Source organism: Lutjanus erythropterus, chromosome 1 (genome assembly GCF_056507025.1).
Source record: "Lutjanus erythropterus isolate fLutEry1 chromosome 1, fLutEry1.hap2, whole genome shotgun sequence".
Taxonomy (NCBI): domain Eukaryota; kingdom Metazoa; phylum Chordata; class Actinopteri; order Lutjaniformes; family Lutjanidae; genus Lutjanus; species Lutjanus erythropterus.
The window spans coordinates 28,456,459-28,527,061 of NC_139317.1; the positions used below are offsets into that span (position 1 = coordinate 28,456,459).

The window sequence follows — 70,603 nt, forward strand, 5'->3', positions numbered from 1 at the left end:
AACTTTAAAATTGGTGTGACATTTTGTCACTGCTTTTCTGACCACATTTCCTGGATGACATTTGCAGTTTATAATGCAGCCTGTCTGACTCACCTGGCTCTGTTAACACACAGGCTCAGGTTTTCTTTTTCACTGCTTTCTATATTTATTACCTGTGACCAGCAGCTCTATGGCTCGTGTGTGTGTCTATAGTGTGTGTGTGTGTGTGTGTGTGTGTCTGTGTGTCTGTGTGTGTGTGTGTGAAGAAATGTGTTTGTGTCCATGCCAGTTGGGTGAAAGGGGGTGTGGTAAAGGGAGTGGCAATAGCAAAAAGGCACATAACTTCCAAATGGATTCACAGACTTCGTGAGATTTCGTGAAAAGGTTGGTCATGGATCAGAGGATAGCTGATTAACTGTTCATGACAACGGGCAAAAAAAAAAAGCTCAGCCACATCCCTCTTTTAACTTTAACTATTTGTTTTAGGCTTCTTGAGTTCTTTTAATCTCCACCTCTCTCTCAAATTCATGATTAAAGCTACAAACACATGAAGCTACTTCCCTGATTTAAAGGCAGACGTGCTCCAAAGTGGATGTACAATCAATGTTGATGGTAAATATCATCAATAGAAGCAATAAATTCCTCACTGTGTGCTGCATTGATGGTCATATTACCATGTATCACATCTCCAGCCTGTAGCTATCATTTTGGTGGCATTAGGTGGAAAAAGAAATCATCTAGAATGCAGGATAGATGCAGGAAGAGCAACAGATTTTCCGACCCTGAGGAATGTATTGCTTCAATTGATTACGTTCACCATCAGCACTGACTGGACATCCACATGAAAAGAGCTAAATGTTCCCTTTAATTTCTACAATGTACAGAGAAGCAGAACCAGAGGCAGGCAGGAAAAACAGAGCTGTGAAGAATAACAAGACTTTCTAAGCAAATATCATAATTGCTTGTATTTAAGGCGGCGATAAATCCTTCTAACTGAATCTTTTTCTACACAGATAGTTTTGAAATTATTTCTCTAATGTGATTTTAGTTAAAGCTGCAAGGAACTTTGATATATTTGTTGATTTCGGATGCTCCTGTGGACAAAAGTGGGAGTGGCAAAGCAAGGCAACTCCTGTGGCTGGCCGGCGGCTATTGGGCGCCTGATCTCGCTGTGACTGATTGTTGAAGGGCGTGGCTGTGGCGTGGAATTTTGATGTCTTGCCATGACACACCAAATTGCGATAACTTTAGTGCAAATGATCCGATCTGCCCCAAACTTCACATATTTGATTACAGTCCCCCCCTGAACACATCTACATGACAATATTCCACAAAAGTCATAGCGCCACCTACTGGCAACAGGAAATGACATGTTATAGACTTTGATGTGCTCCTCCAAGCAGGTTGATCATGTCCATCTCAAATCTGGTCAGAAAGGCCCTAAGACCTTGGTCATGCTATGTTGTGAAGATCTTGATGTGATCAACAGTATCTGTGTCTGAGAAATCTCTGTTAAGCCTTAAATATCCCATTTGTACACGTTCGTAAAAATAATGATGTGTATAGTCTAACATAATTTCAGACAAAATTAAATTTTTGGAAAAAAAGATCAAAGAAAATTTTGGAGGCTCCTTGCAGGGACTGATTTTGATCATAATCACAGTGTACACACTGTATTCAACATTAATTTGAGCTCTGATTAATGTGAAACAGCCGAACTAAAATACTTTAAAATGTCTTTTAAAATGTATTTAAGTATTTAAAAGTTCAATGGAGTGGTGAAAGAAATATATTTTTTGTGATTAAAAAAGTGTTTTCATTTTGCAGTATACAGTTACTCCATAGTTATTAATTCGTAGTATTAAAAGTGATACAATAAAGCCTTTTACAGTAGTTGAATTAGTGTTGTGATAAACAATACAGCATGCTGATTATTACTGTAATAACAATCACAGCAGTGTGGTACTGTGATGAAATTGACTGTAATCATCTGTGAAATGCATTTATATCAATCTACCTACTAATTGCCGCCAGTAAGTTACTGAAAGTATAATAAATTTAACTAAACTTTCATACTATTTTTTCTGCAGTTTGGTCTCAAATCATGTGACTTGTACTTAGTAAAGCGTCCATTTAGGATTTTGATTATTTCAGGTTTAGGGATGAAACAAATATCAGTTTCACAATAAACCATGGTACAACTTCCTATGATTAGTATTATCCTCTCAAATTTTACTTGTCAGTGAAACTATGTTTATGGTACTTTGAAAAATAGTAAATAGTGTCCAGCATCAACCAAAGTTAGTAATTCTCTCAGATACAGGTGCAGCAGCAGGGTGGTTTGTTTTGCATCACTGAACACATTGACATTGCAAAGGACATGACATTATTTTAAATTATTGAGAGGGTTTCACTATAAAACTTGGTAAAATGATCATCGCTACTTTTTGAACATTTTCAGCACATTTTAACAATACCACAATGACACTGATAACCATGATACTTTTAGTCACTATAATCCTGATATGGAATTTGAATTTCTGTTCAGGCTTGACGTCACAAAATCAAGAAAGAAAACTTAAATCATCTGTACTTTTTTAGACTTTGGGCCCTGTACACATGCAAACAGTAAAAGTTTAAAAGGAGAAAATAAAAGTATTTTTGTTTGTAGGCTGAAAATAAAAAGTAAAAGTTTGGCCATGTGCCTGAGAAACTCCGATCTTTGACAAACTACACTGACTACCTACCTAATGAGTTACACATGACTGTGCATATTAAAACCTTGATCATTAATATGTAGAAAGAGATCGAAAGGTCGATCTAGTCAGGTATTCAGGCGCTTTGCTGGATGTATGCTGCTAATGAGTCTACGAAGGGCCAATTACGTCTCTGCCTTTTCTGTCTTCCAGGTGTGTCTCTCTTATTTCTTCCTCTAAATTTGGCTCTGACCTTTGTGAGAAGTGATGTGATGGATGAAAACGTCTAGAGCCAATAACAAAAACAAAATGAAGCCATAAAAAGACGGGACGTGAGCATGAGAATGTATTCATAAACACCAGAGTTTAACTGAATGTTATCCTCATTCGTCACAGGGCTGCAGCTCTGTGATAAATGCATCAAAGAGGTTCACAGCAGGCTTGTGTTATAAACTCGTCCTGTAATCCCTTCGAGTTGCGGCAAGATAACAGTTTCAACAGCAGTGACCTGACCACTCTGCAGCAAATTACTGTAATGTCAGTACATGTCAAAGACACAACAGGTGTCAACTACAAGTTAAACTCTACAGTACTGTGCCTTTTGTCAGATGCAAGTTTAAATCCAAGTATAATTGATGCCTTTATGGTATGTCACACTCAAAGACACAGGATCTTGATATGCCAAAAAGAGCATGATTAACTTCAGTGCGTGCTCTGATCAGAACAGTACAAGGAGCGTTTCTTTCAAATCTGTCTTCACTAATTGGGCAATAACTGGGTAATCTGAGAAAGACAGACAGCAAACTGATAATTACTGTTTCTATGACATCCATGTTAGCACCATTATCTTGTTCTATTGTTATTATCAAGTCACTCCCAATGATGCCAGCTGGGTCATCTCAACAGATCATAGTTAAACATCTGCAACTGACACTCAAGCTAAGTGAGTATTACATCACACTGTATGTACTATAAACCTATCTCTGTTGTATACTAAATTAATAATAAAACTGTGGAAATTAAGAGGACATTTGTTGTTTTCAGCTTTTGAATTTTATGCTAAAACCACCAGTGGGAGCAAATTGCACACAAATCGACAGGCAGGTCTTTCCGAGGCCGAGGGGCCTGGATAACAAAAGCAAGGTTACCTTTAAGGTAAAGCCTCGACTTCTGAACTTTTATGTCAAATAAACTCTCTCATTATCACATGTAATTAGGTTTAATGTTTCCCAGCTGTGAGATGCTTCTACATTCTCTCCGTGCACGGCATTATGGGACAATAGCGTTCATCAAAGCCCGCTCAAAAATCAAGTGACACCGAGTAAACTTAATTATGTCCTTTTTCAGTTAGTATGTATTGTTGTTGATTCCAGAGATGGTTATATGATACCAAGAGGAACCTGATCAATATGAGAGAAATGAAAATAAAAATGAAAGAGAAAAAAATGAATGAAAACTAAACAAACTGGATTCGAGTCGTATGACTTGGTCTTAACTTGACAAAATCAAAAAAGACTCAGCTTTGACTTTTACACCACTGAATAGTGACTTGACTTAGATTTGAGCCTTTTGACTTGAAAATACTTGATCTCTTCCCCCAAACCCAAAGATTAATAAGTCTGTTATTTAACAAGACAGCCATGGATCAATTCATTTCCTTAATCAACTAAATACAACAACAAACACAAGACAAATAAAGCTGATTCTGTTGAGGTTGTGGAACTCAGTTCATAGTTTCTAGGATCATATTTTAGAGAGCGCCACCACATGTCTGTAACCACTGCCAGTTTGATATCAGCTGGTGATCTCTGTTGCTTGTCATATTCCTGTCTCTCCCCTTTTTTTCTGTCTCACTCTTCAGTATCAAATAAAGGCAATTTTTACTGAATAGCACAACTGTATAGTACTTGTACATCTTGAAGGATTGATTCACTGTTGTACGATGACAGAAAAATGCTGAGCGTAATAACTGTTTAGCTCTTGGGCAGACATCTAACATAGCTGTCCAGAAGGAAATTACTGTGGTTGATTCACATTTCAGGAGTGTGTCAGCTGCTATCAGACGCAGAATAATTGAGGGAGCTCTGGTGTGAACTGGAAATCAAACTGAACTGAATTTGATAGACCAGTCCTTATATCATTCATGAGTCCCTCAAGTGCAGAGTGAGGAAGATTTAACACTTGAAATGCTATAAATGACACCAGGATGTTTTCAGTAATACAATGAGCTGGTGAAGAAGCAGGAAAGTGAAGAATCATTATATTACTGTTAGGAGTACTATGTTGTATATTTTTAGTCTTACTTCCAATTCTTTTACAAGTGTTTATGTTATACCAGCTCACAGCCGAGTGTAAACAGACAGGACAGAGTGCCACATGTAGACACAAACCAGAATTATTCACAAGAGAGCCATTTGTGAGCACACAGACTTTAAAGACTGTATTTTTCTCCCCCATTTTCGATCTGACTAACAGCTGAGGACACGAGCCTGATGCAAAAACTCCATATCACTGTGGAAAACAAAAATACATTTTAATTTTAGCCGGACTTTATGAATAGGTGCGGGGTCTGTGCAGAACGAGCTGGTGTGGAAGCATCTGTCACAGTGGCATGTGAAGTTTACATGGTGGCTGACCTCATCTCTGTTCTGCTGCTGCTGTGTGTGTGTGTGTGTGTGTGTGTGTGTGTGTGTGTGTGTGTGTGTGTGTGTGTGTGTGTGTGTGTGGGCCCCTCAATGGTATGTTATTGTCTGACCATACTGACACAGTTGACTTTAATCCTCACGTCTGAACTAACAATACCATGAATGGTACTTCTGGTATTTTTCAAAAGCCTAGCAGGTACACAAAGTAGCTTGCTAAAAAACACGTCAAATTAAAGTATACACTAATAGAAATAAAATAGTAATAATAATAAATCAAAGAAGTAAAATATCTTAAGTCATTTCTAAAATGGATTTTTTGGTTAAAGGCAAAAGGCACCTTTATATAGCACCATTCAGACACGAGGCATTTCTCTCTGACTACTGCTCTGACTGAAGCAAATATTATTCATAATATAAATAGCAGTGGCATTTTAAAGTTCCAAATGAAAGTGTTGCAGTCATTAATGTCATGAACTCAAATCTAAATTCTACACTTTTGACTCTCTGTTGTGATTTGCATGCATATACTGTGTGTTTTACCAGGATGTCTGCTGTCATCTCCTGGTCAGCAACTGCAAACGCAAACTGCAAATCTGGTTTATTCTAATTGAGACACTTGGGCAGGTAGGTAGATAATAGGTGTTGTAAAATACACAGTCCTGAATTTGTAACTGGTCCAATCTTTTAAAATGTCACATTAAGTGTTAAACTGCAATGTGAATATCCGCATAACCTGATAATCTGGAAAATCCACTGTTGAAATGGCCAGATTTCTTCATGCCTCTGGTTTTACTTCAGAGTTTTGTTTCATGGCCAGTGGATGGCAGCAAAGCTCCATCATGTAGTGGGATTGAGTCCATCGTGTGCCTCAATTTCTGATGTGTTGCCATGTCTGTTCATTATAAGCAATTTTACTTTTGTGCTTAGTATCGCTTGTTATTTCCTTGGACATGACTAGGACAAGTTTTTTTTTGGTTTTTTTTTTTGCATTGTCAGGACTTTTATCTGTCTTCCTATAAATCAATAACATCTAATAATATGCAGTCACATAATAAATAATGTCCACTTCACTGACAAACTTTCCAGCTGCATAAAGCACATATATTGGAAATTATATTAATTACAAATGCAACAATTATCAGCCTGTGTGCCAAAATAGACAGTGATAATAATTTATCTTCAGTGTGTTTTCTGGTAAATAAAAGAAATATATCTATGGTTTATTTCGAACTGCTCAATATTATATAAAGTAATTAAAATGAGCAAGGCAAGAGCAGTAAAATCAACATAATTTTGCAGTAATATAAATTATATCCATTTATTTTTTTTAAAAAATTCACATATGATAGTAAAACACAAACAGGGACCATTTTACTGCATGATAGACTGCTTTACTTTTGATATTTTAATTAGGCCTAAATTTTGCTGACAAAACATACACAATAGAGTAGAGTAGTAGAATAGAGGACTCTTACTTGTATAATTACTTGTATTGTTTTGATAGTAATGCATTAGTATTTTTATTTCTTTCACTCATCACTGTGTTTAGGGAATTGAGAGTTGAGATTACTTATTTCTTTCGCGAAATCTGGCAACCCAGCGAGGAGCCGTCAGCCCGTCAGATCAAACTGAAGGTCTGTGTCAGCCGCGGAAATGTTCAAAACAGACAAACTAAAAGCTTTGGTCGGTGAGCGACTGACAGCCGCTGCAGAGGACATATTCAGCCTGTTTGAACAAACTATTAAAGAATATGAGGAGACAGTTCTTCGTTCAAAGCAGGATGTCGACCAACAACAGCGGAGTCTGACCGGGAGGAAAGGTAACGACACCCGGTTAACTTTAACCTCCAGACAGCACTGAGACTGAGGGTCTTTACTCCTCATTTAATCTGGACAGCGTTTGTTAACATGGACTAGAGCCTGCACTCGTCTGGACCACTCCCCAAATACCCACTCTGTGTCACAGGAGACGGCATGTAACGCCATTTTGCATCCCTGAAATATGGGAGGGGGATGCAAAATGGCTGTCACTGGCACTTAACGGTTGTCAGTGCCACCTTCATAGAAAAGCGATTAGGAGCAGTTTGTCATTTACTCTGTTATTAAAAAGGGATATCTGTTATAAAGTGGTCCTGTGCCCAAAATATGATTACACAATAATTCGCCTGTGTTTCTGTCCTGTTCCTGGTAATAAATAGTGACTATACAGTAAGTCACATAATTAAGCTAGTAATTACGCTGGCATGTTATTTTTCTGATTTTGTAAACAATATTGTGGTCTAGACCACAGTAAATTTTAAAGTCCTTCCATGAAAACAGGCTTTGTGTGGAAGAAATGTCTGTCAAAGCAGACATCACTGCATCTGCTCACCTCTTCTTTACAGTTTAGTAAGCAAAAGAAAAAAGAATTTAGTTAAGTCCCCTGGTGAGATTTGATGCAAAGTTGCAGTTTCAACATAAATGACAATGACATTTTTAAAAAGAAAAAAATACTATTAATTTGGATCATGTTTGATTTAACTCGGTGGGGAAGTAACAGACTTTCATGTAGGGATGTTAGTCTGTGTCTTGGTAAATTTGCCTTTTACATTTGATTTCACAGAAAAAAAAATGTGATAACCTCTTAAATCACATGCTTAATAAAAAAAAAGAGTCTCTATTAGAAGAAGTGAAAAGTACAATTATTACCCAAATTCACTAGTAGACATTTTTTGAGGGAAAAAAAAAACATTTTGAGAGCTTTTTTCAGGCTCACGTTGGACCAGTCATACTTGTTAATGTTTTTGTAGCCAATAAGCAGATATAGTTTTGCACTGCAGAAGGTGAGTTGTGATTAATGACATAACCTTTGTTTTTCTCTCAAATAAGTGGTGTATAATTTGGTTAAGCACGTGAGTCTAATCCATTTGATTGCATGTGTCTGTGATGCTCTGTGAGCCTCAGATAGAGACAAATAGTCATGCGGCTGTTACTAGTAACTTAATAAACACAGTCACTTTTATCTTTTATCTATCATCTTCCCAGCTGCATTAAAAACATAATAAAGTCTGAATTGTGTATACTATTACAGTTTTAACAAAATGAGGAGTGTACTTAAGATGACTTCTTGGCTCTAAACATTTTTATATAATTGCTAAAGTTGAAAAAAAGTTAATCTGTATTGTTTATATTTGTTTTTATACGTGTTTGTTTGTCACTGCACTTGTTGTCTTGTGCAACGGAAGACTGTAGTTATACTGTTGCTGCTCCTATCTTTTCATCAGCAGAACTACACATCATAACATAACCATGCAAAGGATTTTTACGTACTGGAATACATCGTCATGTCCTACAAGGTCTAGTCTAGCTCTCTGTTACAGAGATAGTTCACCCAAAAATGAAAATTCAGTCATTATTTACTCACACTCTTGCCAGTTGAAGGTCAGGTAAAAAATAAAAAACAACAGAATGAAAACATAAATGCCTCCATTCTGCTCGTCTGGTGTAATCCAAGTCTCTTTGGAGACTAAAAAAATAAACCCAACCCTCAGTCAGCACGAGGGTGAGTAGATAATGACTGAATTTTCATTATTGGGTGGACTATCCCTTTAAATATATATACATTAATATTTGATCAAACTTTAGGCTAAATTTCTTTACTTGTGTGTGATTCTGTTCAGCCCCCCTGCAGCTCTGTGTCCAGGAAGACGATGCTCCCTCTGAACAGGATCACTGTGAGAAAGAGACTGACCTGTGTGAAGGTGACGAGGAGCCCCTGCAGATTAAAGAAGAACAGGAGGAGGAGTTGTGGACCGCTGAGGCTGCTAAAAAGGAGCAGGAGGAGGCTGATACCAAAGACTCCATGTTCAATATAATTTATGTGCAAAGAAGTGATGAAGATGGTGGACAGCTCTCACATCAAACCCAAAAAGCTGAAAATAAAGACTGTCTGCCTGGCAGCTCATCTGAACAGCTGAAATCAGAGCCTGATAAAGAAGCCTGTGGTGCCTCAGAGCCAAACAGCGACTGTCAGATGAGTGAAGTCAGTGATGATGAGTGGAAGGACAGAGGTATAAATAGGAAGACACCGCAGCCAGCAGGCGAGATAGCAGACAGACCGTACACCTGCAGCATCTGCAGCAAGAACTTCAGGATTAAATCCATTCTGACTCGCCACATGAAGACACACACAGGAGAGAAACCTTACAGCTGCAGTGTTTGCGGAAAAAGCTTCATCCAGCGCTCTTACCTGCAGACTCACATGAATTCTCACTCCGGACAGAAACCGTACACATGTAGCTTCTGTGGCAGAGGCTTCACACAAGTTGGAAACATGAACGCGCACATACGAATCCACACGGGAGAGAAACCTCACAGCTGCCCCGACTGTGGTAAAAGTTTTAGAGAAAAAGCAGATCTCATAAAGCACACAATAATTCACACTGGCGAGAAACCTTACATTTGCTCTGTGTGTAATATGAAGTTCAGCGCTCAGTCTAATCTAACGCGACACATGAAGACTCATTCAGGAGAGAGGCCATATAGTTGCACTGCTTGTGGGAAAAGATTCATTCGGCGCTCCCATTTAATTATTCACATGAAGACTCACGCAGGAGAGAATGTATAGATTGGAACTGAAATTATATGAAATTATTACATTTGTTCCATGTTGATTATGTAATAAATTTCTAGAGTGGACAGTGACTCACATTACAGGAGTAAAATGATATTTTTCCACATTCAGAAATAAATCAAACCTTATATGAAGAATTTTCTTTATAATATCTTTCAATATAGTTTTTTCCTGTACAATAAAGTACTGTCAAGTATTTTTCTGTAGAGTGTAGTCATCACATTTTTTTTTTTCAGTTGAACAACAAGGCAGCTGTACCTCATCATTGGTTTGTCAGTGACGTATTTTCCAGTATTTCATGAATGACATATTTTACCTTTGTCTTTTGCTGTGCTATGTGAATGTACTGCTTTTTAATATCAGTCCCTGCACATGTAAGCAAAGCCAAGTTTTTGCATTGGGCACACAAAGGGTAGTCAATAAAGTATTTTCTATTTCTAGTATCTTTGTTGTATTTAGTTTTCTCTGTATCATGTTTCTGTGAATTTTAACTGATCTGATAGAAGAAAAATAATACCTATTGATTTTTTTCTACTGTATAATCATTGGTCAACCTGTTGATGGGAAAAGCTATTCATTTGAGAAAGTAGTGTGTAATTTTGTTAATTGACCCTAATTCACAGACGCAAATGAGGTCTTAGATATTTTAGCAATACTGTGCTTTATTATGGTCATGTCAGTAAATCATCTAAACTGAAATTAGATATTCAGCAACTAGATAGACTGAGTTTTACATTATTGTGGATGTCATGCCTCAAAAATAGAGATGTTTTCTGAATTCAGTGATTATAAACTGCTCTGTTTTCTGCTGTTTGAAACCTCAAAGACATAGATAGCATGACGGAAAGTCCCACTGTCAGCAGCTCTGTTATAGGGCAGAATGCATTTTGTGACTGAGGTCCAAAGTACAAAAATGTGTTTAGTGACTTTGATGGAATATCATGTACATATTTATGAAATAGTATTTTATGACTGTCTCTCTCAGTTTCTGGGAAAACTAATAAACCTTTCTAGTACATCAAGAGGGAGTTTGATCAAGAAATTATTATTATTGTTATTATTAGTAGTATTTGTAGTAGTAGTAGTAGTTGTTGTTGTTGTATTAGTACTATTAGTATTATTATTTATTGTAGCTTTCAGCCACTGTTCACATTTTCATCAGCAGATGGAGTTTGCTCCAGTTTTTTTGTCCTTCAAAATTAGACAAATGCTTATTTTTTTATGGGATTAACTGTAGTTGTCAAAATATGTTGAAAAATATGCTACACATTTTTTTTAATTCCATTTGAATTATTTGCTAACTGTATTACTCGTGTTTTAAATATAAATATAATATAATATATAATGCTAATAATTTGAGAGAAAGTAATAAAAGTTAGGCATAAATACATGAAACTTTTTTTTAACTTAAAGAAGTAAATTATAAAAGGGAAAAGGGATTGGTTTTAAAGACCCTTATGGTCTTAATGGTCTACAGTCTTACAGATATGCTGTTATCTGTTGCTCTTGGTGCTCCCTGAACAAGAGTCCTCTGTAGAAGAGAACCGTTGATTTGCGAAACTGTCGCGAGATTTGTATGAGTTGTTAATTTTATTTAACATCTCGTACAAGTTCATTTGATTTAAGAATGCGACAACGCTGTGGTTGGAGTCTAGATGGGATTAGGGTCAGGAAACACTTGGTTTGGGTCAGGGAAAGATCATGAATTGGGATAAAATTATCACTCTTGCGAGATCTTCCGCGGGTATGCGGTTCCCTTCTAGATACGACCAGAAAAAAAAAAAAAACGTTTATAGCGGAAGTGCTCTTTAATGTCACTTCCGTTGCGCGAAGCTGAAACTTTGGCGCCCCAGACTTTTAAATATGTACAGAGACAGCTGACAGACCATCGAGAAGATGACTCCAAACTTTGAACCAGCCCGGTAGTTTTCACGGAAAAGAAACGTTTGGTCAGTAGTCAACAATCTGCTGGTTGTGGAAATGCAGAGTCGTTCAAAATTAAACAAAATAAGCTCTAAGCTGATAGCCGTAACGTTAGCTGATGCTAGCGTCTCTACGACAACGTCGTCGGTCCGTTATTGCTAATAAACAGCTTATTCAGCTCTACCTCATTACTATTACCTCTACCAGCTGACTCTACAAGCACACAAAGACATACAGCTGTGTGTAGTCTTATCAGAGTGACCATGAACAGGACTAAGCTGAAGAAAACCAAGGTGAGTTCACAAGGTCTAACTTTGCTAGCGGATATTTTTGTCTGTCACAAAGACACAAAAATAACTGAGGAGAGAATTTAAAAGTAACGAACCAGTTTCTAATGATAAAGTGTATTGTTAAACAGTCTCTTATTAACTCGGCGGTGTATCTGTTTCATTTAGCGTTAACTAATTGAATTCTCTTCATCTGGAGCATCTTTGATTTTACTGTCAACAACATGGTATACCAGAAACAGAAAAGCAAGATTTTCCACACAGTCATGACTTTATGAACAACGAGACCTTTTACACAGCCGAGTGTTCAAATTACGTATTAGATACGTATGTAACCTTACGTATTTGTTGTCCAAATGAGCAGTAATTTGTTGCTGTTGCCAGGACTTTATCACTGATAGATGCTTGATTTGTAGATCTTTTTTACAATCTGAATTGTCAAATGTGTTCTCATTTGAAACAGTAAGCTCTGTTTTAACTTGCTTTCTTGTTGGACAACAACAACAACAAAATAAGGCACCAGAGAAATGTTTGTAAATGTTTGCTTTGTGCTTTCTGTCAGGCTCCAGCAGGGCAAAAGAACATCTCTTCTTTCTTCTCCTCTCAAAACCACCAGAAGGTAAATGGGATTGTTTTTTGGTTTTTTTGTTGTTGGTTTTTCTTTAGTGAGTTGTTCTTCTCCTTACTACCTTTTCTTTGCTTTTTGGCTTTTTCCTGATTTTTTTCGGGGTTGTGACAGGACCATCAAAATCCCATGTTGATGTGTGATTTAGACAAATGATAGTTTTGAAATATAATGGTAAAACAGGTAGATGCATCTACTTTTCATTTCACTTAGTAAATGATCAGATGGTCTGGAAAGTTAAACTGCATGGCTGCAATAAAACCTTTAAGATCAAGAAAAGACAACCAATATAACCAGATTAGATAGCAACATTGATAGCTAGTTGATTAATAGTATTGGCCACATCTAATTCCTCAGTGTTTTTATTTTGGGCAGATTATTTTTCCTTTGCCTTAAATTCATTACTTTCCTCCTGAAGTTGCTTTTTCCAAAGATGTTACTGTTTTACTCATCTTATTGTGTTTTATATTCTGTTAATCCCACACTTTTCTGTTTTCATGTACTTTTAATGTAGCTTATTTTTCTTTATCTTCTTTCTTTTCTGCCAAAAACATCCATTGCAGGAACATTGCCTTTTAAAGAAAGTCTAACTGTGCAGATTTTTTCCTTCGCACCCACCAGTCATATTTATTGTCTTGCACCTAAATATTTTCATCGGCATGTGTGCACACTCGGTCCCTCTTTCATTTGCATAAACCATAAATAAGCAATTTACCACTAATTATTTTTTATGTTATGTATTAATATACTCATTTGGTTGTGTTGCTTGTAGGACTTGTCATCTTCAACAAAATTATCCATCACTGCCACTGCAGTTGCCAAGACTGACCCTCAGATCAAAGATGGCCAAACCTCTACATTCAGAATTCATTCCCCCTTAAAGAGGAGTATCCTTGGGGACCTTGAAAACCTCCTACCAGCCTCACCAGATCTTCTCCTCTCCGTACCTGAGACCCCCACCAGTCAGATGAGGCTTTCTTCCTCAAGAGATGCAGGCACACTGAGCCCCCGGCCCAGCAGAGAGGCGGTGAGCCTAGAGAAGCTCGGCCAGCTGTCCCCCATCTGTCGTAGCCCCCGATCCAAAGGGCAGAGTGTACGGAGAGTTGTGATCGAGTACGGAGGAAAAGCCAAAAGGGAGGAGGGGCGTTCTGCCTCCATTAAAAGATTCATCAGCCCTCCTCAAGAGTCCCACAATGTCAAAAGACTAAGAAATGCCAATCCACTGGAACAAAGAATTGTACTCAGCCCCATACGTAGTAACCTGAAAGTTACGACTGCTGCGATTGGCCCTCTGAAGACATCTCATTTGTCCAGTGACCAGTCAGAGGGTCACAGCAGAGATACTGATGATGTCTTTGATGACAGCAAACACAAAACAGTGGCACTGAAGAGAGACATGGAAGAGAGAGATAAAAATGAGAAAGTTTCTGGTTTTACTGTGATAACAAAACAGAGGGCAGCTGAGGTGAAAGCCAGTGGAAACGCACACACTCGTCTGGATCAGGATACTCACACTCTGACTGTTCACATGCACAAACCCAGTGTACAAACTGTCACACCTGCAGCACAAGGAAGTGCAAAGGAAGGAGAGATCGATATCGACAAGAAAGAAGCTACAAGAACAACTGTGACATCATCGAATGGAAATGGAGACAATGTGACATCGTCAGATCAGGAGCAAGCTGGAGGTACACTTATACATTTTGGTTGTCACCTATCACGTTTTGTATATAATTGTCATTATTCTAATGAGAACTGAATGTTGTTAAAGTTGTTTAAGTCAAATGTCTTGTATTTGACAGTGTACTGTCATAGTCGAGTGAAGATACCATAAAGTATTCACATTTAAGAAACTGGAATTAGAGAAATTTGACCTTTGTTTCCTTAATAAATTAGTCTTGATTACTTGATCATCAAAATAAGCTTTTTTTAATAGTTGCAAATAATCAATTAATCAATTAATTGATGCAGTGCTACTATGTCTGACAGCAATTAAAGAGTAGGTGTGTTGCAAAATTCTCCTCAACACACTTGAATGCATCTTTTCATTGAAAAACAGAGTTCAAAAGAGAAGTGTGTGTGATGAACCCTTGATTTAAAAACATGGTCTCACTTACCAGGAATGCAGCCCTTAAGACCAGGAAAAGACCAGATTTAAACTATTTCATAGTTTTACAAAGATGACTGTATACTGAGTGTCATATCATATCAATAATCAGTTAATACAGTGTACGCACTACTCTAATTGGGTAAACTTGTGAACAGTTGCAGTGCAAGAAACGGTCAGTTTGCTTTGTGTATAGGTTAATAAATGCACCTGTACTTTTGATCTTATCCAAATATTTGTGTATGTCTTCCAAATGTCATATTTTTATATATAGTCTGTAAACACGTCTTTTTGTATGCTCGCTTTCCTTGAATTGCTCCTTAAGGGAGGAAGTATTTGAATTGAATTAATTCTCATCCCTCTATTTGTTACTTTGTTTTTTGTTTTTTTTTTAACAGGAATGGCATCAGTATGTCCTGTGGAGGAGCAGCTGGGCGAGGGCTGGTTTACAGAGCAGATGAATAATGAAGGTCTTGTCACAGAGGATAAACCCAAAAAACCCTGGTGAGAAACACGTGAACACACCGGCTTAGAGAATGTTGGTGCAGAGTTTAATCAGGTCAGGTGACAGTAAATGTTGTCATGTCACTAACAGAGGGAGAGAGATGACGCAGAAATGAGAACACATGGCACATGGGCTGCATACAGTATGTGGGTTCAAGCACTACTGAAGAGCTCATATCACACTGTGTCTGGCCTTGATAGTACCCTCTCACTGAGTTTGTGTTTAGCAAGTTACTAATCACCCTTAGGACCTATATGTTTATTCTTCCAGTTGAATTAATTCTTTCATGTTTTTAAATATGACAAAAGGCATTGTTGATGGAAGAAAGCATAAGTAGATATGATAGATGTCTACTCTGTTTCTACAGGAAGGTCCCAGATCATGTGATCCTTTCAGGAGGCATAAACAACCGCTACTGGGTGTTAGACGTGGAGGAGAGGCCTGGCCACAAGACACTGACTATCACATGCTCCAGATCTCTCCATCCAACTGAGAAGTGTCTGCTCAAAGATGGATGGTAATAATGATGTGTTTTAGGGTCTTCCACTCTTATTTAATTCCTCATTTTCAATGTAATGCACATCACAGTTTCCCCCTCAATGCCCAGATGCAGCTCAGATTTGTGAAATCATTGCTGACTTTTTAACTTCATTCTTTTAATCATAAAAACATTTGACTTGATGACTTGTGTGTTAGTCACATAAAATCCAAATATTTAATTAAGGGCATATCCTCACCCCACTGTGTCTTAATATGAGCATAAAACGATTCTTCTTCTGCTGTTTCCAGGGAGATGACGCCTGTTTGTCGTGGGGATGTGGTCCACCTGGAGGGTCACTCTGATGGTGGATGCTGGTTAGTCGACAGAGAGCAGGGCTTCCTGGTGTTGCTACCCGATAGCCTCATCTCCGGTACCAGCATCTCAAGCTCCATCCGCTGCATGAGGCGTGCCGTACTGGGAGATATGTTCAAGGTAAAAGGCTTTTTGTGAATGATCAATGTAACTTACTTTTTTTTCCCTTAAATTTCCTTTTTTATCCTGAAGTGGGCAGTACAGTTTGCACAGTGTAATGAAAATACAAAACAACATAACGTCTACTCATAAACCTAAAGTGTACAAAAGGTGCTAACATAATGCAGTGTAGTCACCTTGCAATAATATATTTTGTTAAGTTTAAAATATCCAGATAAAGTTTTTTGTTGATTGACATTGTGCATTAACTTATATTGTGTTGTCTTCATCTCATTTTGAGTAGACATACCTAAATAAAACATTGCTCTTTATCCTCTCCTGTTCTTTCTGTTTGCTGTGATGTAGAGTTTTGACGGTGGCTCCAAGCAAATGCTGAACGGCACCATGGTCCATGAAGTCTTCCAGAGAGCAGCTACAGCTAAAGATTTTTCTTTGGAGACACTGTCTAAGCTAGCTGACGAGGCCCTCCACAGTCCTCAGTTCCTGGGAGACATGTAAGTGGTTAGATTTTAATCAGGAAGGTGTTGCAGACCTCTTCCTGTCTGTCACTATTCAATTCACAGTTTTTCAGAGCAGAGCGTTTGAATCAAGAAGATGTTCCCTGTAGATTTAACTGTGTTGCGTTGTGATATATCATGTTATTCAGTTATGTTTGTGTTTTGTCCATGTGTCTGTAGGTATAGTTTGGGTGTAACTCAGGAGGAAATGAAGCAGGAGCTGCATGATTATCTGCCCTCATTGGAACTTTGGGCAAAGGAATACCTCAGCTCCCCAACACCAAAAGCTATCAGCCTCAAAATGTAAATACACACAGGCACACACACCTCAACATCTTACATGTCCTTCTCTTCCATTCTCTCTGTCTTTTAAAATTAAATAGAATTAAATCAACTTAAAGAGCTGATTGCATGTCTGTCTCTGTCAACCTCAGCCCTGGCAACAGCAGAGCTCCAAGCAAATGTCAGGACTCTGCAACTGTTGTCACAATCACAGAGCTGGCAGATATAGAAGAGAATGTGTGGTCACCGAGATTTGGTCTGAAAGGGAAAATTGATGTGACGGCACGGGTTCGAATCCAAAGACCACGAAACGGTGGTTGCAGAACATCGGAGGAGAAGACCATCCCTCTGGAGCTGAAAACTGGAAGGGAGTCAAACTCGATAGAGCATCGCAGTCAGGTCGGTGGACCACAGTGTGGTCAACTATGTAGACAGATTCATAGACTGGTGGGGTCGGGTGAAAAGCAGTGTTTCTAAGTGTCCAGAAAAACTTGGAAAACAGTTGACTAATCTTCCAGTCTTCGAAAATGCATGGAAAATGAGATGAAAGGTAAAACGTCTTGGAAAATTTTGTGCTGTCCTGAAAAAAATACTTAAATTCTCCTGTTTTCCATGTTTGGCTCAGGTTGGTGATTCAACTCTGGCTAGGTTTCAGAGAATTTAAGAGCTGGGTAATAATGGATGGGATCAAAACAATGAGGGAGACCAACTTGTGGTTTGCATTATTCTATAATCAATTAGTTCTATTTTTATAGCGTATAAGAGATGATTTCATAGATAAGTCGTAGCCATAGACTGCACGTCTTTTAAATTAAACTTCTGCGGAGAGGAACATATTATTGTATGGTGCAGTATTATTGTATGTCATACAGATTTAATCAGGTCATCTGATTAAAGATGGTTTCATATACATGTGTTTTTCTGTGAGTAGGTGATTCTTTACACTCTGATGAGCTTGGAGAGGTACAATCCTGAAGCCGGCTTCCTGCTTTACCTTAAGACTGGCAACCTGCACCCGGTAGTGGCCAGTCACATGGACCGCAGAGGTATAGTATACCACTGCATGTGTGCCAACCTGCCCAACACTAGTTGTAAACAATCATATCAAAATATTATCTTTTTTTTATCAGTAATAAATGTAGAATCTTTGACTATTTTCTAATGCGACAGAATAAGATCAAAATGTCTTTTCAAAGAACTTGGTGAGTCATTATAGTCACAAGGTGCAGTGAAACCTTATCTTTTCATTGTTTTTCTCTCATCTCAGAGCTGCTGAAGCTGAGAAACACCCTGGTTCATCACATTAACAACTGTGTGGAGAAAGCTCCAGACCGAAGCCGTCTGTCTAGACTTCCTGACATCCTGACAAACAGACAAACCTGTCAGTACTGTCCTCAGAGGAAAAACTGTGCTCTGTACGAGAGGTAAACTCTTAAAACGTATTTTGCTGCTGTGAAAATTCAAGCATCAGAATTTTTCTAAAATGCATCAGCCAGCATATTCAAGTTTATACAATGAACTGTTTATCTCGTATCTTAAGATGGTGCGTGGCAATAGTTAGTAGTTCTTCCATCTTGTCTACTTGCCACTTCCTCTCTTTGCACCCCTCGTTCTTCACACCTGTCCTCACTTTCTACAGAGCGGTGGACGGGCGCTCTGCAGAAGACTACGAGGATGTTGTGGGTGACTTTCTGCAGCAGGAGACGGGTCACCTGACCCCAACACACATGAGCTATTTTTCCCATTGGCTGCTGCTCTGCTGCCTTGAGGCTGCAACCATGGAAACCAAGAACGGACGAAAGCGTGTTTGGCTTTGGACGGCTGAGGAGAGGTAAGAAGCTGGTCTCTCAAATTTACGCATGTGAACACTCATAGTCTTTTCCCTTGTGAGCCACCGTGAAACATTCCCAGTATTGGATATAAAAACTACACTGTGGAGCATTTGCTTAGATTGCACCATTTAAGTGATTTAACTCCAATAGATACCCTGACCTGTGTTTGTAGTGAGAAGAATGGGAGCTGTGTGGGGAACGTGCAGCTCAGTGGCCCAGTCACTGTGCAGTCTGAAGGAGTTTTCCTCCATCGTTTCCAGCGGAGCAGTGCAGCACCACAGAAGGGTCTGACCAACAGCGGTCTGACCAGTGGGGATCGCATCGTCGTCAGCGACCAGGAAGGCCATCTGGTTGGTTTAGCGACAGGATACCTGTGTGAGGTCAGCAAGACATCAATTGGCTGCACTCTAGACAGGTGAGAAGGAACCCACATCCACCTACTGTGTGAAGTATTTAAGCAGAGGACAGTGAACTGTTTGGATTTTTGCCAGCTGCTCAGTTGAATTCACTAACCTGATTTACACCTGTTTTGTCGTTTAATGTGTTTTTTAGAGACCTGTCTAAGTTCAATGGTGTGTTGTTTCGATTGGACCGTGATGAAGGTGTGGTGGGGCTCAGCACTCACCTCACCAATATCTCCAGACTGATGGAAAACTGCCAGGACAGGTAGGTACAGCAAAATGTAATATTAAGATGTGACGGTAAAACCAACTTATTCTTAGGAAATTAACACGGTCACAGTTAGGGATGGATGTTGCCAGACTTTTTTCATCCAATCCATTACTGATACTTTTTGGCGCAATTTAATCAGTGTTGATACTGAATTTTTTAAATTGATATGTAATTTTTAAAAATAATAATGAAAATAATGACAGCTGTTAACAAAAAAGATTGGAAAGTCACATGACACATACTGGCCATTAATAATGAATTTATTACAAAAGCAAATATAACTACAATGAAATAAAAATGCTTATACTTACAAGTGTAAAAATTGTTTATTTTACAGAAATATTATAATAAACATGATGATAATAATCATCTTGTTCTTGTTCAGCCTGCTTGTAACTTTCAGGGTGTGTTTTTTTTTAAATGCATGTTGCTGCTATGTGACACCTTCTTGTCACAAATGATGCATCTTATTGTAATATTTTTTTTGTATCTACAGCTGAAATGTTGCACAGTTGCACCACAAAATGTTGTGTCCTGCAGCTGCACACTTGGTGGTCTTGTCTCACAGGCATGGTCATGTCACACGGGCCAGTTAAATATGTCAGGGCACAAACATTGAGCAAAAGTATTGAAAATGTTGGGAAGTGAAGCAGCCACCTACTGTGTATTTAAATGACATTTTTTAAAGAATCAATACCAAATGATTTGCTTGTGAGAACTGATGGATCAAATCACTCATCCCTAGTCACAGTCTAAGAAAAAGCTTTGCACATTTTATGTTTTTTCTTTGTTGTGTGAAATAATACTTCTGACTTTTTCCTGAAAAATGTGGGACTGTTTAATAAGAATCTCTGTTTGTCCAGTGACCATCTGAGGGAGCTGGTTATTGACCTTCGTCCGCCAGAGTTTATTTCCAACCTCAGTTCCGTTCTGCCAAGAGAGGCCAAAGACACTGTGGCCAACATCCTCAAAGGTGACGAAACTGCTTCGCTCTCTTTTTTTCATTCACTGTCATTTGTCCTTTTCTTTATTTAAGTTTGTTAATCTTTTCATCAGTGCGAGAGACAGTGCTATAAATGGGCAACGACAACTAGTTTGAGTCTTGAATCAGTAATATAAAGCTTTAGACACCTTGTCCATTATTGTCCTATGTGGAGACGTCTCATCACTTGTGTAGCAGAATGCCTGTTTGGTCAATTTGTGCATTTGTGTGTGTGTAGGTCTCAACAAACCCCAGAAGCAGGCCATGAAGAAGGTGCTGTTATCTAAAGACTACACGCTGATTGTTGGCATGCCGGGCACGGGTAAAACCACAACCATCTGCACCCTGGTAAACTCATAAGCATGATCTGTAAACTTTACCTTATCTGAACGATAAGTCAATATCATCTACTCTCTCGTGAGACCAGAACTCTAACCCTCTCTCCAACCTTTCTCTCTTATTTCTCACATGTGGTTTCCACCACCACTGTATTTGTCCTTCCTCTTTGTCGCTTCCTCACTGTTTCTTTCAGGTCCGTATCCTTCACGCATGTGGGTTCAGTGTGTTGTTGACCAGCTACACCCACTCTGCTGTCGACAATATCTTGCTGAAGCTGAAGCGTTTCCGGGTTGGGTTTCTGCGCCTCGGGCAGGGGCAGAAGGTGCACTTTAGTCTGATATTCAATGTGTAAAATGCAGTTCAGTGAATAAGTCTAAGTCAAATCTGTTTTACAGGAGTAAATATATGTTGTCATTTTGTAGATGTATGTGCTTTTTTAAGAGCTGTTCTCTCATGAAAAAACAAATCTGTCTGATATTATTTAAATTATACATTAAAATGTCAAAATTTGGGGGGTGGTATAATCTCTATTTTTGAAATATTAAAGGAATAGTTTACCCCAAAAAATGAACATTTTAAAAACAAAGTCTAAATCTCTCTTTGTCCTCTCACAGAACCCCCTCCTGATTTCTTTTTTTGTTTTCTGCCTCCAGGTTCATCCAGACATCCTGCCCTACACTGAGGAAAGTATCCGGAGGAAAGGAGTTCACACTCTGTCAGAGCTGGAGCAGCTTTACAACAAGGAGGTGAGGAGTTAACAGGTGGAAAATTCTAGTCTAAACAGCATCCAGCTTTGATTGATTTTATATAATCTGAAATCTGTACTGCTGTTTTGTTTTAGACATTTTTTTCTTGCTACAAGACATTTCACATATAGATATCATAACTTAGAACATTTAGATAAAATGATTAAACAACATACCGTTCAATTCTGATCCACTCTTTCTTTCTAGCTGGTAGTGGGAACCACCTGTATGGGCATCAAGCATCCCATTTTCACACGTCGCCGGTTTGATTTCTGCATTGTTGATGAAGCCTCACAGATCAGCCAGCCTATCTGTCTGGGACCCCTGTTCTTTGCAAGGAGATTTGTCCTGGTTGGAGATCACCAACAACTGCCACCAATCGTACAAAACCAGGAAGCCAGGTAAAGAGTCTGTGTGTGTAGATGAGGTGTATGTTGAGGAGGGACCTATTGTCTTAGATACTCAGTATGTAGTTATTTGTCGTCATGAGGGTAGAACATGAATCTTTTCACAATCATTTATGATTATGGCTAAGGTTCAGCACGTAATGAATGTATGAATGAATTCACTTAGGTTATTAATGCAAAGTTAAAATGTCAGAAATCATCAATTTCTTTTTTCTTTTTTTTTTCTCTAGGTCACTTGGGATGGATGAAAGTCTGTTCAAGCGACTGGAGCTCCATAGTGAAGCAGTGGTGCATCTCAACGTGCAGTACCGAATGAACAGGTAAATCCACATACACAGACAACACTGTGTGCTTCAGTGATCTTGTCTGGTTTGTTATGAGCTTATCTTTTAATAAAGTTTTGTCCATTCAAATGGCTCAGTATGTTAGCACGTTAGTGGAGCTTAAAACTACTTTTCAGGATTAAGAAAACTTAATTCTATGTACATGAACAACAAAATAGCATGCTGAGAGTCAAATCAAAATGTTTCCCACTCCATACTAAATAGTGTGTGCTGTGTGTTTTCAGGCAGATTATGTCTCTTAGTAACTCCCTGATGTATGAAGGACGGCTGGAGTGTGGTTCGGAGAGGACGGCCACAGCCCTGCTCATCCTGCCTTTCCTGCATTCTGTCCAGTTGGAGCTTGGTTCTTACTCCAAGACCGATCCCCAACACGACCTGGCTTGGATACAGGCAGCACTGTTGCCTAGCAACCCTGTTTGCTTCCTAGATTGCTCAATGGTTGGTAAAATATACAGTAAACTTAAAGCAGTTGTTTCTGAACTGGGTTGTGTTGAAGTAAAAATGAGTCCAGAGACGAGATGTTGATATTTGACTGGAAATTTAAATTGGTGAATGAAGGAGCTGGTTAGCTTAAACTGTATGTAATCAAGCAATACTAGTACACTTCCTGCAGTGTACAAATAAGCTCTGTTACATCTGTCCAACATTTGTTGAATGCCAAAGTTTTGAGTTAGTTAGTTTAGCTCAGACGATTGTTATAGAGGGTCAAGAAATGAAGTCAGCTGCTTTACTTGTTGAAGAAAGGGATTTACGTAAAATATAAAACTGTTGTGAATAAGACAATAGACGTGTATTGGTCTGCATCTTATTTCTCTCCACTTCTTCTTTAGGTGCCAGCACTGGAGTCTGTGGAGCAGGGAGGAATAAGCAATCACACTGAGGCTGCTCTCATACACAAGCTGCTGTCACTGCTGATAAAGGTACACCAGTAGCCATTCAGTGAATCTGTAGTCCTGGCTTGATTATTAGGGTCATAATGTGTTTATTTAAAAAATAAATCAATAATATAAAAAAAATCATTGTAGCTTGCTTTCATAGTAACCTGCTTATTCTTCTTTTTTCAGGCGGGGTGTAAGCCCAGTGATATAGGTGTTATTGCCCCCTACAGACAACAGTTGAAGAGTATCTCTGCTCTGCTGCAGTCCTCTGCTTTCACTGGCGTGGAGGTGAATACAGTGGACAGATACCAAGGACGGGACAAAAGTTTGATTGTTCTTTCTTTTGTCAGGAGCACTGCAGAGGAAGGAACTGTAAGTGTTTGTTGGCCCTTTTTTGACTCATGTTTCTCCTCTTTTCTCTGTGCTTCAATCTCTGCATGGATATATGAACAAATAAACAGGTGACAGGGAACCTGTGACCTGATTCTCTCCTCCTTCTCCATTTATAGTTAGGAGAGTTGTTGAAGGACTGGCGTCGCCTGAATGTAGCCATAACCAGAGCGAAACACAAGCTGCTGATGGTGGGCTCTGCCACAACGCTGCGACGCTACGCACCTGTGGAGAAACTACTCAACCATCTCCAGCAAGAGAACTTGATATCCTTTAATTACATGTTTACACAGTCTGTGATATCACTTACCATTTCTTCAACAAAAAAAATGATACTTCTTAATGGGAATATTGTCAGCATGAACTCTTACAGGGGAAATAATGGTAGAATCAGTAGGATGTCCAGTACCAACGATTTGGATTGGTAGAGTATCAGATGTTACAAGTCAATAAATTGCAATATTGTAAGTGATACATTAATCAAATTTATCTTGACACCCAGTGAAAAAGTCATGTGAGCAGCAAGTCACCATTCATCCCCAACAAACAGACTAACTTGATGTAGTTTTTGAATTACCACATTTTTTCCATCTATTCTGTCTACATTTTTTTCCTGAACCGTTACTTCACATTATCCAGCTCCCACCAGCTGCCCACAAGGCCTTACCCAGCATTCCCCTGTAACAGAAGACTAAAGCCACGATGGTGTTTCAGGTCACACATCTCGTCTCACAGTGGAGCAACCAGCGACTGTGGATCACCTCAACAGAGCACAAATCAACTGTCAGTCTACAGAGCACTGAATGACCTTCAGGAGGCTCAGGAGTCATTACTACTACAAAAAAAAAAACAAAAAAACTGCTAAAATTATAAAAGTATCTCACACTGACTGTCACCTAATGCCACAATCCAACTGTGGTTATTTTGTGTACATTCTATCAAGTATTTGATGTAGAATAACTAGATATACAGATCACACTGATCAAGACCTGAGGAACATGTAGGTGACTGATTAAACTCTGAATGTTTTATAGTAGAATCATTTCAGTCGTTATTACGCAAAGCACTTAGAATTAGAGGTGGCTTTGTAGTATAAAATTTTAATATTGAAACATATGCATCAATCAGAATCTTTTCCTTTTGATGCATTTTTTTTGTAGATCAATAGATGGTCGATTTGGGCTCTAACAATTCATACTGACACAAGTTGGGGGAAGTGGCTAAACCTCCAGACTGAGCCTCAACAAGCTTTGTAAGCCAGAGACCTTTGCGCCGAAGCGTTTTAAATGCAGCTAACGTAAAGCTTTCCACATTTAAACGTATCAATAGTCGATGTGTATGCTGTGAAACAAGGTACTGACACACCGAAGAAAGAAAATGGTACTGCATCTATAAAATGGTCTAATAATTCACCACAGTGTCAACTCAAATGTGTTGAGCCGACACTGGTGGATTACTGTGGCATTTCTGATCAAATACCTCGATACACTGGCAATATTTGAGACTTGACTTTTCACTAAAGTTTTCCACACAACACAGAACATTGTTAGTAATGTGAACATTGAGACTAAACAGGTAGAGATATTTATAGTTCATGTCTGAATCTCCTTCCTATGAACTGTGATGATTTAACTGACTAATTTATTGTGACCAGAGCGTGTTGGAGAATACCTACACTACCAGGCTAAATATTTTTCTACCTTTATTTTTTTTCCCCTTTTATCACAATCTCTGATTTTATGTTTTGTCTGTGTTTCAATCTTTTTTTTAAATTTAATATTATGATTGTTTTTTTCTTCTGACTTATGTGAATAAATAATGCCAACACGAACAAAGCGTGAGCTTTTCCTTCCATCCATGTTCTCTTGTTTAAGGATGTATCTGTATTAGATTGACCAGTCTGGACAAAAGTCTGTTATGCTTTTTATTTAAACCATCTCATTTTTAATCACATGCCATGCAGCCTGTCTACTTTTCCAGGCAGGTACATGACTGTCCCATTGTCCCCAACCCTCTCTGCTTGCATGTGTCTGTGTCTACAGTGTGATTGTTCCCTGCAGGACAGTGACAGTCTGTCCAGCCATGTTGATTCTTCCGTCGTCTCTCACTTCTAATATCAGCTCTCCACCTCGACTGGAGCACTGGTACGCTGCACAAACACACAAGAGATAATGAGTGTCAGTATGGTTCACTTTAGTTGTAAAAGATTATTTATAGTGAGAAACAACACCTGTCATCATTAATTAATGGTTAGTTCATGGCTTAGTTAAATTGCTTGGTTCAGAGTTTAATAGGTTGATAAAGCTGCAGCTAACGATTATTTTCATCACTGATTAATCTGTTGATCACGTTCTCAAATTATTGATTAGGGGTTTGGTTCATAAAATGTCAGAAAATTGTGTAAAATGTTGATCGCTGTTTTCCAGGTCCAAGATGATCAAGTCTGTCCACCACTCAAAGATATTCAGTTTACTGTCATAGAGACCAGAAAATATTCAGATTTGAGTAACTCGGATCAGACAATTTGACTCAAAAGAATTCATTGATTAGTTGGCAATTAATTTAATAGTTGAGAACTAATAAATGAATTGACTAATCATTGCAGCTCTGAATCAAATCAGATGTTAATGTTGTGGAAGTAGTTCAGCTATTTACCCAGCAATTTCTTCTTTCCTAGTTCCTTAGACCAGTAGCTACCCAGGACAGTGTGGGCAGACCCTACAAAGACAGAAAAGACATAAAAGCCAATTGTATAGGTACATTTCACAAGACGCATATTTAACATTTACCAACTTTACTGCCTGAGTGCTACATTTCTGACACTGCGGATATTTTTGCCAGAACCTGTTACTTGTATCTAAATGTGTAATATTTAAATATTAGAAAGTACTTTTCACAACTTTTACAATTAAAGCAATTGAAAAATAATATGGTGATGCATACTGCATCCCAACAAAGGCTGTGTTGTGTGTAGTGGTAGCAGTAGTATTTGCATTACCAGTGACGGGATCCTCAGGGATGCCGTTCCACGGAGCAAAGTACCTGGAGTAGAAGTCATATCCTGGCTGACAGTCTGGGGAGCCTATTGACAGATACAGACAGACATACTGATTGGTTTGCAGATTTCATACAGGGCTGGTTTCTACAGTGTTGACATGTCTTATTACATGACTTTGTTGAATACTCAATTCTGATTGGTCAAATTACAACTTCTACAGTCTGTTATTTCTGAATAGCAGACCATTGCTATGCAGAAGCAATAAAATTATTTTTAATACTTAGAAAATAATTTTTAAATCTATTTTGTGTGAAAATACAGATTTGTAATGGTAAATAGCCATGTAATAAGCAGAATAATATACAGTGATCACCTTCAGGGTGACTGAAGATCATTCTGTCTCAATGTCCTTTGCAGTAATGACCCACTTGCTGATCATTATCTCTTAAACATTTGTTGGCTAATAGACAAACAGTCTGAAGACATGGGCGTTATTAGGCAGCAAACAAGTGTTAAAGTGTTTTTCTTACATTTCTTACTTTCCTTCTGGTCTTAACTTTGGTACCACTATAAACCTGATATTACTACAATAAGTTATAAAGCTGTCCAACAACATCTGCCTGGTTTAGCTAAAGGATGTCATATTAAGCTCTGGTTACCTTTCATGGTGAGGATGACGCCTTTGACTCTTCCACTTGTCTCACTATTATGAAGATGAACAGGGTCAACTTTCAGACTGGTTAGTGCTGACCTGAAGAGAACACACACGCAGCAGTTATTAAGAGGAGTCACACAAAAAAACTGACAAGACATAAATGAGAGATTTAGAAAACCAAGTATAACCTGGAGACAGAGATCGTTTGAGAGGTTCAGGGGTTTGATTTTCTGGCTGGGTATTTTTAACAACAGCTCTCCAGGGAGGCACTTTGTCTCAGTTGCTCCTGTGGAGCTGCTCACAGGCCAACACTTAAGACTGAGCTCTGCCCAAGTGTGAAGATGAACAACTATTATACTATATACTTCTCTCTATTTGTATGTGTGTGTGTTTTGATTGTAACCTGTTACAACTGTCAGCCAGTCGAACCATCAGTTTCTTAGTGCTGGAGCTCAGGTAAACATGTTGGACCGGGAGGTTTCCGACTGCAGCCTGTTTCACACATGCAGCGGCAGAGACACAGTTAAGCGTGAACAAACACATCCCACTGGCAAATACTGCGCATATAGAGGGCTTCATGTAGACGGTGAAGCAGGAATCAGTTTTGTAAAGCATGCACTTGTACTGAGTGTGATGTAACACCTGTCTTACTGACCTTGATAACATCTTTGAACTCATTGGGATCCTGAGAAAAAGAATTTTACAACAAAAAAACTGTTAGTTGCAGCTGTATGTCGCATTAATGGAGGATAGTTGCTTAAAAGTGATGCTGATTAATTGATCATTTTGTGAGCTGTGAAAAGTAAATTGTTTAGACTATGATAAGTAATTTCACTTGCATAGTATTATGTTTTCATAACTCATAGCCCTGCAAATCTGACATAATTACACATCTAGAGACAAATAATTGAAAGTACAATACAAAATGTCAGCATGATTGTGTGATGTCATCCTGATGTGTTTATCTGAGCAAATACTGTACCTGCTGGGTGGGTGGGTTAAGCGGAAAGTCCATGACATATCCGTCCCCCTGCCGAGTGACAGCCAGATCTCCACTCCTGGTCTCAAACACCAGTATGGGATTCACATTCTCTTACAGACGTAACATATACACATAGAATATTATGATCACAGGCCAGCATGAACCTAGTTTTACTGCATTCACATATAACTGGCTAATGTGGATGCAACTGATTAGCAGTACTTTGTCCTTCACTGCATGTGTTTTACATGTAAGAGGCTTTGTTACTGTTAAGTAAACCATTACAAAAGTATTTGAAAATGCCACTTTAGAGTTTTTCTGTCTGTCTTCTCCTGTATTACAACTCAAGCCAATACTTCAACTTGATGTGCTGTTCATGCCTGTGTGTGTGTGTTTCTCATATCTTACTGTTGTACTGGAACAGAACTGCTGCAGAGGCCAGAGTGGCATGACCGCACAGATTCACTTCAGTGGTTGGTGTAAACCATCGAAGGCGGAACCTTGATGCTGTTAATCACATCACATTGTCAGACAGGTCCTTTAAAACACATACAATTGTAGGGACACGCAATTTTCAGCCAATGTAACCAGCAGCAGCTTATACTGATAACTGATAATTTCACATTTCTGTATTTTTAAGTTCATATAATCTGTAGTTTATGCACAGCTGAGTGTAAGAAAGGCTAAGATGCAGCAAGCAAACTTGGATGATATAATATTTTATAGCCTTAACTGAAACAAATCTGACATCAGATATTATTAGAGCCCATATTTATCAGCTATAATTCCATTATTCGAAAAATAAAGACTAATATGAATTTTCCATTATCTGCCCCACTATTTATGTGCATCTCTATACATTTTCAAAGTGTAGTGTACAGACAAATGTCCATACCCTGCTACTAAAAACCACTATCATCTCAAAACAGTTTCCTCTAAAGTTAACAAAAATGTCTCTTTATAAAGTTTATACATAACCACCTTTTCTCATAGAAATGTAAAGTTCTGATGTGTAAATGCGAACAATAAATAACTGCGCAACTGCAAGCATAATAAATACCCAAGGAGACAGTTTGGAGAGGGTGGGGACTATTTGCAAATTAATGAAATCCTTGAATACAAAATGAAGGTGAGGTGAAGAGCTACACTGTCTGGCCAAAAAAAGTCACACACTCTCATGTTTCATTGGACCGCCTTTAACTTTGACTACGACATACATTCACCATGGCATCATTTTGATAAGCTTTTGTAATATCACAACATTTATTTCTGTCCAGAGTTACATTCATTTTTCTCCAAGATCTTGTACTGAAGATGGGAGAGTCAGACCACTGTGTTAAGTTTTCTCCAGCACATCCCAAAGATTCTCAGTGGGGTTAAGGTCTGGACTCAGTGGTGGCCAATCCATGTGTGAAAATGATGTCTCATGCTCCCTGAACCACTCTTTCACTATTTGATCCCAGTGAATCCTGGCACTGTCATCTTGGAATATGCCTGTGCCATCAGGGAAGTATATTCAGGTAGTGAGCTGACCTCATTTTTTGGGCACATAACTTTACTGAACCTCGACCTGAGCAACTGAAGCAACCCCAGATCATAAAACTGCCCCCCACAGGCTTGTACAGTAAGCACTAGGCATGATGGGAGCATCACTTCATCCACCTCTCTTCTTACCCTGATGCACCCATCACTCTGGAACAGGGTAAATCTGAACCCATCAGATCACATGACCTTTTTCCATTGTTACAGAGTCCAGCCTTTACTGTATATGTAAGCCATTTTAACATGGTATTTCAACTTGTGCACAAAAACACCTGACACAATTTATTATTTCTTGTAGAGCATTTTATATTGTTTAAAACATGACTGGAGGTGTAGAAGAGTGTTTCATTATGGAAGATTTGAGTTGATGAAGGATAAAAGTTGGGTGTACTCAATAAAGAGGAATGATATTTGAGTTTTATAAAGTATGTTTATTTATATTTAACATATTTCATTTAAATTGATCAAAAGAAGATAATCTTTTGGAAGATAGTCTTATTTAGATAATCTTATCTTCTAAAAAGAAGATAATTGCACATAAACTGTTAGCTGGTGGCTGTACTCTGAGGTGCATACAGTATACAGTATGTTATTTTGCTCTTCAAAGACATTTAAGTTCACTTTAGTTGAATTTTTTACATTCTTAAGCTGTGTGTGAATGACACTGACATTACTCCCTGTACAGTTGTGTTTTTTGTGAAACACTGAGTTGACTGCAGTCTGCATTTTTAACTGTGACAGCGCATTGCATTGCATTGCATTGCATTGCATTGCATTGCATTGTTCTTCCCATTCCCAACAATGCAAGTCTTAACTGTGTGTTTAACATTGTTACCTGTCAGAATGCTGAGGACAGGTGTTTTTTTTAGTTTGTGCACAAACAAGAAGAATACACGGAGGCAAAAAAAAAAAAGCCCAGATAACTGCAGACCTGCATCTTTTTATCTGCAAAAAGAAAGTCTTTAACAGTGTCTGACTGGTCATTCTACCTTTGCTCTTTACTGACACTTTATTAGCTGCAATGATTTACATTCATTGACATTACAGAGTTGACCAAACTTGCAGTTACAACCTGAAGATAAGTTTTTTAATGATTCCTTTGTCTGCTGCTTCAGGTACTGTACTCACAGCTGCACAGTATGTAAAGTTTTGCCCCTTTAGCATAAATTATGTAGTATTATTCTGTCAAGCCAGCAGAGACGTGTCCACTACCATAAAATTAACAGTGCACTTTGGACAGTGTGAGATTTCGCTACCTGTAATGAAATTTGATCTGAATATTGACTATCAACAATGTGAACTCTGGTGACATAGTGATATAGTCTTTATAGTTTCCAAGATCCACCGCATTTCTCTACTTTATCCTCATTCAAACAGCCTTGTAAGATCCTAAGTCATCATGTTATACTCTACTATTGTTAAAACGTGTTAACTGTGAGTATATACATATATATATAGACAAGCTTGTATTTCGAAAGTGCGCCTCCTACTGTCACAATTGAGAAGAAGATAAAAGGCTGATTAGTCAGCAGTGGAGAAGGAAGGAGGCTGCAGTTTGGATCATCACATCAAAAGAATTTTCTTTATGAAGGATTTTATTTCGCTGTGTAAAAGGAGGATAACTTGCTTGGAGAGAAAGGTAAAAAGTCTATTCTTACTTCTATTCTTCAAACTTTGTGTGAATACTTAACTAACCTTGCAATGTGAGGTGGAAGCACAGTAAAACAGTCAAAGCAAGAAACAAACTAGGTATGCAGCCAAGTGTCTCAGGTTAAAATGACAGAATTTGCCACCACAAGTCTCGATACATAGGCTTGTACACAGAGCAATGGGTGCATTTCTGTTAAATCCGTCAGACAACTCTATTAAAAGTGATATACATTATAAACAATGTATGTATGTATGTATGTAATGTATGTATTATGGTTGGTACTGTATAATCATATGATCTGACCTGTAGTAAAACTGTCTGAGGGGTTGATCCTGGTGATGAAAGCTGTTTCTGACACGTTCATCTCTGCTGCTATCTTCTGATACAAGTCATCTCTCAACTCCTGTTAGAGACAAAGATAAGTCTTGTGCTGTGACATATAATCTTTACGTGGTACGTGCACATATTGAAAAGATAAGTCTGTCAAGAACCAGCTGTGGTCCTTAAACAAAAAATACACAAACAACATACACAAGTGTGGGCAGTCACAGGCTATTAAAATTATGGTTTTGTTTTATGTTAACCTAAATATTCTTACTTACATGCATAAGTGGACAAATTGCTGCAGGGTTTCCCTTGAACGGTAAATTAGTGAAGGCATCTACCGTATACACCGGAATCTCCATTATGGATAGGTTAAATATGAAAATGGCTTGGAAGTGAAAGACGGTGGTGTCGGTCGTCCACTGCTGTTGGTGGACTTTATACCCTCTTTGTTTGGTTTCAGGAGGGGCCCCTCAACGTCACCTTCTCACTGTCAGGATTCACTACTGTCAGGTATGCCATGACACCAGAGGCTGTCAAATCTATATGACTGTTTCCAGAAATATCATGCGAATATATAATATTATATAACCCATATATATATATAACCTATAACATATCCAACCATTAACATTATATAACATATATAAACTCACTGTAAACTTGTTTTTGCATGGTCAATTTCATATAATTAACTGGAAGATGTTACCCCCAAGTTTCACCATCATTTTTATGTGAATTTAAAAGAATAAAAGACTACAATATAGACACTAAAACAACAAAAACTGTATGCTGAATTCTTTAAAAAATAAATAACGTTGAATGTTTTCCTTTTCCCTTTTAAACTATAATTTTACGTTAATTGAGTTTATGTATCCCGTACTTAAAAGAAAGTATATTTGTTTGTTTTTGTTTGTTTAAATGCAGTGTCCTTTTTTCTTTGGATATCATTATGTTTCGTACATGTCTGATAACAAAGTTTTATAAAAAGTATCAATAAATTAATTAATTGATTTGGCACATACGAAGAATCAAATTTATCATTATTATTATTATTATCATTATTATTATTATTATTATTGTTGTTGTTGTTGTTGTTGTTGTAATTTGAATTAACACATTTCATTACATGCCCATAACTCCCTGGGCATTAAACACACATTACAATTCAGGAAAAATAACAGTTTTCAGTATTAAAAAACATATTGGTTTACACTCCTCTAATAATAATAATCATAATCACCATCATCTTATAATGTATATAAAAGGTTCAAACGTCATCATTTTAGTCTCGCGATAACATACCTGAACTTGTTCGCTGGCAGTGACACCTGAGGCTCGGGACAGGAGCAGGAGTCCGGGGACAAGAGGCGACCGTAAGACAATTTCATCGTTTTCAGATATTTGTCATCGTCGTCTGTCATATTTCTCTCTGGGTGCATATTTTGATACCCGTTGACAACGTCCGACCGCTGGGAATCAAACTAGTTTGCTTTGTACGTTTGACCGCTGTCAGTGTCCTACGGTTAGCTAGCTGTTAGCCTGCTAACTGCTAATGTTATCAAGCTAACATTAGCACAATCAGTCTGACAGCAGATAAACGTTAGCATTATTAGCTAACACCGTACCCAGGCTGTCAGATACTGTGCTGTGGCGAACTTAAAAGTAAGCAACTGAAGATCAAGTAAGGTTTTGTTGGGATATGTTTAGAAACGTCTAAGTGAGTTGAGAGAAAGTGTTGTTAACGTTAGCTATCAATCAACACTTAGTTAATACATAGTTTGAAGGAGGAAGTAACAAATGTTGGTTTAATTAGCTGTTCTTTCAACTGCAGTAAATTGGATCATAGTGCTCATTTATTGCGTATTTCCTACAAGTTTTTTGTAATTGTATACTGGTTATAATTCGGCTACAGTGTGTTTGTCTCTGGCTATAGCCCCCCCCCCCTCCAAGATACACAACTATTGTTTACACATCAGTATAAACTTCCTGCAGAAGCTAAGTCGTACGCTGATGATATCTGTGAATGATTATGCATATTAAATAACAGCTGAATGCTCCTGCTCTGTTTACAGTGATAAAAATAAAAAACATAAAAAGTAAATATTATTATCACTTAAAGGCAATGCACACCTAAAGCAAATAAAAATGGCATATTAAAATGAAAAGAACAGTCAGTTATCTAATGCAAGACTATTTATACTTGCATTTTTATGCAAGTTGTTTAGTGCATCTGAAAGGAATTTTCTCAGCTAATGCCCAAAATATTTTTTCCCCCCTTATTTTCCATTTTGACTCCTTGGACTCTACACAGTGAGAAGTGCTCAAAGGTTAGGGGATACTGGAAGCAGAGAATTATTTGATGATGACTGTTAGGCCAAGTGCCTGTGCTATTGATAGAGTAATTGAATGTGTTGCTCCTGTGTTGTGCTCTCATAGGCAGTGAGGATGTCTTTGAATGAAGAGGGTTATGTGGTTCGGATCAGAGGACTGCCCTGGTCCTGCACACAGGAGGAGGTTGCTGGTTTCTTCTCTGGTGAGAATATACACACATTTCTTTGTAGCCTGAAGCCTTGAGGCCTGAACACTGTTATTAATGGTAAGACTAGAGATGCACAATGTGGTTTAAAAAAAAAAAGTCATATTGTGAATATTTTGATAGATATTGTGATTGTCAGTTTTCATATTCATTGGAAAAAAATAGAATTACGTTAATGTGTCATTTGTTGGGGTCTGTACTAAACCAAGATTTTTTTTTTTGACATGCAGAGAACAAGATTTGTAGACCAGAGCATCTCTGCAGCACTGCAGTACTTCATTATAATGCTGTTTTGTCAGACATTTTTCCTTTTCATAATCTTTAAGCTGCTGCTATTTCTATGTTGCATTTGGTCATGTGGAAATTTGATAATATTTATTTTGTGATTATATTGCACAGTCATATGTAAGACTGAACTTACATCTAAAGCTCAACTATTTTGTTTAGTGTCGTTTTTTTATGATCATGTTTCACAGTTATTCATACCACTTAGTGAATATAATCATTAACATTCTAAATTGAAAGAAAATTCTTTAACAAGTCAAGTCAAACAATCTTTTAAATTAGTTGCATTTCAGTCACTTCAATGATTCAATGAACTATTTAACTTAGCTGTGCAATAGAAGTCTGTCCCAGGGCTGTTTTTATTTTATGGGTTTATGGGTGCAATCTATCTGGCCTGCCTCATTGACGTTTAATTTATGACTGGGTCTAAGAGTTGTCTCTCCCTTCTACAACATGTTATGCACAAAAAGAGCCAAGGCTATTCAACCTTTTCTGATCAGTTACTTCATCTTAATCTTTAGATTTCTCATGCCACATGATTCATTTTAGAGATGTCAGGATCTCAGATGAATCAGATAATGTTTTACAGTTTAATTATACTTTCTGGACTTCCAACCAGAAATCAAATTAGATGGGATTCAGTCGTAGACTCTATTTTGAGTTTTTATCTCATGCCAGGTAATGTCTCTAAGCAAGCATCCTTTTAAGGAAATCTCAATCAATCTTACTCATTTACAGACTGTGACATTGTTGGGAAAGTAAACGGAGTGTGTTTCACCTACTCTAAAGAAGGCCGTCCTAGTGGAGAGGCATTTATTGAGCTGAAAACAGCAGAGGATTTCAAGAATGCCCTTGCCAAGGACCGTAAATACATGGGACACCGATACATAGAGGGTAAGCCATATAAATCCTACCAGACTGTTTAGTGTGTTGAATTTCCCTTTGAACAATTGGTGCATTGTATGACATATAATGGCCAGAAGTGCAAGTTGCTCTGTTGTTGCCATTTCATCAGTTTACTTTGGAAATGTTGTTCCCTGTGAGTTTGCCATGCCTGGTGAAGTTTGTCTCTTGGCTCACCGATATTGATTTACCTGTACAAATAGACATTTCCCAGCTTATGTGTGTGGTAAAGTTACAGCTAAATTCTAATAAAAATTTTGGATTTTAATAGGTTTAATTGTCCTTTCAGTGTCAAATGTGTTGATCTTTCTGTGTGTCTGGATCAGTGTTCAAATCGAACCGTAGTGAGATGGACTGGGTGCTGAAACGTAGCGGTCCTGCTGACTATGACAGCTGCAGTGGGTGCATGTTGAGACTCAGAGGCCTTCCCTTTGGCTGCAGCAAGGAGGAGATTGTTCAGTTCTTCTCAGGTACATGAGCATTTCAGTTTTTGTCAAATAAATCTGTTAAATTGTACTGATATTACTTCATTTATATTAATCTGAGGGATATTTTAAAGACACACTGCTCAGCAAATATTGTAGTTTTTATTTCACTGCTGACATTACCATGTAAGCGTGCTGACAGAATTGCAGCTAGGTTTTAAATGAGCAAAAGAGCAACTTAGCTTGCAGTTCAAGACAATCAAATGAGACAAAGCCACTCTAAGAAATGTTGGATGAAAACATTTCACTCTTCTCTTGGTCAATATTTATGCATAGCCCTGTATCATATAATATGTCTACATAGGCTTCCTTAGATCACATCAACAAACAGTTCCAGTGATATAAGTCCAAGAAAAAGTCCATTTTAAGTCTAAAGGCCCAGGTATAACATAAAACCACAATAATAATCATCAGTTTATATCTGCAATCTGTCTAAACCTGTCCAACCTGTATCATGAAAAATCCACAGTACTGCCAACTGCACTTTGAACGGTGCTATCCACTGATCAACCCAACAACATAAGCATACACTGACGTTTGCCAACACTATTTTGTGGTATTAGTTTGACTTATAGTCAGTCAACCTGTCTGTGTGTCATGGCCCAAAGGCCTAATGTATGTTTGTTCTTGTAGTATAGTCATGATGTGTTGACTAATTTGTCCTTGTTATAAGTTGTTAGTTGGCTTCTTGCCATTTTAGTGTTATGTTACATTATTCAATATGCTTATGCTTTATGACCTTGATATCGTGCCTCCTAAAAGGGGTTAATACATAGTTTCAGCTGGGCTGGTTTGGCTGAGGGGAAATAGTCCCATCACACTGATCTAGGGTCAGTACTTCTTCTTACTGGCAGCCATTATTTAGGATAATCAATACTTAAAGGGATAGTTTGGATTATGTAAGTGGGGTTGTAGATGGGTGTCGGTACAGCCCCAGTTTGGAGAAACAGAGAGGAGCACCAGCACAGACGCTAAGCAATGAACTGCTTTGGATGGGAGTCATCAACAAAAGGTATTTTAGCCACTTAAAAAGGGTTCATCTAAGAAACTTAAGTGCATGCTCTGTTTTATTTTCATTACTTTACTTTGCAGTCAGATAGACATTTCTGATGGGAAACAGCCATTATAAGCCAAATATTGCACTCTCCAAACCAACCAAAGTCCATAGGTGAAATCAGAACACAGATCATGGGAGTTGGTCATCTACTGCTGCCTCGATCTCTCAGTTTGTTTGTGTTATTGTGGGATTTTGGTGTTTTAAAGAGTTAGTTTGTATTTGCTGAAGCCCCACAATAACACAAACAGACTAGCAGATTGAGGCAGTGGTAAACCAGCAACTCCCATGTTCTGTGTAAAATTACTGATTTCACATATGGAGTTTGGTTGGTTTGGAGAAATATATTTAACTTACATACCCGCAATTTCCCATTAAAAATAGGCTGTCTGATGGCAAAGTAAAGTTGTGAAAATATTCTACACTTAAACTGATAATATATTTTTTAGGTGGACTTTTTTTATATATATATTATTTTTGGTCATTTTATGCCTTTAATGACAGGACAGTTGAAGACGTGACAGGAAATGAGGAGAGAGTGGGGAAATTACATGCAGCAAAGGGCCATAGGCGGGAGTCAAACCCACGGCTGTTGCAGAGGACTCGCAGCCTCTGTACATGGGGCACACGCTCTACCAACTGAGCTATCCAAGCGCCCCAGGTGGACTCTTAAAGTGACTAAAATACCTTCTATTGCTGAGCCCCTCTGCTTCACCAAACTGGGTGCATGCCAGCAGGCATCTGCTGTAGATAATAAACTGATAATGGATGAGTACCTCATACAAAATAATCCAGATTCTCCCGTTAAGAATTGTTCTCAGCCAGTGTCACTCAACACTAATAAATAACCAGTTTACCTGTGACCTACATTTGGCTGTGTATCAGCAAAATTTTTGGTTGCACATTAAATTTATAGCTACCGACTCCTGGCCAGTATTTGCTTCATTATGTTGCTGGGCACTTTATTTATAAAGTGTAAATGTAGTGTTTTGAGATACTCCTTTTTAAATGAAGTCTTATCAAATACTACAGCTGGTATTTATTCATGAGATATATTAATCCTGAAAGCTCCAGTGATGCAGTGGGTGTTTTTCTATCTATTCTATACATCTATCAGTCTACCTACCGACCTATGTATTTATGTGTGCTTGGGTTGAAGGGTTGAGAATCGTGCCAAATGGGATTACTCTGCCAGTGGACTACCAGGGGAGGAGCACAGGGGAAGCCTTCGTGCAGTTTGCTTCAAAGGAGATAGCAGAAAAGGCTCTGGGGAAACACAAGGAAAGAATAGGGCACAGGTGGGACAGACGGGAAAGGGACGGGCTTGACTGGGTTGGGCTTCTATTGCAGTATTTAATGGGTGGTCATATTAGAGTAATTGTGGTATTAACGGGATGGGTTCTGTTATGGTTCAATGATAAGCATGGGTTGGTGTGCTAGAATAATTTTGGTAAAACAATGATTAAGGGGGTGAATTAATTGGGTGGGTCATGTCATATTTGTTATTTGTATGCTAATGGGAGTGGTTTAATGGGGTTATGCATTGTAACTATGGTGACATGTTGAATAATGGGATGAAAGGTCATGTATCTAATCTGTAAATTGAAGTTGGTGTCAGTATTTTATGCCATAGACAGGTTTGTTGTTGACCTGGGAGTTCAATGTAATTGTGTTAGAGCAACATTTGGCACTTCCTTTATATCCTTTTATACATATATCTTATAGATAATTTACTGTGAAAGAGGGGATTAAGTGTAGAAGTATAGGAGAGGACAGTCAAGGTATCCTCTTCCATTAAAGCATCAAACTTCCTTCTGCAGTTCTAAATCTTTAAAATGATATGAAATCAAAGTTGGAACACCTAAAAGGAGGTGAGGTTGGCATAGAAGTCCTTTACTACAGCCTTAAGTCCAGCTAATGATGAAACTGTTCAGACACACAGCTTCAGGTTAAAACTACTTTTTAGTATGGAATAGACCACTATTTAGAATATTTGTCTTTGTGTGTTTTTCTTCTCTCTCTGTAAATCATATTTATCTATGTGTAACCAGAGCTAAGCCATTTCTACACCTTAACCCTATCCTCTGCCCCCCTCCACCTGGGCCTCTCATATTGCAGGTATATAGAGATTTTTAAGAGCAGTCGTAATGAGATCAGAGCCTACTATGAGCTGCCCCGGCGGGGAATGGGAGGCCAGAGACCAGGGCCTTACGATAGACCAATGATGGGGGGCCCCAGAGGAGGGTTTTTTGGACCTGGGCCTGGCCGTGGTGGGGCTCTGATGGACACCATGAGGAGTGGAGGGGGCTATGGAGGAGGTAAGCAGAGCTTTCTACTTACTGCACACAGTATTTGGTGGCTGCCAAAGGGTAATCAGTTATAACTAAAGATGGTAAAACAAAATTATGCTGATTAGACAGAAGTCTATGGTTGGTCTAGTGTTATGACTGGCTGCAGTGACAGTCACAAAATCACCTCAAACTGATTTGAAAAGGTCATATTTCAACCACGTTTAAACAACAGATTAAATTAATAAGCCTACCTCATATCTGTATTTCCTTATGATGGACAGAGTGTCACGATTCTTCCAGTTGGCTTATGAAATTTTGGATTTAAACATTTATTCAGCACTGATGACTGTGCAATTGGTAGACTTATGCGTTCTAACCTGCAAAAAAAAAAATACTGGTAAAATCACTGATCCTGCTTTTAATTTAGATTGAAATATTTATTTATTTATTTATTTATTTTCTTGATTTTCGATTTAGAAATGAAATTGTGACACCCCTAACGGTGGATATACTATATTAGTAAGTATGATAAGGATGTTTTAAGTTCTACCTGTTTAATTTCCGCTTTGTGTATTATTGGCTGATTTTCACAAAATAGAGGTGTAGTTTAAACCAGTCATTCCCAGAGACTGGGTCATGACCCACAGGTGGGTCACAGGAGATTGTATTTAACTGCCAAAAAAAAAAAAGAAATTGGGAGAAGAAATTCTGCAAATTTAAAACTTATGTCTGCAGTATATTTTGTATAAACATGTAAAAAATGTATTTTTTGTTTGGTGATTAGATTAATAAACAAGAGCTTGTTCATTTCTAAAATGCACTTTTGTCCATTTATTTTTGATGAGAGGAAATGATAACAGTGAGATGGCCTGTTAACTCAACTAAATTCATTTATTGCCCATTTATAAACTATTTAACTAAAAATAGTTTTAAAAAAAGTCAGGTACATTCATTTATGCACAAATTAAATCTTGTCAAGATTTATTGATAAAGCCTTTTATGATTTTTTTGGGGGGTCATGAAGTTTTGTCATTTTTAGAAAGTAGTTCCCCAGAAAAAATGTTAGGAAAACACTGGCTTGAACTGTTTGAAATAGTAACAAATCATCAATCATACACATTTGGATTAATAAAGATATCAGACCTCTCAAATTTTGATGTCTTTTATCAAAATTTTTTTGCCACAGCAACTTTAGTTTTCCTTCCACTCTTATTGTGGACAGTGCTTTATTGTCTAGTTGGCCTGTTAATTCAATCCTGTCTTCTGCTGTGATGATGGTAACAGATAATGAGCTCCGTGTCATTGTTTTGTTTTATGTGTCTCTGTCCAGGTTACGGCGGCTTTGAAACATACAACGGTTTCAACAACTACTGCTTTGGCAATGGCATGTTTGATGAGCGAGTGAGGGGAGAGAGAGGAGGAAGAGGTAAAGTCCAAAACTCATTTGCCGTGTGAGATTTGCAAACATTTACTCGGGTCATCTAAAATGTCAGTTTATGAGTTTAGATTTATTAATAGGATTTGCAATGGTGCAAATACCAAATAACAGGGACAAAAGGGCTTTATTCATAAAGTTAAGGAGCAATGTGCAACTAATTTCAGTACGGATTACAATTTACATAGCACAGTTTACAAAGTTTTACTGTAACCTAATGGTTCAGTGTAATGCTCTGTTTATGCGACATATAAAACAATACTTTGCATCAGGAGAATCAGTCACATCCAAGCTAGCCGCGTGTTTCTCTCCTTCGTGGATGAAGGATGGAAGGTGTGAGAACTTTTCCAGCCTCTGGAGTGCATGACGTTGGTGGTTACTCTCATGCACTCAAGTTCATCTGCCAAACAGGGCAGTACTTGGTTGTGCTGTCAGAAATTGATAACTCAAACACATACAGTTGTATATTGTCATTCTTAATGTTTCATTATTGTTAAATAAATGAAAAGTTCCTATGTATTAGGTTACTTCTCTCTTATGTTTTACTAAAGATTATATTGGTAATCTGAGGATATGTCTGTGTGTTTTGGCTCAGGGATGGGAGGCCATGGTTACAGTGGTCAAAATGACAGTTGTTCAGGCTTCCACAGCGGCCATTTTGTCCATATGAGGGGTTTACCTTTCCGTGCCACAGAGGGAGACATCGCTAAAGTAAGAACACACACACTGAGAACAATTACTTTTATTATCTTGTGTATTAAAAGCCTCAAATTTATTTAATTATAGTATTTTATTAAGTATTTATATAATATTCTGCGGGTTCTCACTGAAGGTGGGATTATTGTGACCATCTGACAGTTATCTGTGCACCATCAGACCTGTAGAAAACTGTCACTACTGCTCACTACAGAAGCAAGTAGAATCATCAACTCATGATGGGCAAGTGCTGATTTCAGCAAAAACTTAATTAGTTTTGATGATTAATCCATCCATCATTTTCTGCTTTTTATTAATGATATCATTAAAGATTATTGATATATATGTTGTGAGAAAGTACAGGAAAAATATTATCTTAATAAATAATTGTATGCTATATTGTGTCCCTACCGGTATTCTACCATACTTTATGACTATAGAATGAAATTATTGTTTAACAGGTATTACATTGTCTTCAGTGTGGTAGTAAAAAGGTATAAAAATCTAAAATTTAACTTGGTAAAACCTTGTCTGTGGAGACGGATTAAAGACTTTTATCTTCATTAATTTAAATGTATGATGTCTTTGGTTGTGTTGTCTGTATATGTTGTGTTCATCTGAGTAATAGTATTTGTTAGGAAACAAAATAATCTACTTTATTTGTTTAAACAGTGAATGTTGATAGCCATGAAAAAAAAACTTGCCATGATTGGTCTTTGAGTCTGTCTATTCATGTGTATAAATCTATATGTATACATAGAGCTGGGCAATATAACATTATATTGTATTGTGATATAACACTAGATATCGTGATAGATTTTGGATATCGTTTTATCGTGATATGTCAGAAGTGTCTTTTCCTGGTTTTAAATGCTGCATTAGTTCAGTGATGTCATTTTGAGAATTTACCAGACTGTTCCAGCTATCAGCTATCTATTATTTGCCTTTACTCACTTTGGCATTATATCCACATTACTGATGATTGTTTATAAAATAATCTCACATTCTGTTGAAAGCACCAATAGTCATCCCTGTAATATTGTTGCAATATAATACAACAAACTTTTTTATCCCCTCAGCCACTTCCACCCTTTGGAGTACACAACATATCAGTCACGACTTACACAATCAGTAATTATCAATATTAACTGTTCAGCTGTATCACCCAGGCCTATGTATACATCTTTTTGTGTGTGTGTTTTTGTAGTTCTTCTCTCCTTTGAATCCACTGAGGGTCCACATTGATGTGGCTCCAAATGGCAAGTCAACTGGAGAAGCAGATGTGGAGTTTCGCTCCCATGAAGATGCTGTGGCAGCCATGTCCAAAGACAAGAACCACATGCGTATGTCTTCTGTTTTTCTTCTTCAGCTTGTCTGTTCTCGTGTTCTCTCTTGTGATACCGCATTTGCATGCAGCGGTTCACTGTGCTCTTGACACAAAAACACTTGTTAACTAATGTAACAGCAGAGGAGTGGATCAGTTACAGAAGCAGAATAACAAAAGCTGTCAGGTTTTGGCTGCTTGACTCTGAGTGAGGCAGGTTTTAATGTTGGAATCAATTTCTAAAGACCATTTACACAACATAATCCTGCTATTAAGCCTAAAACAAATTTAACCTTTTAAGAAGCACTTTGCTCTGGAACCCTTTTTAAAGCAAATCAGAACACTGTGAACTAAAAAGGCAAAGTATTTTTCATGACAGTATTTGAAGGGTTCCTGTGCAGTTTGGAAAAGTATGAAATTAGATTTTTAGTAATTTCCAGGCCTGGATAAGTATGGAAAAAAGAAAAGAGCTTGGAAAAATATTCGTGTTTTCAGACGGTTGCCCCTGTTCTGTTTTCTGAAACAAGAAATTACAAACAGAGCCAGCCAAAATGTTCCCTATTCTATGAAAGAGGCTGGGTCAGAGCAAGCTTAATATCGTTGAAAGCAAGACAAGAAAAATGCTGTGACTGACAACACACCTCCACACAGAGCTGCTTCTACATCAGTGTGTCACAGCCTGCAGAACAGCTCTGCCACATGTGGCTTATAACTGTACCAACTCCATGCATTTATAGCTGCAGTCATCCTCATTTGCATGGACACAGTGAATAAAGAAGGCTGCACAGATGCCGTGAAAATTTAACGAACTTGTTCAACTTGTTTTTGTTCCTTATTAACAAAAGAAACAAAAAAATATGGGTGGAACAAATATATTAATTATCAATAATATCCAGTAATATGTGTATAGGTAGCACCATTTAAACCAAATGACTGCATTTAAATATTTGAGATAATTCTTAAATGTGAATGATGGATTGATGTTTTCTCTACAGAGCATCGCTATATTGAGCTGTTTCTCAACTCAACAGCCAGTGGAGCAGCTGAAATGAGTGAGTTTTCATGCACTTTTGAGATTAAGTTTGATCATTTCTTTGTTTTGGCCAAAAGTGTTTCTTCATACAAACATATATTGAGGTCTGAAGTGCACATAAGATAGTGATAAAGACCTGGGTGCGCTTGTCGGTGTTCAGAATGTGTCTAACCAAAGTTGAGTGTTAGTTCCTCATCGTATTGTTCAACTCGGTCATTACAGTCATGAGAAAGTATTATCATTTTATACACTGATCTGTCTTTTCAAAACCCTGTCAGGTCGTGGCAGCGGCGGTTACTATGGTAACTCAGGAGGGGGCGGAGGCTCACGGAGCAGTGGACTACGAGGTGCATACTGATGATGTCATCCCACTCTTCCAATCCATCCTGACGTTTGTTTGCCGTCTCCATAGGCCACATTTACTGGATTTATGTGTCTAAGCAGGAGAGCTGATCTGAAGTCTTGTTGTTTGTATTGTGGGTCTGTCCTCAAACATCAGATACTAGAACAGTCCAGATACGACCTCAACAAGCACTATCAGTACACCATTCCTAAACGCATATGAAGAACAAAACAGCCTATTAATGTTAAAATGTTGGAGCTGTTGTAGGTGCTGAACATGGTTAACAAGTCATTTTTGAGATTTCTTGTTTATCTCAACAGTGGGATGTTGTAATATAGTTTTTCATGGTTTATATGAAAAGTTTATTTTCTCTGTGATCTAATTAAGAGAAATCAAAACCCCAATTAATTTTTCCAGAGCTTTAAATGGTATTGAAAGGGTTGTTTTATTGTTTTTAGTGACTTTATTGGGATGCACTTTAATTCACATTGTTTCACATCTAACTGTACGAGATGTTAGTCAGTGCAGATACAGCATGGAGACGTCAAAGGACAAAGATGAATAGCATTTTGATTGGCACTGCACTATTCAGACTGAGCATGGTCACTTTGAGTCACTTTATGATAACTCTGCTTTGACTTGGAGGTCAATGATACTCTTCAGGAGGTGGAGCGGTGAAGCAACATCAAAATGTTGCAAGCAGCTCTCTTGGTAAGAAATTTAAGATTTTTTAGAGGATGTTTTTAAAACGTTTGTTTATTTTGGTTTAAACTTATTTTCAGGAGAACAATCAATCTGTAATACATGAAGTCAAACTGGATTTCAAATTAGCTTTCCTGCTTTCAAAAGTTTGATAAATGTGAGCCAGTGTGTTTTTTATGAATGTTTTCACAGTTCATTACAGAATTTAAAAATAAGTTGAATATTATATTCCACTCTCAAAGAGTGGAAGTAAAATAAAGCCTCTATATTTGAGCTGTAAGATAGCTTATGCAGCTGTTGTACATTTTGCCTAATAAATTTTATATTTAATTCTCATTCTGTCTCCCTGACATCATTCTTGAAGAAGTATTTGTTTTGTGTTTGCAAATACTTCTGAATTTCAAACACTTTTAAAAAAAAAATAAATTAAATAAATGCTCTGCTTCTAAGGTATATAATCGAGAACCAAAGTATCAGACTTGGCTGATTTCAGTGGGACACAGATAAAAGATCCAACAGTACAACAGTAGTAAAAATGATAAATTTCAATGACCGAAATTAAAAGTCAATAAACAACATGAAAGATTGTGTCTGTAACTTTTAATTAGAAACTGCTACACAGTCAAGGCAACATATTGTTGGCAAAAGAGTTAATATTAAACTGGCAGGATTTAGTAAGCCAAAGAACCACAGTGATTATCAACATAATGTATATACAACATAGGGTGGTATCAACACTGTACAAGTCCCATCGAAAGCTGGGAAATTTATAATAGTGACACTGTACAAAAACACCTCAGGCCTGGGTGCAATTCAGAAGCATTTCCTATAGTGCTTAACAGTGATGATATGATGAAATTTGTGAGTTTTTAAATATTTGAAAGGCGAAAAAACACTTCTTGAACTGAACCCAGGCTCTTTTTTATCTCTTCATGGGAATGAATACTTCCAGTTTTTGAAAAGTCACAGGTTGTAAACATCGTATACAAGTACAAAACCAGAATGTGCAGTGGAACTTGTATCATAACCCGTCACTGAAGACTGTGCATTTAACAGTCATCAGCATTAGTTTGAGAAATTCATTTTTATTTAAAAAGGAACAATAATAGTTTAGAGTTTCAAACTTTCCCTCTCAGGAATGGAGCAGCAGTAAATGTGGTTCTTGAATAACACCTCCATCTGCACAGATTACAGCTAACTTCAAGTGAAAGCTCAAACAAGTTCCCTGGACTTCTGAAAGTAAAAATTATTGTGCATAAAACACTACATCAAATATAAATACTCTCAAATTGATCTACAGTATACCTCAGGCAATATATGATTGGCAAGTGTTCAACATACTTTGTGGCTATGTTGTAAGAAGTGTGTAACACAAGTCTGTTCATGACAACCACTAACCGGTCAGTGAAGTGGTCCTATTGTCAGCTAGCCATCAGTGGTCCATCAACAAAAGCTAGACTGTAGGGCTGGGCATCGATACTGGTCAAAATAAACCAGTACCAAGTAGTACTGAAACTACTCCAATCAAATAATACTTTGATTCAGTCCTTTTTTGTACCTGTAATATTTCTGTAATTTTGGTCACAGCCAATCACAATTTAATGTGACACGTAACAGGCACGCTACCACACCTACATTGTGTGTGGGGGTGAAGTCAAGCGCAGTGTATTAGCAGGGTTTAACTTTAATGGTTTTTCATTTGCCTGGTCGAGTAAGTGGGTCCGAAATCTACTTGCCCAAAGTCACTTTTTACCTGCCCTGGTACAAATTGTTTTATTAGCAGTTAAAAATTCAAGTTGATTGTCATGTTTAATCCAAGACGGCAACATATATTAAATATCATAAAATAGTGAAAAATGTCCATCTCAGTTTTTCAGAGTTCAGGGTGATGGTCTTTAAATGTATTGTTTTGTCAGCGTTCAACCAAAAGATACTTCATTTAATGTGATTCACCGAGAAAAGCAGGAAATCTCCATATTTGAGAGGCTGAAAACTTTATTACATTTTTGCAAATTACTTTAACTATAAACCAGTCAACAGAGTTTACCTTTTTTTTTTTAACCACTTGCCTGAGTTGCTAGATTTAGTAGCCCAGTGAGGCATTTTACTTGCCCTGGGCAAGCAGGCAGTCCTTATTCTTGAGACCTTATTTGACAGAGAAATCATTTCATTGTAAAAAAGGCACTGAATAAAGTACTCTACTGGTATCGCTATCACTTTACTGGTATTGGTACTGGTATTTTTTAACTAATACCCAGCCCTATCAGACTGACACTGATTGAAATCAGTCCCCAGAGATGACAGCATCTGTAGCTCTCCTTGGTCCTCTGAGCAGCATCCACTGCATTAGTGTCTCCAACAAACAGTGAAATGTGCCTTTAATCTACGCTGTGTCCTTGGCTAGTATAGGCTAGTGTTGCTACTTTGAAATACTTTTATTTTAGATGCTCTATACAGAAATCTTCTCTGTAGAAATACTGGGCTCATTTTGGCAACATGAGAAGCACAAGTAGGCAATGTTTGTTGCATTTGCACAGGCACAAAAGGCACCAACAAAAAATAAAAAACATACTTTCAGTTCCTCTGAAAGCCACAGTCCCATGGGGAAGTAGTCTAGTCATAGTGTCAGCACAGCAAAATCTGCTCAGAGCAACGAGTGAACATTCCTGGAACAAGTTTGCAAAAAAGTCTTTGTTGCATTGCACATCAAATATTGAGTACAGATCAGCCTTTTTCATTCTGTACAGATTCTGTCTGAACAGGTCATGAGTGCAAAATATATATTCACTTTGCTCCTGTGAAGTGACTGCAATTAAAACAGCAACAGAAAATGGTTTTATTTTGTGGCACAATCCTGATATTTTTACAGCCAACTAAACAGAAATATATCCAGTTTATATTTCAGTTTAGAATCTAGTCAAGTCGTATTTAACCGGTCGAACTGACTTGATCTTTTGTGCCTGTGTAAATGCCACCCTACATTCTGTGTTCATTTCACTTCACCTCAAAGGAGGGTGCTTTGGAGTAAACAACAGTAACAAGGCCACTATACTGTATGTACAAATTATACAATCTCTTCCATTTGGCTATACACTTACTGTATAGAGATTGAGGCTTGATACATACATTATAATGATGCAGTACAACATGCAGACTGAAAAACATCTGCATTTAGCTGCAGCAGTGCTCATCACAGTGCAGTTTCACTTTCAGTTCACTCTTACGTTGTTCCTCCTTTTTCTCTCCTCTACATGAAGTTTAGAGGGGAATTTACAAAAACCTGACCTGACCAGCATCACAGCAGCCAGTGCAGTTTATTCACACCTGTTGTGCCTTTTAGAGTCTGTCTGGTGTTCTCTAAACCTGGCCAGCGCAACACTCGGACTGACCCAAAGGGAACGCAAAAGACAGTTCCTCTCTGAGTGACTTCCTCTGTGAAGGTCATTGATAACTAGATTTGCATCATGCATATAACTGATGTATATTTAGGATAAATGATTTGACTGCCTGTAGCCATGATTATTTATGATATTAAAGCAGAGTAAGGATCCTCGCTCCTTCATCAAGTAAGACATGTTATAGTGGACTGAATGCCCTCTGTGTCTGATCACAAAAGATGTTTGAATGTTTTATACTGCAGAGCATCTGCAAAGAAAGAAGTGCTGTCGAACAGATGTGTCACAAAGATGCAGAATCCCTCATTTTGTTTCTGAGGGACTTTTCTGAACTATAAATTAAGACAAATTAAATGTGCTAAATGTTCATGCATCTGGTCCATTTTTATCAGCAAACACTGTGTGGAGATGAGTTGGGATAGTGATCTTACAGAAGACTGAAGGGTTGGGGCTTTAGAGCTCAGATTGTTTGAAGCAGCCATGACAGCAGGGTGCGGCTCCATCATGTTGGATTGGAGGAGCATCGTTGCAGGAGGAGAGCATGGCAGGTGTCACAGACTCTGACTGGTTTTGGTGAGGCGGGCAGAGGGAGCTCGTTGTCAGAGCAGCTGTTGCAGAAGATCTCCCCACAGTTCCTACAGTGGTGCTGCAGAAAGACAGTTAGAACCTCGTGAATATTATAGTGTTGGGTTTATGGAGCCTCTTTTTATTTCTCGTCATTTGATGACTGACCTTCCGTCTTGAGATGGAGAACTCCTTCTCACACAGTTTGCAGTGGCTCGCTTCCTTGTCCTTCAACCAAACCTGACCCCCCTGAAACAGCATGGCACAGTAAATCCTGGTTCATCCTAACTTTATATTATAAAAACTTTACAAACTCATCCAAAATCAGCTTTGCTAATAACAGTTAACTAAGATGCAGGACATATGCAGTACCTGTTATTTCTTTGTTCTTCTCTGAGGCTCTCTTACTATTATCTTCCCAAACCTACCATCTATGTGATGGAGACGGTTTAGATGTTATTTTTTAATTTCTGTAACTGACTGTTACTCTACCTGAAGAGCTTTGTTAGCTTCTTTGATGTCCTCAATCTTCATTTTGGATCTGATGACAAAAGGAATAAGACAATTTTAGGTAGACTGAGGCAATAAAACAATAATGATATGTATCATCAATAGACACTTCATCAATAGCGACAAGAAAATTGTTCAATAAAATATTTAATAGTTTCACTTAAATGCAAACCGTCATGAAAGCTCAGAGTAAATCTGCCCTGGTTCATACACCCCCTATCACATCAGGTGTGCTGTTCAGCTGAACCACCAACATGTGACACAACAACAGAAACACTGTTGAGGAAGAAAACTGTTAATACAAAACTACTTCTTTAAAAGTCTATTAAGTCTATTACCTGTTTATTTTTGCTTTCATAAATAAAGTGGTTACATTCAACATTTTTTCTCCCAGTCTTTATTTAAAAATGATTAACAATTATCAATATGGACTGAAATGAAACATTTAACTTTTTCCAGCTATGTCACTCACCCTAGTGCTAGGTAAGGAAATAAATAAAATAAATCATCACAAGTCATCAACCTCTTTTTGTCAACTTGACATCTAACTAAATTATTAAAAAACAGTTTTCAAAAAGATGAAGAGGTTCTTGGTTTCATTTAGGAGGCTTCAAAAGCTAGCGTGTTTCATTTACTCAAGAACTATAAACTCTACTTATTTGTAAGAATGTAAATTAGCCATGGTTTGATGTAAATGACCTAAAAGGTTTTTCTTCAACCTGAAATTCATATGATGATAAAAACAACTGTATGAAGCACAATGATTTGATCATTTCATGTCTTGGTTTAGACATTTTTAATAAAAGCATACATACTCGCTTAATTTGGAGCCTAGTTCCTCAAGAGCTTGTTCTTGGTCCTCACAGATGGTCTTCAGCTGAATGTTTTCATCCTGCAGACGATGGAACTCCTGGAAAAACAATAAAAAACAGACGACAGAGGACATGGATGTGATCAAATTACTTAACATTCTGCAAATACTGGGTCAAACACACCCAAAGCTTTGCACATGTAATAAAACATAATGTACAATATCACATATATGATACATTTCTGTCTCTCCAACTTTTTACCTTTTTTAGTCCATTGATCTGCAGAGCCTCTGTGCTGAGCTGAGCCACCGTGTCCCTCTCTCTGTCTAGATCATTTTGTAACGTCTGCCTCCACTCCCTCTCTATCTTCAGGTCCGTCTCCAGCTGCTGGCTGCAGACATGCACATACAACAATAAAGATGACAAACAGAGACAGAGAAAGGCTTACACTGAATATCAGATTACATTAGAGCACAATGGTTTGCAAATTTTTGTCTTGGATTTTCAATTTAACAAGAACTGTGTCGGGGGAGGTCTGGTGTTTCCAGAGAAATTAAGTAAATCAAGTTTAATGAGGAAGATGTGGAATGCTTTAAACTGTTATGTGATTTAATGGTGCTAGTTCATGAATTAGCATTATGTCAGTTTCAGTGGAAGGCAGACAAGCATTAACACCAAACGCTGGTTTACCATGCTGCAAAGCTTATGGTGTAAACAGTATATTGTGTCTCTCTCTGAGCTCCACAGCTTTTCTCTAGAGCAAGTGTTCACATACAGTATGTGTGTGCACAACTCTACTCGTCAATTTGTCTTCAGAGGGGATTTGCTTACAGTTGTCTTTCTTTGTTTTCGATCTGCCGCTGCAGGCTGTCGGCCTTGTTGGCAAAGTCCAACTTGAAGCGTCTGGTTCCCTCCTCCGCCATGGTGCGGTGCCTCTCTGCGTCCTGTAATCTGCACCATTATAACCAGGGACAAACTCAGGACCATGGAGAGAAAAAACTGGGTGGGAGGATGGCAGGAGAAGGGAGAAAAGAACACGGGAATACCAAAAGGAAAATGATGGGTAAGGAGGGAGGTTGGGGACTAATATTTCTGGGTGGAAACATGAAGGATGAGCGGTTAAGGATAAATGAAGGAATAAAGAATGGTGTTGCAATTTGCAGTGTTACAACACCAGAGGGTAAAACCGAAAAGAGCGCAGTGAGGGTTGAAAAAAACAGAACAGTAAGGAATACAGAGGGGTGATGAGTCAAAGTAAAGATGAATGACAAATAAATTAGGGAAAACTTCACCAAAGCAACTGAATGGACAAGAAAAAAAGAGGAAAGCTAACTGAATGCAGCATGTTAGTGCACTCAGACATAGTGCAGCATCACTACATTTTCACAGCAGAGTTTGAAAATATGCCAATTTCACTGTTTATTTAACTTGGGGAGGAAACTTAAATAGCATCAGGACATGAGGATTTTAATGAAGTTTTAGATCTTGTTGAACCATCTAAAATACTTGGACAATGAGGAGGATAATCCAACAACACCCTGATTTATGGCAGCTTACTCCTTAAAATCACATAATAAATGTTCCAGTGTCCATCTGTTTAGAGCACTCCAAATGTGGCCAAAAACTCAAACCACATCCAATACTTTCAAAACATCTAACTTTATTGATCACGGTGGTAAAAGACAGTAGTTGTGAGTTTTCCACAGTTGTACTGAGTGATAATTCTTCTACAAACTGAGAGGAGTTACAGTACTACAAACACAGAGTTAGAATAGGTAGAATGACTACTTCCTGATCTATCACAAAAGTCAATAAATATGCCAAGACGAGACACAACAACACATTCACGTTCCCTTGGCGGAAGCTCCAGAGGTTTACAGCTGTGCAACTACAATTCTTTACACTTGGCTCAGTTCTGTCAGTTCTGCAGAAGCAAAGAAGCACATGAATTGAGCGAAAGCTGCTGGTCCCGTTGAGCTATTTACATCTGCTAAAACTTACTACCTTAAAGTTTTTAGTTAAGGTGAATCTTCAGGAGGATGAAGAGCAAGAAGGAGACTGGCTGTGTCCGAAATTACTCCGTTTTCACTATATGAGTGTCTTAATTCTGAGTGTGTCCACTAAAATGTGCTCTCAAAAATTCCAGACATGAAACATAAAAAGTACTACATGTACACTACCTTCTGCTAACAATCCAGCAAAGTCATGGTTCACAAGTGTCCAAAATCTCACATAACTGCTCACTACAATAAACCACTGAGTGTGTATTACAAAGAAATTTGTGAGTCATTGGTGAAAAAGGGACTGATTTCAGACACAGCCAGGGTCATCACAGCCAGTCAGAAGCAGGTCAGGAGGTGCAGCAGCACATGCAGAGCAAACTGGCAACAAATTAAAAGCAGGAGGCTGCACGAGTGAACTCCTGTCTGACTAAACATCTGTAGTGAACACTGCTGACTGACTGTGATGAAATGCAGCTAAGCAGCCGTAGAAACCATTTGTCTAGGTTGTGTGATAGTTTTCATGTTCCTGCTCATGCTTCAGACCTGAACAGTGTCGGCTGTAATAAGAGTAATAAAAGAGACAGCCAAGCACAGAATCACAAGTTACACAACAATCTCTGCAGAGCCAACATGGATGCCATTCAGGGACTGTACAAAAATTACTGATTATCTCTCCGGGGAGCATGTCATTTGTCACTATGCCGTAGCAGGTCCCAACTTCACTGTATTCTGCATCATCAAAAATCAGAACTACTGTAAAGTAAAATGTGTCAAATACCGTGACAGTGACAGCTTTTGGTTCAAAAATAAATAATGGCCTGTCATTTTGTTCTGTTTGCCATTGTTTTGGTAGCTGCTTTTTCCAACTCCATTGTGCAATTTGATAGCTTTGTGAAAATGATTGAAATTAAAAATTAATTAATTAAAAAATTAATTGGACTAATCAAACATTTCTTAATATTATGGGGAGGGTGTTGCAATTTGTCTCTTGATCAAGCGAAGCATCCAAAGAAGTAGGGACACTGTGTAAAACCTAAATAAAAACAGGATGCAATGATTTTCTAAACTTTTCAACTTATATTCAGCTGAATACAGTACAAACCCAAGATATTTGATGTTCAAACTGATCAACTTTGTTGTTTTTTTTGTAAATATAGACTTTTTCTGAATTTGATGCCTGCAACATGTTCAACAAAAGTTGAGATGGGGGCACATTTACTGTGATAGATCATCTTTTTTTTTTTTAAATAAAACTCAGTAAGCATTTTGTAACTGAGAACACGGTTGAGGTTTTCAAAGTGAAATTCTTTCCCATGCTTACTTGATATGATTTCAGATGTTCAACAGTCAAGTGCCCCTGCTGTCGTATTTTGCGCTTCTGCGCATTATTATTCATTATGAGCATATATTTACAAAAAAAACCCCACAAGTTTATCAGTTTGAAGGATCTGCAAATCGTTGCATTCTGTTTTTATTTACTTTTTCTTTTTTTTTTTTTTTTTACAAAGCATCCAAATCAGGTTGTATTTATAATGCTTGAAAGGGCTTTTTACTTTTTTAAAAAGTTAAGTAGCATGTTTAGTCCTCCTTCTCACGCCAATAATTTTCGTACAGTCCCTAAATGCTAATGACTCAACTGTGTTTACTAGTGGCTCTGCGTGTTGCCAAATAAAACCACTCAGTAGTTGTGATACAAGCGGGAAAGCCCACTATACTCATTCTAACTCAATGTGAACAATAATGACGGCCCTTTGATTACATCTGAGAGCCCAAACAGTCACTATGTTACTGTCAGTGTTACTGCATATAAACTGACTACTGGAGACAGGAAGAATAGAAGTAGTATCACATGTATTTGTGTGTGTGTGAGTGAATAGATAAAGTAGTGTATGATTAATTCAAATTGTTTCTTCAGTAGCTATCAACTTATGTAATATGCAGACAGATCTCTGACCAGCTAAACCAGGACATTCAGAAGAAGCATAATGCAAGGTTGTCTGAGGAGGACTGAACTAAAGATCATGAAACATGTTGCAGTGGTCTCTGTGAATCCCAGCACTCTGCTGATGATGATCATGTTTCAGTAACTAAAGCACCAAACCACGCAGCCCAGTTTCACCCGACTCTGTGGCTACTCTCAGCACATAAAAACCATTTGAATATTGTGTGCAAAAAACAGTTCCATAAACAGGAATGTTCCTTTAAGTTAAGTCCATTTTTTCACTGAGTAATAAGCAATTGTTTGCCTGCATGTGTGTGCATGTGTGCATGGTTTGTCCTCAGAAGGAGATGTCCTTAACTAGCTTGTACTGGTGCTCTGTGTCTGTGCTCGCACACTTAACAAATGACATAGCAAGCGTTCTGGTCTGGCTGAGCAGATCCTTATCACTGCACAGAGGAGCAGGGATAAAATCAGGGGGGAAAAATGACACGTGGAGGTTTCAAGGGAGCAAAATGGATGGATGGATGATTGGATGGTATAAAAGAGACGAACAGACGGGAGGAAAGAAGGAGGAAAGAAAGGAAGGAAGGAAGGAAGGAAGAAAGGATGTCAATATATCAGTATTCTAAGTGGCCCCAGTTACACTGAACACTTTAAGTGACTTTCACATCACGGCGGAGCAGCAAGTGTAAATAAAAAATATTAAAACAGAAATCTGATTACAGGCCGCCACATTCACACTGTCAACAGATTTCTTCCATTTGGATATATTTCCCTCCATAGTAAGCGTATGAGTAATGAGAAGAGGTGGGGACAAAAGTAATGTGGACAGATTGATGAATACAACTAGAGCAGACAAAAACTGGAATTTCAGGTGAAGTGTGCACAGACCTATACTATCAACATGAGAGATTTAAGACTGAAATGCACGTTCTACATTCACCTACCTACACCTACAGTAGTTATCACTATTTTCATCTCTCTATAGTAGACAACAAGGTTGAGGGGAACATTTATCTCTAATGAGCATATATATATATATATATATATATATATATATATATATATATATATATACACACATACATAATACATACATAATACATATATATATATACATGTGTGTATATATGTGTGTATGTATATACACACATATATGTGTTAAAACACACACACATATATATATGTGTTTTAACTTTATTATATTTTTTCAGCTACAACAACACTGACTGAAAATAACACATGTAAACAGGGTATGTTTCCTACTAGCCTAAGGAAACCTTTAGAGCAGCAAAAAACATTCATAACCAATCACAAATAGGATGGAACAGATTTAAACCAATGGGAAAAGGGAGGGGAGGGATGGACCGTGTTGACTGGTAAAGGATGGGGTGAGGAGGGATTGTAAGGCATCAATGATCCAGCAGGTCTCATAATGACTGATACAGATTTGGAGCAAAATACACTGATTGTGGCACAGTAGTGAACAGAGAACTTAGCATGCATGAAAATATCATCAGTGTTGTTCATTAGACATGATAAACTTAAACTAAAGATTGCAGGGTTTCCCCATGGAAATTGTTCCAGATGTAACTTATCTTGTAACTAATTTAGTTTGAACATGATGGCCTAAATTAGGGCTGTCCAAACTGGGGCCTGCAGGCCATGTTTGGCCCACCATAAGGTTCTATTTGACCTGCCAGATGTTTCTAGTGATGAGAAACTGAAAATAACTGAAAATATAAATTATAATATAGATTACACAATATTAAAAAATATGATATAAATGATTGTTTATGCCGTTTTATTTTTGACAGGTAAAATTCTCTTTAAATACATAGGCTCTCTAAATATTTCATTTCATTTCATAATCTGAGCATGGCAGGCAGTGACACTTGTGACGTGTGTGACGTAGTTTTGGCTCTCCAAGGGACAAAGTTCAGGCACCCCAGGCCTAAACAATGGCATTCAATATAAAGTTTGGCATTTGTTGTGTGAAACAGTGCCACTGCTCTTTTTCCCTGAAGGTTAATATTGTATTTCATAGAAATGTATTCAATTTTTTCATGTTATTATATTAGGGAAGGTGGTCTTTATGTGAGGCACCCCAAAAAATAAATTCTAAAATTGAATCTTTACGGTAAACACAGACCCATATTGTCTCTGATAAGTAAAGTTTTGTATCTCAAACGGACCTTTTTATTGCAGATATTTAGACATGAAATAGTAGTGTAAACACAGGTGTTATCAAATTATACCAATTATGCTACTATTCCATTCAGCTAAAACAGCTGACTTAGCCCTACTATTTCATATCAATATGGCTGCTGTGTAAAAGGTATATTTTGGCAACTTATGTATCAAGGAGCACATTGAATAATGCAAAACAATTCACAGCTAATGCATGACAGTTTTATCAGTTTTTTTTTTGTTTTCTCTAGACAATAACAATGTCCTTTTGCTCCAACTTTGGACAGTGTATTTCAACATGCAAATATTTTTAGTGTATCTATTTGCCTTTTCATAAAAAAAAGTTGTGGACCATCTCCACTCAATTCATACCATCCTTAACATCATTAATCACTTTTATTAAATAAAACCTTAAAAACTTTAGGGAAAAGAGGAGGAGCCATTTTACATAAAAGAGGCCATATATACAAGCGGGGAAACCGCTTTTAGCTACTATCCTCCAACACTCTGGAGGACTCTGCCCAGTTACCTCAGACATGCGAGGTCTGTTGGCACTTTTAAAACTCGACTGAAAACCTACTTGATCAGGCAAGCTTTTAGTCACTGTAATACATTTCTACCCTGGTCTGCCATTTTTACTACCTCCAATTATCTGCCAATTTTTTAGATCTTATATATTACTAAAAAAATATTTCATTTATTTATTCTTTCCCCTTTTTTGTTATTCTGTATTATGTCTTTTTAATGCTATACTGGTGTTTTTAATTTTTCAGTCTGATTTTATGTATTATGATGATTTTATAAATTTATGTCTTGTTTTTTACCTATGTTGTTTTTAATGTCACACTATAAAGCACTTTGCTGCTATATAAATAAAGGTATTATTATAATAATAATTATTATTATCATTATTATAACATTTGATTAGTGCAGCTATTGTTCAGACTGCCTTATATTAACTAAATAGATCACAAAATTGGGATTTAGGTCAGCTGATAACAGAGACTTATTAATCATCACATCTTGCAGTATCAGGTGAAAACCTAACCAATATCCCTTCTGTTCATGAGGTTTTAAACTGTTCAACATTTGTGTTTAAAGGACCCAAAAAAGAGAAATAAGGACATTAAGATGAGACAAATATTAACACCTCCTAATTGATTCCTAGGGGAAACCCTGAAACAGTGATGAGGAAGAAACTCAAATCATTTTCCCAATGCTTTCTCCAGCTCTTCTCAGTGTAGCTTCAAACTAATCCACACAGAACTCATAATACATATTGATAATAATAATATAACATATTTTAAGTAATTATTATAAATAACATAAAATAGCATACTTTTTTAATAGAACATCTGATCTAGAAAAAAAGCTATTAAAAGCATGTTGAGGACGTCAAATTTACTTTGAAGAATGGGGATAATGTATGTTTTCAACAAATCAAAGTAAGACTGCACTTCAGATATTTTAACAGAGCAGCAGAGAACCTGGCTTAGACTGAAAGGAGGACTGAAGAGACACATGGGACAAAGTGATTTTCCTGTTTTGGTTAGTGTGTGCTGTGTCACAGGCAGTGTTTCTCACCTTTGCTCCAGCTGCTTCATGGTGGCAGTGATCTGATTGGTCTTCTCCTCCAGCCGACTGATCATATTGTTCTTCTTCTTCATCTCGTCATCAGATGACTAACAAATGAGAATCACCAGCTGTCTCAAGTAGTAGCAACAATAACAGTACATGTACTGTATGTGATAAACGAGTATGTGTGGGTTTGTACCTGCATCTTCTGGTACATTTCTACATTGATGGCTTTGACTTCATCCAGTTGATGTCTCAGTCCGATCAGTGTGTCCTGTTGATAAATAACTCACGTGACTCGTGTCATGTGTCTGCTTCTAGTTTCCTACAGCAGTTTCACTATAATTTAGCAAGTGCTTTTTTATTATTTTTTTCATTCATCCAGTCATTATTAATTCAGTAATTTATGTTCTGTTTATTGTGTATCTTCATCCACTTAATCATGTATCCACTGGGGGTTTGTACAAAATAAAACTCAGGACAACATGCACATTATATTTATAGTTATATGATAATTAGTGTCCAGTTTAGGTTGAAATGTGATATACTGTGTACACATGAATATGACTTGGAGCTACAGTACCTGTAAGTGAGCTGAAATATATTTAGAGCAAACTGTATGATACAAATACTCCCATGTCACACGCCCCGCAGCCCTGATGATGATGCTGACATTTCTCTGCAGTCTGACGGCTGATTCACCTGATGTTGTTGGTGATGTCCCTACAAAGCTACGCTGATGCTGCTGCCATGGCAGGTGCTGTATCTCACAGCTTGGCTACAAATGTCAGCTGGTGGTGTTTATGTAGCATACTTCACATGTTTGTGGTGAGAGGCCTGACACTGGCAGTGCTGCCAGAGAGACAGGCACAAGAGCTGGCAAAGAACTACTGCTCCACAGGAGCCAGTACAGGTAGGTGCTATATTTTTGTTTGTGGCCCCCAAAGGGCTTGTTTTCATGCACTCCCTCATTGTGATGACTCTGTCTGAAGAGCAACCACATTATTCTTATGATCTTCATTTTAAAGGAGAAATCTGTAATATTTTTACTGTAAGAAATCTGAAGATGACCATGATATATCATCAGAGATTAAAGAAACATGCTAAGCTGAAAATACTTGCTTTTCTGATGACAATGCTACAACCGCAGAGTCCTCGTTTCAAAATTTCATTCTAGCCCATAACTTGTGTTATTGTCTGCCAGTTTCATGTTAATGTCTTTGAATAATCCTTGAATAGTGCCCAGTGAACATCAAATAGCAGTTTGGCTTAAAATGACGATCCCAACTGTTTATGTCTGTATGTATCTCTATGAAATTACTGACTGGGCAGTCCTATATTAACCCATGTCTGTTAGTGCATTGCTGAATCTTCATGCCTTTGATTTCAGCTCTTGAACTCTTGTGTAAATAAATCAGTGGCCAAAAAGGAAGACAGAAAATGTATGCTGACCTGTTTTTCATGAATATCTTTCTCCAGAAGTTTCATAGCCAGTTCCATTTCCTGTTTCATTGACACCTGGACTACCAACTCATTCTCCACATCCTAAAAATAATCAACATACATCTATATAAAATATAGATCACCAAGTATATTATGCAACCACACAAGCAGTCACAGTCTGACCTGTCTGAGCTGACACTCCTCCTTCAGTTGCCTTCGGGCCTCATTGTACATCTCATCCAAACCCTGACGCGACTGTTTGTATGTATCTCTCTCCACTGATACATCGCCTTGGGTAACCTAGATGAATAACATCAATGGAAAGAACACATCAGCCAAATCATACTCCAGTTTCCCCAGTTGGTAATTAGAGACAGTAAAAACTGTTGGAATATAAGGGCTAGATCTACAGATTCAGTTTCAGTTTTAGCTGCAGCAAAAGCTTTAACAAAAGAGCAAATACAACAAGCACAAATACAAATGTGCACGTGTGACAGTGTACCTCTAATTGTTGTTGTGCCTTCAGCAGAATTAGGCTGTTTTCACTCCTCAGCTGCTGGTTTTCTTCCTGCAGTTTGATGATGTTGTTCTTGGCTATGGCTAACTGCACACACAAACAGAACAATTCAGCTGATCGCCAAGATTGTTTGACATTAATGCTGTTTACACTGTGACACTGACACCGTGATTTCAACTGAATATATTTGGCTAAATTATCATATCAGATTCTATGATTAACATTTAACAGACATTTGTCTGTACATGAAACAGACAAAGCAGGCAAATTCAAAACAATTATAACCTTTTAATACTGACTTTCAGTGTGGGTCTCACCTCCTCTATGAGTTTAGAGTTGGACTTCTCTAAAGAGTCCACTCTGCCCTGAAGACCTTGTACTGTGGAGCTAGACATACAAACACACACAAACACAGAAATTATAATCAACTTTATTTAGTTACTATTCACAACTGATGTCATAGGTGTTAAAATGTGTATCTCAAACAGTTCTGACTTCTTTTGATTTGACACTGTTATGTGAAGAACTGTGACTTATAGGGTTGGGTGTCAGTATTCAATACTTTTAAGGTATTGAATGAAACAATCTAGGAACAAGCAGTATCAAAACTAGTATCAAAACAACCAATTCTTTTTGTGCCCAGATCCAGAAAAAACGAATCTGTATGGTTCTGCTTGCCACAAGCATTCTTCAATTTAATGCAATATGTGATTGACCCACTACAGCAGCGCCTACATCCCATAATGTCTGTTGTGTGGTGAAGTTCAGCATGGCATATTTTGAAAGAGTTGCCAGTTCAGCATACTAAGATACCACAAAAATGTAGTGCAGTATTGCTTTACTACACACCTGCACCTTCTGATAAAAAATAAATGCATGAAATGTGGAACGATTATTTCAGGAATGCTTCCATTTAGGGTTGGGCAATTGGACGAATATATCGTCTATCGACGATGGGCTGAATCCATCGCTAATTGCTTTATTCCCCGATTTTTAGGGCGATATTTGTCATTTTATTCTGCTAAGGTAATAGTCTGCAGAGTGACAGCCTCTGCTCTGCACCATGCTCTCATCCAGCAGCGCAGTACACATCTACTTAGCTGACCATGAGTGTGCTGAGGCGAGTGTCGAGACGATTTTGGTGAGTCTACATATTTTTCTGTGGAGTTTGAATTAAGTGTGTTTTCCGAGGAGTTAATGAGCCAATTATGGTTGTTCGGTAAAAGAGATATACCTCAATTCAGAAGATGTACAGTTATATTTCTCCATTTAAAATGAAAAATAAGTGTGAGAACATGTAATTTCTAGACAGTTTGTAAGTTTATTTTGTCAATTGGATGTAGTGAATGTACGTAGTATGCGTAACATACTAAATTCGCCACTTGCACACATCTCCCAACTGAGACCCAAGAGGACGAGAGGACGGGAGGAGGTAGGAACAAAGATATCACCAATCGCCGATGGATGGGCTGATAATGATCATTTGGAAAATTTTAACATATCACCCAACTCTACTTCAATTCACATGAGGGGTATTAAATGAAATTCTCTTTTAATAATGGTATCACTTAGAGGGTACTGGTATTGGTACTGGGGTCACAATTTTAGAAATGATACCCTGCCCTAGTGACTTATAAGAGCTGTTATTGTGTTTATTCACAGGTTTAAAGGACTGAACTGTTTCACCAGCCTGACAGACCTGAACTGACTTTTAATAATCACAGCATTAATATAGTAATGGCATGGTAAGCTTAGCTTACAAGCATATTAACTGAAACTGAGACACTAAGTTTGTGAGAAAAACGAAAATCTGTGCTCTAATGAGTCATCTGTAGAGACAGATGGAGATATGGAGCAGGCCTACACTTCTGAACAAGCTAACTGTTGTTTACTGAACTGACTATACACTGCATCTATTTTAACATGCAGCCAGTCATTCAGTCTTCTGCCTTTAAATGAAGGCATCATAACACCCGACAAACATTAGACATTCAACAGATGAAGAGCAAAATGTGAAGAAATAAAGTAGAATGACCACCTGTCTCAATCAGCCACCTAAAATATGCAGAATTTTAAACACAGGACTTCAATACTTTGAAATTTCCTTGAAGCACATAAATCTATTATCTCCAGGAAAAATGTGCAGACAGCTCTGTTTCCAATTAAAAACAAATGTCTTACTTGAGCTGTCGGTTCAGTTCCTCTACATAGTTCTTCTGATCCAAGATGGATGCTATCTGGCTATTCCTGTTACCATGGAAACAGACACAAAACAGAGCTCTGCATTAGATTTGATTAAGTGGGCTAAAGAGACCCAATGTATTAAATAAAGTCGGGGGACAATAAGAGGAGCATACCTCTCTTCACTCCTGTAATCATCAATGTCATTCTTCAAGTACATGGAGAAGTCAATCACCCCAACCTAAAAAAATAAAAAATATCAGTCAAGAAGAATCCATTCTGAAAAGCAGTGATTGCATAACCAGTAATTTGATGAAACAAGTCATGTTTTAAGTGCTGGACGCACTTTGCCATGTTGTTACTGTGTGTCAGCGTGAAAAAGTAATTATGGATGTTTACTTATTACATGGTTACACGTTTGGTTAAACTCTTACAAAGCAAACAAAATTATAACTGTGTGTCTGCCATTAATAATGGCACTTATTTGCTTGTTTGCCACAAAAATGCAAAGAAACTACCATAGTTTACCCTGGAGATAAAATCTAAATAGACTTTTAAGAGTTGTTACTGCAAAGCTACTGTTTAGGTAGTTGAATTTTCTGTTTTATATAATTGTAAAAGGAATATCTTTGGGTTTTGGACTTTTAGTCAAGCAAAACAAGGCACTTGAGAATATCACTTTGGGATCTGAGAAGTTGTGGTATTGGAAGTTGTTGTTGGGTATTTTTTCACTACTGTTTGACATGATCAAAAAACGTATTAATCTATAAGTCAATAATGAAAGTAATGGTTCGTTGCAGGCCTAAAAGGTAGCGACCAAACACTCCATGGGGATCCTAAGTTTTGTGCCTCTGTTTTCTTCTTTTATTTTAGCATCTTAGTTTCAGGGATGGAATCAGGCCTCGCTCACCTGACAGTACCTCTAAAATCTGTATGTGGTAATCTGTGTTATGGCTCACCTTGTGGTCAACACAATTCCACCACGTTAAAAGTATCTCAGTAACAGTCAGGTGTGAACACATTCTGTACAGGGTGTTAGTCGGTGAGAAGATGTGTTTGCACCCAGGGCAAAGTCACCACCCACGTAGTAGAAACATGACACTACGTTATCTCCTCTCCATCTGCCTAATGTTAAGATAACGAAACGGATGACTCTTGTCTGCATTTTTGCTTCCCCAAACTAGAGTCACTAAAGAGAAACCGGTTCATGTCAGTTAGTGAACCAGTAGGCAGCAGGTACAGGAAGTGGAGATAGCTCAACCACATTAAAATTAGATTTTCAGGTCTGGTGTAAATGTGTGTGCTTGTGGTGGTCTAAATACAGCCTCTGTTGCAGTGGTTACCTGAGAGTCCAGATCCTCGCCTTTGACACACAGGTTAGCATCAATGACATTCAGGCCTACCAGCAGGCCCACAATCACTGCCCCTTCCTCCTCCAGCATCAGTGCTGAATTCTCATAGAAATCACTGCAGAGGAAGATACAAGAGATTCTCAAACACTGATGAGGACTCCAGTACAACTAAAAGTGAGTGTTTTTTGTTTTTTTTTAACATTTTTGTCCTGTGGTGTTGTCACTGTTAATGTATTAGTACAAGCTTCTTTTAATCAAATTATATTCATGTTATTTACAGTAATGGTAACTACTGGATTTGTGCACATACTTCTCATTAAAATGCTGAATTCTATATATTTATTCACTGATACTATAAAACTTGTACATATGACTTGGGGATGGGATAACAGCCTGATTAGGTGATCAAAAATCATCAACAATTCAGTTTTCATAGGCAAAGTTATATTAGTTTTCAAAAGGTAAATTTTATAAGGTAAGGTTTCCATGTCTACATCTGTGTGTGTACCTAAGTAGGTCTTTTCTGGTGATGAGGAGTCGTAGGTAGTCAGCCAGCCGCTTCTGCATAAGAGCCAGACGCAACCAAGCTCTGGCTCTGCCTAATGGAGTCCTGGAACACAAACACACACGCACGCACACATGCACACGCACGCACACAGACACACACACATACACAGACACACAAGTGATAGGATTATATTTTCAGGAAGTTTTGAAGGTCTAATGCCAAGTTCAGACTGGAGGCAGAAGCATGATCAACAACTAATTCTGGTCCTCTGCTCTTTTTTGCGAGTGCATGTGGAATAAGTATCTAATTTCTAATAACCATGGCAGATCAGCAGATTTTGAAATTTCATTGTGTGGGGGGAACAAATGATTGCTGTAGACTGCGAGCATGCCAGAGCTACACATTGTGCCATGTCCTGACTGAACAGCCTAATAGGTTAACATGGGCGCTGCAAAGAGGTGGGTAGCGCTTAGTGGTGCTTCCACCTCCTGTCTAAACCCAGTGTAAGGCTGGTGGCACTGGGACATCTTAAGATATGCCTTTTTTGTTGTTGTTTTAGTTTTTTAGATCTTGTTCAGTTCTTTTTTAGTCTACATGTGCTCACCTAATTATTTGTTCCTCCTTTTAAGACTCTTATCTGACTATACACACATGTTTCATTTTGCCTATGTCATTTTTATTACATAAAATTATCGTTGAGAAAAAAACATTTGCACTGGCCTGTGTCTGACCTTTTGATCTGTACTTGCTGTTGCAAACATACTACTCTGCTATGTGTCTGTTGGTCTGACTCAGCACCACCAAAGGAAACAGACTCTGTTCTCCATCTCAAACAACACATCTGTTCCCCATTTTGCTGCATCAGACAAGACCTGAATATCACTCACTTGATTTCCTGCCTGAAAGCTCTGCTATATAGTGACTAATAACTGAATAACAAAGTGTAAAGCATGACATGGAAATCATGTGCATCAATGACAGCGAGCAGGAGCCTGGTTACTATAGCCACTAGAGGACACTACTTGAATACTGAAGTAGGTGTTTGAAGTTAATATTTTACCTCCTACACTGGGCACTATCAACACTCGTGGCTAACTCTACCTCCTTGACACATCTTTGGAAAATGTGTCTACATCTGTCCTAACAGTTACAAAGAGACAAAGCAGTAGAGAGATATTGATAAGGGAGAGGTGAGAGGAAATGTGAAGTGAAAGTAAGTCACACTCAGGTATTTCCCCACTCTGGCTCACGTCACAGTCTCATGTTACCGCTACATGTGTGTGTGTGTGTGTGTGTGTGTGTGTGTGTGTGTGTGTGGTTGTGTCGTGGCTCATGCTCCTCCAGCATGTTGTTGGCATACATGCATGTGTTTGTACATAAATGTACTCCTTACTTGAGTCCAGGCAGGTCTCGTACAGAGGCTGAGATCTCTGCTGCTTCAGGACACAGTTTCTCCACCAGCTCCAGAGGACCCCACAGAGACTTGTTAAAGCCCAGAAAGGACTTCTTCACTGGAGAGAGAAGAGAGAAACAGGAAGAAGACTTAGACACTGGTGTATGAAAATCTAGTTATGGCACCTCTTATGAGAGAGGCATCACACAAACAAAACCGTGTAGCTAATTTTAGTAAGCCAGGATATAACCACACAACACCCACACTGACACCATTTCAGACTTACCTCTGAGGCCGTGTTTGAGGCAGTGCTCCATAACGACAAAGAACTGCTGGAGAGGTGGATAGTCCGAGTCCAGTGTCCGTCCAAAGCTCAGAGCTGACTCGATCAGCCCTTTGATACTCAGTTTGGCCATGTTCAGCAAGTTGGCTCGCTCCATGGCCATGGGGTCCCGCAGGGCTGCAGGCCAAAAACCACACACCAGCATTAAAGACATGCTTAAAATACCTACATCAGGATTTAAAGGATGGTTGCACAATAATGTCTGCAAATTATCGATATTTTTTAAACATGGTATATTTTTATTGAGACTGAAATTAATAGAACTGATTACATTTTTCAAATAAATGATGTGTGATAATTGTATCATTTTAACATTACCATGCTGACTTTAATTTGTGTACTTGAAAACAGCACAGGTTGTATACAGACAGTGTAAAATTAAAGCGACAATACAACTGCATTGGGCTGCACAATAAAAAACACAGTATTTAATCACATTTTATGAATGACTCTTTTGATATTTGAAACACTTTCAGAACTCATTTTTCACAATATCAATACTGCGGTACCAGCTGCACTTTCTTGCTCTCTGCCCACAGTCCTGCACTTCTCTCACTGACAGTTCTGTGTTCTTTTCATCACTTGTCTTATTTTCTATATCCGCTGTCATGTTATAGATTTGTTATATTTATCTTTTAATAAAAATCTAAACTTTTATGCCCACAATGTTGAGTCAATTTTTCAATGAGCTATCGAAATTGGTATTGAATATCTTTTTTTTTTTCAAAGTATTGTACCAAAATGAGAAATTACAGAACAACACTACTCCAAATATAATCAGAAAACTAAGCATGTTTGTAAGGTTCCTTCTGAGTGAAAGACAAATGAGTAAGCCAGGTTAATGTCTTACAACTGGTCATTACCAAGAGCATACTTACTACAGGAAGAGACAGTAAATGTAAGTGCTGTGGAGGCAGAATTCACTCTTAACACGCAATGCACATTAGCATTTCTGTGTCACATCAGTGTAGTCACACATAGCAACAGATTCAACAAGGGAAAGAAAAGTCCACTAGAACAGATCGGAATGTCAATAATAAATCTGTAACCAAAGAAGTGTTGCCAAAAATATTAAAACATTGATAAATATCGATGCCGAATATTTCTCTCCAGCAGGAAATTAACACACACACCACTGCAGTGCTCACATAGCCTCACCTCCTCTCATTTACTCGCAGTGATGTCTTCTTATCATCTCTCATTTCATTGGCTCCGGTTGATTATCTCTTGTCATGTCATAGCCATGTTATAATAATCTTTACGAAAAGTCTAAAATTTTATGCCCTCAATGTTCTGTCAAATTTTCCAAGTGGTATTGAAAATTGTATTGAATACCGATGCTTTTCAAAGTTGTATCGAAATGAGAAATTCCAGTATCATGACAACACTAGACCGAAGTACAATAATCAGTCTTTTGGAAATTATTAATTAGCTTACTTATTTAGACACTCAGCACCCACACTTTTCTAACTTAATTAGATATTTGTCTTATTTGCAGCTGTTGAGATAACATGGTAACATACCTGTGCAGATACTGCATCTATAAACAGAAAAAAGGCATCAAATCTAACATTTCCATTGTGGAAAACGGCAGTGCCTGAGCTTGTAAATATCTCATGGAGGGCTGCTTTTAAATGCTCTGCGTGTGGACCTTTGGGTTAATGTGTAGCCAAACACCAGAACAGGACAGGACACTGTCAGGTGAAAACATTCAGAGATGTTGCCTAGCAATGTTGACAAGCTTTAATTGCCCCAGCAGGTTGGCCCAGAGGAAGAGACACTGACAAACCAACAGGTGATTTCTTGGGAGCAGTATGAATGATGGGTGCCCTTGGGCAATGAGCCCTGAGGATACTGAGGAAAAAACAGTAACCTTTGACTGCCTGTGTCACCATTTGACTTCTACTATTGTACATCAAACACTGAGGGCACTGGAAAGGTGATGGTGATTTGAAATTCATTGTAATTACAATGGTTTGACATTGTCCTTAGAGGTCATTCTGGTAATTAATAGCTTGTGTTCTTGTTATCACCTATCAGGAAGCTTTGTCACACTATTTGCCTGAAACAACTGTCAGTTGTTTATAATGACTCAGTGACTAATTCAAATCAAGTCTGTGATGATGGACACTGGCTGATGGGCACAGTGCCTGAGACAAAACAGAGCCAAGAGATCTGCTAAGATGACAGAAGATGCTGACTGACAGAAAATTAATCAGCGACTTAATAGTATGATGAGAAAAATGCAAAACCGCTCCTGGTTTCAGCTTCTTAAATGTGAGTATTTGCTGCTTTTATCTGTGTTATGTAATTATAAATATTTTGCCTAATATATTTGGATCTTGGACTGTGAGTCGATTTTTGATGGAGTCAAATTGTGATGGGAATTTAATCAATAACGGAATTTTTTCTATAGTAGTTAGATATTGCGATTGAAGGATCACATTCCCCATCTATAATGGATAATGAAAATAATAACTAGTTGCAGCCCTATCTTTGGCCATATTGTAATTTGTTTAATATTTACATTAACTGTGAAACCCCAGTTGGTATAGCCCCACTTGCATACTATAAAGTCACTGACTCTGTCATATTATCAAGGCAGTGAATAAAAACAGAGAACACAGTCAATACAGTGTACAAGACACGATGATAACCCCCAAGGAAGATTTTTTCCATTCGTATCGGTGCAGCATGTGATACTTTAGACAGTTAAGTTGTGTGACAGTATAAAACAACAACAGCAGCATAGCTACAGTACCAATGCAGATACTAACAGAAGAGGAAGTACCACCAAAGCATGAGAGCAGCATGGATCTATGAAAAATCAATAAGCCACACACAGAGGGGTGGTGAGGTAATGTTAGACATAAAAGCAGGGCTGCAACTAACAGTAATTTGCAATATCAATTAATCAAGAAAATTATTAATCAATATAGCAAATTATTGTAATATTAGTGGTCCATATAATGTCAGAAAATGGTTTGTCCACAACCCAAAGATTTTCAGTTTACTGACACAGAGGAATTAAGAAACCAGAGAGTATCCACATTTCAGTAACTGACATCAGAGAATTTGGACATTTTTACTTGTGTTAAATGACCAGTTAGTTGCATCTAGTGGTGGGCTTTAGGATTAAACATCTTGTCTTACCCTCCCCTTCCAAGTGTGTACAAGAAACTACAGTGGCAGCAAAGCTCGCACAAAACGCAAAGACCGTATTCAGAGCCAGTGTTTGGTTTATCCGTTCTGGGCTACTGTAGAAACATGGTGGTGCAACTTCACAGCCTCTTTGGAAGAGAACTGCACCCTCTGAAGATATAAATGGCTCATTCTTTGGGAACGAAAACACAACCAATTCTTATTTTCAGTTGATAATACGCTAGAGAAAACATATTAATGAATATTATATTCAATTTCTACTATTTTCTGCCAATAAATCCCTAGAAATCATACATATTGGTCTTTTAAGGAATACATATTGGTCCCTTAAAGGACCAATAAAATATGTATTAAAAAAAACATAAATAAATAAATAAAACACAATAAAAGGCCTCCATACTGCTCGTTTGGTGTACTCCATATCTCCACAAGCCCCAACATGCCATTTATTTGCACACCATCACACACCCAGTTCAGACAATGTGCACGCGAACGTGAACATGGCTCCAACCTATGAAACTAGAAGAATTAGGCTAAAAACATTAAGATAACATTAAGTGAATGACATCTTTCAAGACAAGTAGGTATGTTGGAGCTTTAGGAAAATTGGATTACACCAGACGACCAGTATGGAGACATTTTATGTTTGTTTTTTTTTGTTTGTTTGTTTGTTTGTTTTTTTTTGTTTGTTTGGTTTTTTTTTTTTTTTTCATTTGAAAACTGGTCACCAATGCTGTTTTCTTGTGAAACTCCAGCAGTGTTTTTTGGACTAAAAAACTACAACCTTCCATCAGCATGAGGGTGAGTAGATAATGAATTAATTTTCATTTGGGGGTGAACTATCCTTTGAAAATAATTAACCAATTAGCAAAATAGTTGCTCAGTTTAACTGTTGACAAGTTCCATGAGTTCCATGTGAAAGAGAGGAGATGTACCTGCAAGGTTTGTACACTGGTACATCTATAGACATCAGCTGAAACTATGCTTCAATTAGTAGCTGACTAAATTAATGACTGTTCCTGAACACATCAGCGGGATATTCCTCTGTGTGAAGAGGCTGATAACCACAGGGTTAGGTCACATGTCTTCATGTGTCCCTGAAACAATCAGTTACTGGGTGTCATCAGGCCTGTTATCATTAACCAGGGACCAAACACACACATCCACTCCCTTCATACACTACCTTGGACGGCCCAGTCCCCGGGCAGAGACGTCCTGTGCTCCGACACTTTGGGCAGGACATGAATGCTCCCTGAAATGGTTTCGGATGCTTTCCTGGCCAAAGCGAAGATAGGAGCTTGCCATCGCCCGTCTCCTCCACCACCACCACCGCCTCCTCCTCCTCTCACTGTGCTGCTGCTGTTCGCTTTCTCCCCGGCACCAGATTTCTCCTCCTGCAGCCTCAAAATCCCAAACACCTGCGCTTTCTCCTTGCTGCTGTCCGCCTCAGACAGAGCCAGGTCGTGCTCTGCGGGCGATGCCATGTTCAAGTACCTCTGAATTGTACTGTTCGGTGGGCGAAATCAGGCAGATTCATGCGGTTCGCTGAACGTTAGCGAGCGTTAGCTTGATGAACAATTCACCCGGCGACCATTATGACAACCGTGCCATAAGAATACCTGTGATAGCACCGGCCAAAGCACTGACAGGTCTGTCGTTAGCAGGAGTCGATAACCAACCCGTCGTTAACGTCCCCGGTCTGTTAACGTAGGCGTCGGTCTACATGTTGACCGACAGCAGCCGCCGCTCGG

The 70,603-nt window shown here is 38.0% G+C and overlaps 5 protein-coding genes across 9 annotated transcripts in view; 3 read left to right on the plus strand and 2 right to left on the minus strand.

Moving 5' to 3' along the window:
• Positions 1-6,917: 6,917 nt before the first annotated feature.
• LOC146333050 (uncharacterized) lies at positions 6,918-10,973 on the plus strand. Its single transcript, XM_084724505.1, has 2 exons — positions 6,918-7,139; positions 8,979-10,973. Exons 1-2 carry the CDS (start codon positions 6,974-6,976, stop codon positions 9,923-9,925), a joined length of 1,113 nt encoding a protein of 370 aa, XP_084580631.1. The 5' UTR covers positions 6,918-6,973; the 3' UTR covers positions 9,926-10,973.
• Positions 10,974-11,710: 737 nt separating this feature from the next.
• On the plus strand, positions 11,711-24,548 carry dna2 (DNA replication helicase/nuclease 2). Its single transcript, XM_084718785.1, has 25 exons — positions 11,711-12,147; positions 12,704-12,760; positions 13,539-14,454; positions 15,272-15,377; positions 15,746-15,895; positions 16,168-16,351; positions 16,697-16,845; positions 17,029-17,151; positions 17,283-17,529; positions 18,062-18,176; positions 18,398-18,554; positions 18,770-18,961; positions 19,135-19,377; positions 19,515-19,628; positions 20,498-20,607; positions 20,855-20,964; positions 21,149-21,277; positions 21,609-21,701; positions 21,909-22,102; positions 22,339-22,428; positions 22,677-22,890; positions 23,283-23,372; positions 23,517-23,702; positions 23,840-23,986; positions 24,351-24,548. The coding sequence occupies exons 1-25, from the start codon at positions 12,118-12,120 to the stop codon at positions 24,402-24,404; spliced, it is 4,200 nt and encodes a 1,399-aa protein (XP_084574911.1). The 5' UTR covers positions 11,711-12,117; the 3' UTR covers positions 24,405-24,548.
• A 1,082-nt stretch (positions 24,549-25,630) lies between these two features.
• On the minus strand, positions 25,631-33,314 carry LOC146333052 (phenazine biosynthesis-like domain-containing protein 1). Of its 2 annotated transcripts, none has more exons than XM_084718837.1 (10): positions 33,178-33,314; positions 31,852-31,951; positions 28,764-28,862; positions 28,356-28,465; positions 28,029-28,058; positions 27,777-27,865; positions 27,378-27,469; positions 26,719-26,802; positions 26,376-26,438; positions 25,631-25,869 (listed from the first exon to the last, which is right to left on the minus strand). In XM_084718837.1, exons 2-10 carry the CDS (start codon positions 31,910-31,912, stop codon positions 25,757-25,759), a joined length of 741 nt encoding a protein of 246 aa, XP_084574963.1. In that variant the 5' UTR covers positions 31,913-31,951; positions 33,178-33,314; the 3' UTR covers positions 25,631-25,756. The 2 variants fall into 2 exon arrangements, with proteins under 2 accessions (XP_084574963.1, XP_084574953.1); XM_084718827.1 differs by lacking the exon at positions 33,178-33,314 and adding an exon at positions 32,151-32,333.
• On the plus strand, positions 33,155-44,699 carry hnrnph3 (heterogeneous nuclear ribonucleoprotein H3 (2H9)). Of its 3 annotated transcripts, none has more exons than XM_084718797.1 (11): positions 33,155-33,248; positions 34,312-34,408; positions 35,435-35,590; positions 35,926-36,069; positions 38,298-38,436; positions 39,257-39,456; positions 40,760-40,855; positions 41,460-41,575; positions 42,768-42,903; positions 43,880-43,936; positions 44,196-44,699. In XM_084718797.1, the coding sequence occupies exons 2-11, from the start codon at positions 34,321-34,323 to the stop codon at positions 44,273-44,275; spliced, it is 1,212 nt and encodes a 403-aa protein (XP_084574923.1). In that variant the 5' UTR covers positions 33,155-33,248; positions 34,312-34,320; the 3' UTR covers positions 44,276-44,699. The 3 variants fall into 3 exon arrangements, with proteins under 3 accessions (XP_084574923.1, XP_084574931.1, XP_084574939.1); XM_084718805.1 differs by lacking the exon at positions 33,155-33,248 and adding an exon at positions 33,398-33,537; XM_084718813.1 differs by lacking the exons at positions 33,155-33,248; positions 34,312-34,408 and having other exon boundaries at positions 35,453-35,590; positions 35,889-36,069.
• A 3,065-nt stretch (positions 44,700-47,764) lies between these two features.
• Positions 47,765-70,603, minus strand: part of rufy2 (RUN and FYVE domain containing 2) — a 29,138-nt gene continuing 6,299 nt past the window's right edge. The window contains exons 1-19 of one of the 2 annotated variants that reach the window (XM_084718848.1): positions 70,036-70,603; positions 65,634-65,807; positions 65,348-65,465; positions 63,955-64,056; positions 63,438-63,561; positions 62,271-62,335; positions 62,095-62,160; positions 60,231-60,300; positions 59,899-60,000; positions 59,580-59,696; positions 59,406-59,498; positions 58,153-58,227; positions 57,963-58,060; positions 51,075-51,194; positions 50,505-50,634; positions 50,247-50,341; positions 49,414-49,462; positions 49,090-49,170; positions 47,765-49,003 (exon numbers count right to left, since the gene is read on the minus strand). The exon at positions 70,036-70,603 is cut by the window's right edge and continues 155 nt beyond it. In XM_084718848.1, the coding sequence (XP_084574974.1) occupies positions 48,860-49,003; positions 49,090-49,170; positions 49,414-49,462; positions 50,247-50,341; positions 50,505-50,634; positions 51,075-51,194; positions 57,963-58,060; positions 58,153-58,227; positions 59,406-59,498; positions 59,580-59,696; positions 59,899-60,000; positions 60,231-60,300; positions 62,095-62,160; positions 62,271-62,335; positions 63,438-63,561; positions 63,955-64,056; positions 65,348-65,465; positions 65,634-65,807; positions 70,036-70,336 (2,124 nt within the window). In that variant the 5' untranslated portion in view covers positions 70,337-70,603 and the 3' untranslated portion in view covers positions 47,765-48,859. The remainder of the gene's footprint in view (positions 49,004-49,089; positions 49,171-49,413; positions 49,463-50,246; positions 50,342-50,504; positions 50,635-51,074; positions 51,195-57,962; positions 58,061-58,152; positions 58,228-59,405; positions 59,499-59,579; positions 59,697-59,898; positions 60,001-60,230; positions 60,301-62,094; positions 62,161-62,270; positions 62,336-63,437; positions 63,562-63,954; positions 64,057-65,347; positions 65,466-65,633; positions 65,808-70,035) is intronic. The other variant, XM_084718857.1, reaches the window with a different exon arrangement.

Excerpts from the sequence above, each read along its gene's own strand:
- LOC146333050 (XM_084724505.1), top strand. The coding sequence starts at position 6,974 with ATGTTCAAAACAGACAAACTAAAAGCTTTGGTCGGTGAGCGACTGACA. Across the intron at positions 7,140-8,978 it reads GAGTCTGACCGGGAGGAAAG|CCCCCCTGCAGCTCTGTGTC; the intron begins GTAACGACACCC and ends GATTCTGTTCAG.
- hnrnph3 (XM_084718797.1), top strand. The coding sequence starts at position 34,321 with ATGTCTTTGAATGAAGAGGGTTATGTGGTTCGGATCAGAGGACTGCCC. Across the intron at positions 35,591-35,925 it reads GGGACACCGATACATAGAGG|TGTTCAAATCGAACCGTAGT; the intron begins GTAAGCCATATA and ends TGTCTGGATCAG. Across the intron at positions 40,856-41,459 it reads GGGAGAGAGAGGAGGAAGAG|GGATGGGAGGCCATGGTTAC; the intron begins GTAAAGTCCAAA and ends GTTTTGGCTCAG.
- LOC146333052 (XM_084718827.1), bottom strand. The coding sequence starts at position 32,234 with ATGGAGATTCCGGTGTATACGGTAGATGCCTTCACTAATTTACCGTTC. Across the intron at positions 31,952-32,150 it reads CAATTTGTCCACTTATGCAT|GAGTTGAGAGATGACTTGTA; the intron begins GTAAGTAAGAAT and ends TGTCTCTAACAG. Across the intron at positions 27,470-27,776 it reads CTGGCTGACAGTTGTAACAG|GTCAGCACTAACCAGTCTGA; the intron begins GTTACAATCAAA and ends TGTTCTCTTCAG.
- dna2 (XM_084718785.1), top strand. The coding sequence starts at position 12,118 with ATGAACAGGACTAAGCTGAAGAAAACCAAG. Across the intron at positions 12,148-12,703 it reads CTAAGCTGAAGAAAACCAAG|GCTCCAGCAGGGCAAAAGAA; the intron begins GTGAGTTCACAA and ends GCTTTCTGTCAG. Across the intron at positions 17,152-17,282 it reads AAAGCTATCAGCCTCAAAAT|CCCTGGCAACAGCAGAGCTC; the intron begins GTAAATACACAC and ends TGTCAACCTCAG.